The sequence below is a fragment of the Lampetra fluviatilis genome, chromosome 16 (assembly GCF_964198595.1).
Source record: "Lampetra fluviatilis chromosome 16, kcLamFluv1.1, whole genome shotgun sequence".
In the NCBI taxonomy this organism is placed as follows: domain Eukaryota; kingdom Metazoa; phylum Chordata; class Hyperoartia; order Petromyzontiformes; family Petromyzontidae; genus Lampetra; species Lampetra fluviatilis.
The window spans coordinates 3715877-3787965 of record NC_136290.1 but is presented as its reverse complement, the minus strand read 5'-3'; the positions used below and the strand labels follow the sequence as shown (position 1 = coordinate 3787965).

Genomic DNA, 72089 nt, shown 5'->3' with positions numbered 1-72089 from the left:
CGCGTGACACAGTGGCATTTGGAAAGAGGCACACAATCTAACTGCTGTGCCGTCTTCTCTCTGCACATTATCGACAGGCAGAATGAATTATCCTTCAATCGTGTGTGGCGTCCCTGCTTTGGCGATTCGATTTCAGGGGTGCCCATCAAAAAATGCATTTTTGGGACGAAATGTAACAATCACTCTTCAAGCTATGAACTGCGACTCCACACTTTCAGGCAGTCCCAGTGTTGGTTCGGTACCACGCAGTGACTATTGCAGCATTGTGTTTTTTTCAGTGGGAAGTTTCGCCCCCCCCCCCCCCGCCTTTATTTTATATTGCATTTTATTTAATGGTATAAAATCAAACAGTTGCATGAAATAACATTACAAGCTGTAAATAGGAAAATTTTAGTCTTCATTAGAAAAAATGGGGCTTTGTTTAAGAACGTGGATATGCAGGACACGGATATACCGGGGCACCTGACTTAGCCCAGTATTTTCAGGGATAAACTATTAACTAACTCACCAGTAACTATTTTTTTTATTTTACCAGGTAATGTACCACTGAGCTATGTAGCTGTTTTTCATAAGCGACCTGGCCACAAATGAGAGCTCAACGAAGTGGAGTATCACGTAGGCATTTATAGCAGCAGCCAAATACTCGAAACGCACGTTTATTAATTTCTTTACCACATATGAACAGAAACTTATTGATTCTTGCACACGCAATGCGACGGGGTGTACCGTGAGAGCAAGAATCGATTCTTTTTTTTAACAAAGTTAATCTACGCACCGGTACGTGTCTATTGGCTGCACCGCACTTGGGGGCAGTGGAGGCAATCGTTTTAATGGCAAGCTGGAGATGAAAAAAGAGGCAATGGGAATACAGTTCGTTCTCCTGTAGCGCGGTTGTGGTTGCGTTCCTGAAGAACAACCGCGTTTATGGAAAAATCGCGTTATAATAAATAATGTTCAATATAGGGGTAAAGCACAGCCCGTGATAACGCGTGAGATGCGTGCTGAACAAAGACCGAGGCGCGTGGGTAGCGTCTAGAAGCATCCAGCAGCATCCCGCCTCGTGCGATGCTACGGCGAGGCAGCCGTACAACCGCTTATCCCTACACGCGCGACGTAGTTCTGTTCGCTCACTGACGTTACATCCAATTCGCATCTGCGTTATACAAAAACATTTCCCCTAATACATTCATCGCGTCATATCCAATTCGCCTCATGGAAACCACACCCGGCGTCATGTGTTTGTATTGACCCAGAAACTCAACGACACGCCTGGGGTGGCCGATGCCAGCCCCCCGCTTGTTTTCGCGTGGTCGATGGCTCACACGCCTCGCCCCGTGGGTTGATCGTGCATCTGGGACCAAAGGTAATCACGCTCTCCATGTCAGACGACGCCGGCCCGTAGCTCTAGGCGGGCCGGGATGCATCCCAGAGCACGCCGCTTCGTGGTGGTTGGTGGCGGCACGGATGACCCACGGCGTGGAGGGAGCAGCGGCAGCAGCAGCAGCAACCACCTTGTCAGTCGGTGTCTGACGCCTCCCTCTGAACAAAGCCAGGGCTCCTTTGTAGCCGCGGGCTCCTGCGGGCGACTTTGGCGCCTGAGCACAAACCACGTGGTGCACACGGCCTCTGACTCATGCAACTGCGGAGGCAGCAGCGAGGGTTGGTGGGTCACACCAGCGTCCTGAAACTGCCTTCCCGTGGCCATTGAGGAGGTGCCATCCACGGGGCTCGTCGGGAGAAGGTGGCACACCACAAATTTGTATTCCACCTGGTCCATCAGTATTCATGTATGTATGCATGTTGGATTTCTTTCGCCCTGTACGTAGCCAACCGTGCTAATCGGATTATTGGGATTGAGAGTTTCCCCCTCGCACGCGCGTGGGTTTCTCCGGGTGCTCTGGTTTCCTCCCGCGTGCATCAACACTCATTGATTTGCCGATGACAGCTTCGTATGTGGAGGGCCGCAGAGCTTGGGCACATGTCGGCACCAGCTCGCCGCCTGGCGACTCTTGTCTTCCCGCTCGTCCGCAGTTCCTCCTCGTGCCTCTGAATCGTTCTCTCTCTCGACGACGAGAGCGAGAGACTGCTGTACGGCACGGCACAAGTTGGAATCATTATCACTACGAGGTATGAAAATATTAACTCATGTCTTGCGGCTCTGCGCTTATTTAACTTGTTTAACACGTCGGCTTTCGCGACCATTATTGTCCAAAATAGAGGTTTTTTGGGGTTAGATCGCGTCAATATAAATGTGTCGTTAAACCCGCCACCATCCCACACAGCCAATTAGGTTTGTCACGTAAACGAAACGTGCCAATTCGTTGCAAGTGAAGCACACCGGTGTGGTGGAGAGTAAACCCACAACGTTCACCAATCCAATACCGCGACGTGTCGCCGGTAATTACAACCAGCCTCATCAGGCGACAGCCACACTTGTGGAGAAGTCCTCCTCCTGTTTCGCTCTTAAGTAGCTATATATTTAACTATTTCCTATGGACATTGTTAATCTATAGTCAAAGGTGAGGGCGCAGACCTGCAATGCCTTTCTTAAGCCACTGCTGGCAGAAGGGCCTCCACTCGAGGGAGCTCCAGAGAGCCCCCCCCCTAAAAGGTTTTTTTGGCCTACTCTTCCATGCTGACCAGACGTCTTGAATTAGAGGTGGGAGTCACCCACACTTCGCCCCAGTCATGTTGGACTTGCCGGTCGACTCACCGCCGGTGTGTGCTCGTGCAGCTGTTCCGTGGACAGGCGTGCGGGGAGGGGGGCGGGGCGCGGCGGGGGGGGTACAGAATCTCGCCCCATTATTTTAACTGCCACGCCAGGAGATCGAACCGACGACCTCCATTACAAGTGCCGACACGCGCTGGACCGCTAACACCGCTTGTTGGCAGCATACCCTTGATCCGCAGTGAGTGGGCGTACACAATTAATAGACGTGGACAGCTTGACCCCCTCTTTCTTTCTTTTTTACAAAAACAACACGATACAGTACAATCGGTCGCACGAGCTTGACAATAAGTCGTGGGGTCTGGTATTGTGTGCGAAACTATAGCGCCATATCCACAAAATACCTTCCATTCTCTCGGGCACTTTACATAATGGTTCGGCGAGGACAAGCAGGCAGGTGTGTGTCTGTCAGAGAGCACGACGGTGAGCGGGGCTCCTGACAGCTCAAAACACCATTGTGTTGCCGTGTACACACACCATTGTGCGCAGAAGTCATTTCCTGCTCGGATCATTGACAGCTGACAAAACTGAGATAAATCAGGAGCGCTAACTCTGCCGGAGGGCGTTCATTTTTTCTCTCTGGGCGAGAATATTTCACGCCATAACCCACAAAGTCATCAATAATGTCACCTTCAAACCTCAACCCTCTTAATACCCGAGTACATTGCCATGGACAAAGACGAGCTTTCCCATAAAAAATGTTAAAATAACAAAATCTCACACTAAAGGTCCATTACTTCAACACTCTTTAAACCATATTTTCACCAGTTAATTTTAAATGCGAACTGTTTATGGACATGAAAAGCACGTGTGATTCACAAATACAAATTCAAATAATGACAGTACGTAATGAAGATGTTTTTGTTGGGTTAGATCACGTACATATGAATGTGTCGTTAACCCACCACCACCCGACACAGCCAATTAGTAAGGTTTGTCACGTAAACTAAACGTGCCAATTAGTGACTATTTAAGGAAAGCAATGTGTTGGAGAGTAAACCCACGACATTTACAATGTGAGTACTGTGACGTTTCGCTGGTAATTACATCCAGCATCATCGGGTGATTTTTCAAGAATTGGCACGTTTTATTGACGTGACAAACCTTACTAATTGGTTTGTGTCGGGAGGTGGCAGGTTAACGACACATTTATACTGACGCGATCTCACCCAAAAATACTTTTATTATGAACAAAATTGGTCGCGAAAGCCTACGTGTCAAACTGGCAGTGCAGATGTACGTCTCCCCCTTCTGCGTCGTTTCGCAAATACGTCGTCACTTTATTATAAACACCGCTACCCGATCTGTGTCACCTCAACCCACGCTTACGTCGCTGACAGCATCATCGTCCGTCCTTTCTCGTTATCCCTCGCCTCTCGGCCTCCGCCTCCACCACCACCCACGACCACTGCCCTGTTAATCGCTTTCATTGACGTTGTTTCGATATTCGCCGTCGCACCTTTCAGGAACGCATCCCCTGACGTAAGCCACCGGGGTATTTATTTCTCTCCATCCTCACTTGAGTGCAGGCATTCGACTGAAGCCAAGGCCATCATGGAACTCTTCTGCGTTGTCACCATACACACTGAACCGGCAACGTGGAGCGCACAGTCGCACGGTCCGTCGCAATGAGACTCTGCGATGGCATTCGTTCGAAGGGGAGTGGACCGCACGTACAAAACCTCTTCCACCGAGCCGCCGCCCCGGTGACACAGCCCAGGCGCACGCTCGCTGCGAGTGGCCAGTTGACGCGCCAACTGTCCGAGATCATAAATCGTGCGACCAGAGAGGGAAAAGGGCACGGGATGACCTACCCAGATCGCTGCTGAGGGATGGTGACGGGGCCGCACTGCCGTCTTGGGTGCGAGAACTTTTGTCTGCTCCGCTCGGACGTTTTGAGCTCAGTGTGAGAGGTCTCCCACGCGTGGCACCTTCTCGCCGACAAGAGAGGGCCGCTCGCAAACGTGCACGAAGACGTTCCTCTCTGCAGATGTTTTTTCGTCTCAAAACTGCCGAGATGTGAAGTCGAGGCATGGCTGCCACCTACTCCAGTGACACTTCAATTGCTAAAGACATGGTGAATGTGATGCATTTAGAAGCGTACGTGTGGGACTTCAAGCTGTGGAGCCATCTATGGGGCGCCACGGTAGTGAGAAGTTAACTATCTCGCCTGACCCAGACGCCTGTATATTTGGAGTTTGCGTGTTTCTCTCTCTCTCCCCTGAGTCGTGTGGACTTTTCTCCGGGTCCTCCGGTTTTCCCCTCCACATTTATAATCAACATCACGCGTTTAGAGTATTTGGCTGCTATAAATGCCCGCATCGTAAGCCCCTTGGTTAAGCTATCATTTGTGGCCAGGTCGCTCCTGAAAAGAGCTGTATATCTCAGTAGGCCATAGCTGGTCAATAGCAAATAGTCCGTCACGATAACATCCCACTCCATTGACCATATCAACGTCAGAAGCAGTGGCTCAGAGCTGATCTGGAGAGGTGGCAGCAAGGCACACACTTACCGTGTAAAATAAACAATATTTTAGCTTCGTTCAAGAAGCGAAACCTTTCCGAAGCACACAACCACCAACACAGTTACTGCCTCTGCGTGCAGCGTCAGCGCGTCCTCTGCCCTCTCTGCTCTTTTACGTGTTGATACAGTCCCCCGTGTTTGGCCAGGAGAGATTCGCCGAGTCTCACGCCTGCTTTCCAGAGGCTTCTGCCATGATTTCGCAGTCGGGGTGGGGGGGGGGCTATGATTGCTGCGTAAATTACAATTGGGCAGTTTGCGGGTCACTTTGCAAAGCTGGCAAAATTTGCACCGCGACGCACGCACGCAAACATCTCACTCCTGCGAACGGCATCGCGGGGATCTTTAACACCTACGGTGAGGTATACGTCTTTATGGTTAGTACTCCTGCTGTATCAAAACAAAAACTTTACTTTTTTTATTCCATTGAGACACACAGCTCTTTTTCAGAAGCGACCTGGCCACAAGTGATAGCCCAACGAAGTGGTTTATCACGTAGGAATGTACAGCAGCCAAATACTTTAAACGCGTGATGTTGTTTCTAAATGTGCAGAGAAAATTCGGAGGACCCGGATAAAAATCCACGCGACCACGGGGTGAGTGACAGGCAAACTCCAAATATACAGGCGTCAGGGTCGGGATCGAACCCACAACCTCCTGAATTCTAGATTTGAAGCTTTCGTGACTGCAAGGATTCATATTCTTAGGTTTTTTTCGGTAGAGTCACGTAGGTAAAAAATTGAAATAAAAATTAATAAAAGTAAAATAAAATAAAAATAAAAAATCACGACGTTTCGGAGGCAACACAAGCTTCCGTCTTCAGGTGGAACCGTCACAGCCACGACAGCTCCTGAATACCAGCCTCTGGATTAGGACTCTAAATCTCCGCAACGCGAGGCCAGGTTACCGGCACGTGTTACGGAGGAGTTGTTGACAACCATCTGATTGCACAGCTTGAAATCTTCGTCATATGTATGTTAAACTTCTTTCGCACCACACGTAGCTAACCGTGCTAATCGGAGGTGTGGACAACCAACTGAACACGAAAAGCAGTTCTCAAGAAAGTCGAGTTTTCAATCTAGACTTGAACGTGCATAGCTCCGGCGGCTTCGGAAGGAAGAGCGTTCCAGACGGCCGCAGACGCGCGTCTGAAAGGTCGCTTCTGCGGCCGTCACTTTACACGAAGCTCCGCGTCTTCAGAGCAACATGCCGTGACTTGTCTGCAGTGTGTGGGACATGTATCGCACGGCAGAAACACAAGCACCAGCGCGAACGTCTCTGTATTTGTGTTTCTAGTGCCACAACTGTGGGCCCGGTCTAACTTGACCTCTGTGTGTGTGGGAACTGAAAGACATGGACTCTAATAAGACTGCCCACGGACCACACGCGTAGACATATGCACGCGACTCGCGTGCGGCACGCGCGCCCTTTCTGTCAATATCGCTGCACGCGGCTAAAGTGGATGGGCAGAGATAGTCAAAGTTGCAGGGATGAATGCCCCGTAGGTAGAGAAAGCAACAATGGGTCATGTGACGCAGCGAGAGAAAAGACATACGATGCCTCCTGGTCCAGACCCCACTGAGGGATCGCTAGGGGCTAGGCTGAGACTTCCCCACTGTTGAATGAAGACAGTTGGCGTCGTGCAATGTGATCTTTCACTGGAAATGAGAAGCTGGTTTATTTTTAATCTAAGACGTGAAGGCGTTGGAACCACAGCTGGTCCTCTGTGGTATTCGGGAGACTGAGTGGACCAAGTCCAGTTTCTATTTGCGGTAGGAATTGGGCAGCAATGCAGCCACTTACCGCATGAAACCACGAGTAAGTAATTTATGAAAATATATCACAATGGAAGGAGACTGGTCAGGAATAATGCTGCCCACGCGCGTGTAATTGCCAATGCAAGAGTTCGGTCACTGAATCCACTCAGCGCTGTAGCTGCATGCGAGATCTCATTCCGAGCACTTCATTTTGCAGAACGAGTTTTTGTTGCGTGCTCAGGGACAGGGAAACCGCAATCAAAGTTACATTTGATAAGAGACACGCGTGTGTCTGCGTCTATACATCACAGCAGCACGTACTGTATGTACACCAATGCCCCGGCTCTCAATCTTTCCCAACAAATAACGGGGGGTTCGGCACCGTGCAAGGCAGTTCTGAACTTGTGCGGAATGGCTTTACAGTTGCAGCACCAACAACTCTACAGCAATGAACTCACTCTCTTTATTTTCCGATTTCCTATCACCTCCAATAAGCACAGTTGGCTTCGTAGGGTGCGAAAGAATATCAAGATACTGAGCGTTATATAGATGTTTGTTTTCACAAGCGATCTGGCCACAACGCATAACTAAACAAAGTGGCATATTATAATGTGTAAATCTATTGCAACCAAATACTCGAAACGCATTTTTCAGAATGTGGAGGGGAAAATCGGAGGACCCGGACAAAAAATTACACGCGACCGCGGGGAGAGAGACACCGCAAACTCCAAATATACAGCAGCAGGCGTCAGGGTCGGCATCGAACGCACGACCTCCTGCATGCCAGGCGAGGTAGTTAACATCTCCTAGCCACCGTGTCGCCCCAGGGAGTAGAGGCACCGTGCGTGTCACATGGCCGATTGGTCGGTCCCATCGACGAGCAGAGATGAAGCTACAAGGTGACGACGCTGCGCCCGATTCCCTGCAGCCTGGCTCCACAATTGTGATTGGCTGGCGCGTGCGGAGTGGATTACCCGCAGTGCGCTACTCATCTCTCCCGACAACGTTTCAAAAAGGCACTCGTGAGTGGGGCAGTCGGAGTACCACAGAGAGTCTTGCAGAGCACGAATGAGTACTGGTGCATTCTAGATTTGAAGTTTTCGTGACTGCAAGGATCCATACTTTTTGGTTCTTTAGGTAAAGTCACGTAGGTGAAAAAAATAATAATCGAAACGTCGTGATTTTATTTTATTTATGTTTTTTTTCACCTACGTGACTTTACCGGAAGAACCAAAAAGAACGAGAGCTGGTGCTCGTTTATGCTTTTGGCAGCCCAGAGCCAGTGGTGGGAATTCCCCATATCTATTGAGCTCGCGGGTTTTGTTTTAAATAATACCCCATCCCTGGTGAGCTTCACGCACAGCTGTACTGCGCGTTTTCATTATCCCAGAGGGATGATGGTGGCTGAGTCTGTTCCAGAATGCGCATTGAACTCACAACCTTTCATTTTCTGTTTAGTATTCAGTGCCCTAATAAACAGCAGCAACTAAAAACAGACTGCACACGTAGGCACTGTGTGTACAAAGGTGCGTATTTATATAATGACGACACCAAAGTTCACAAAACCCTCAAACACTCCGTTCTCGTGTCTACGCCGAAGTTAATTGTAGGGGATTAGCTACTAATTGAGAGGTGAATGTCGTGACAGTGCTGTGCGTGTGTTGTGTTTGTGAGCGATAAATACTGCGATCTGTTCGTTGTGCAATATTCCTGAAGACTTCCGCGCGAGTTCACTGCAATGTTGACGCTTTTTGTCTTCGCTTCATTGCCACTGCGCTCATGCACCACGGATCTCCCGTGTAGTATAGCCAGCCAACTGGCTAATCGGGATCATCCGCGTAACAAATCAAGTAAACTCAAACGCCGGCATAGAGAACGAAGCGTCGGGTTGGCACGGGCTCAGCTTCGTCACGATATTCCAGCGTATCGTGCACTGCCTGGAAGGCCACGTTGGCATTGCTCCACCTCGCGGCAGGCACCACTCGTCGTACATAAAAGTTCAACAATGTTTTCAAATAAATTAAAATTGTAAAAAAAAGACGATAATCAAGAAAAAAAACCGGCAAGCGAAATGTCGACAGAACTCTTCACCGGTCACGTGAAAGCACAGCAGGAGATGGTATCGGTTGATGTTTATGGCTATATGAGCTAACATCTATACTTTTGTGAATAAATATACAAATAGGCGAAGGGCACACCAGAACCTACTCCTTCCCAACAACTCCGCCCAAACGATAACATATTAACAATAAAAATAAATAAACTGTACCAAAATTCTATTTAACAAAAACAACCCAACTCATCATACGACAGTTATATGCGCAGACATGTAATTCATGCCACTCGCGCTCAAAGCTTTTCCACAAATTGGCAGAAGATCTACGCGGTATGGTGATGATGATGATGTTATTGATGTCCATTCTGTGTTTTCACAGATGCCCCGATGATTCGGCCCACAACGACCAGCAAAAGGGGCTTTACACCACTAGTTAAAGGATTCGGCCAGAGATGGCTTTGGATTCAAGTAAATTCCACTGTTCATTATCTGTAGATCCGACACCATTACAGATGCATTCATGACGAGCGAGCCCACAACCATGTGCATTGATGTTCACAAGACGTTCGCTGTCGCTATAAGAATACTGTGCAGACCTAATCCACGGGGGAAATGATTTGGCTTTGTCCACACTAATCTTGACTCAGCTGCTGTATTGAGGAGTCATTTATCTCTGCCCTGAGGAATGGCGCTCTGAAAGCACCTGTGCAGCACATCATTTGCAGGTGTTGGGTGAGGAGGGGAGTTCGGGTGCAGCCAATGTTTTTGCAACTTTATTAACCCCGAGCCGGCTCAGGTATTCCTTCTTTTTGCAATAACAAAATAAATAGCCGGCAATATTTTTTTCTTTAATTTTTGAAGTGTTTCTACCAGCTACGTATCATTGGCAAGCGTCTGTCGTGACTACGTTGTCAGAGAAGGCCGAAGTATGTGGGATTACACACAGGTGTCAAATGTAGTGTCGGTGTCTAGTTGTTGAGGCAACAGCACAATGGGCCCTTGTGTACATGTAAACAGTGCCCTGGGTCAATCTGATATAAAAACATATACACAGATTTGTTTTTTCTCTTCCCCCCCCTTTCTGTTCAAATTGGTAAAAATTACAGGGGTGGATGGAGAGCCCTTAAGGTTAAACGCCTTCACTGAAAGCACTGCACCCAACAATTCCGTATCCCAAGTTTAATCCTGGATGTGTGATAATGCGTCTAATGCATTCCTAATGCATCCCTGTCTGTTACGGTAATTCGCTCGGCAGCAGATTAATATCAGTATACAACATTAATCAATTGGAACACTGACAGACTGGGCATTGCAAACCATTCGTTTTGTTTTATACTTGCAGCTATAAAGAATGCATCGGATATTCTACGTTCTATATGATTAGCAGTTGGCGTGGTTTCACAACAGCTGCAATGTCAGGGTGGGCATGTACACGAGCTGAATGCCATCTTTGTGTTATAGGAGTGACTCTAAGACAAATGTACAGGAATATGTAGATTTGAACTTCTTTCGCACCGTACGTAGCCAACCGTGCTAATTGGAGGTGCGGGGGAACAGCAGCAAACTAAACACAAATTTAGATTTTAAAGTGCATCGCTACAGTGGCTCCCTAATACTGGAGTTCAGCGCGTTCCAGGCGGCTGCAGAAGTGCATCTGAAAGCGTGCGATGTAGTGGCCGTCTTTGTTTAATTACTACCAGAGTGGAGCGGAGGTAATGTGGTTTGCTCGCTGCTCTATGAATCAACTGACCCGAGTTCAATTCCCGGGCCACGGCTCATGTCAGTGGCAAGCACGGCGGTCCATGGATAGGGGGGGGGGCAGTGGCGAGCAGGGCTGTCCATGGGGGCGGGGGAGATGCGAGAATAATCTCACTATATGGGCGCCCGAAGCCTTTTAACTAAACCGAAAGTATAGGCAGTCATCGAGATACAAACATCCGACTTAGCAACGTCCGCACTTACGAACGAACCACCGTAAGATGTTATTATTTATCCGACCATCCGACCAGCGAACGTTCGGTCGCACGAACCTTCGGTGGTACGACCGAATATAATTACGAGCGAACGATTCGCACGGTTGGATAGGTACGGTGCGAAATAAGTTCAACATACATCGAACCGAACCGCGGAAATATACTTTTCAGCGGAGCGATCCTCTGCGAGATGTAACACGCGTGTGCGATTGTGGTGACTCATTACTCCCCTTTGCGACAAGCAAGTCAGCATCAATACTCAAGTGAAGTGTTTTACTGTTAGGAACCTCCTGGTTACACCAGCCTACAGGGGATTATTGTGTCCGTCCGTCCGTCGTGCAGGGAGGGGCTGGGTGGGGAGGGAGGGGCTGGGTGGGGAGGGGAGGGTGGGGAGCGGCTGGGTGGGGAGGGTGGGGTTGGGTGGGGAGGGGAGGGTGGGGAGGGGCTGAGTGGGGAGGGGCTGGGTGGGGAGGGTGGGGAGGGGCTGGATGGGGGGTGGGAGGGGTGGGGCTGGGTGGGGAGGGGCTGTTCACCCCGTGGTGCCCTTATAAAACTCAACGTTTAACCTACTCACGCCGGCTTGTGCCCGCCCTCACAGTCGGGCATATTTGCGGAATACACCACGCCGCCGTTGACCCTGGCCATTGACCGAGCAACCCAACGTTCCTACCAGCTCCCTCCGCAGGAATGTGTTTGTATATTGTGTTTTATTTACTATATAAGCATTTATTAAAGTATTACATGAAAATGTACTTGTTAGCTATGAGTTTAACAAAGCTTCCCTTTTCTGTTCAACCGTAACACATTTTATAACAATGACCGTGTGTACAATTAAATGTTGAGTACCGAGATAAAACAAATCGATTTACGACGGCTCTCAGGAACGTGATCCGTTCGTAAGTCGAGGACTGTCCGTGTTTCATCTCATGACACTGTGACGTCAAAGCGCGCCCCCCACCCCCAAAACGCAGGGCCCGGGGCAATCGCCCCGATTCGTCGTGTACCCCTAGGGACGGCTCTGGTGGTGAGTGAAATCTGAATTGGTTCTACATAGCCACCCCGACCCCTTCCCGCACCATCAACCTGCACTGACCAGCGTGGTGAAGTATGGTATGTAATCATAATAATAATACAAACTCCCATGACCAACATTGTGTGGGGATGCCTTCATCCATTGGTGGATTCAGAAGGGCCAGAGTTTATAGTCTTGATTATTGCCACTTTTTTATTATTATTATTATTTCTATGGATGTGTGTGGAGGAGGAAATCTGTCACGGTGCATGACAGATTTTATTACGCGCTGAAACCCCCAATCTGCTTATCTGTGGAATGTCCAGAAGATGGCAGTACAGCAAATGGGTTCACAACCATCCTGTGCAAATTGGTTTAATGTTATTCTTCTCGTGTTTGCGTGGCGTTTCTCAAGGCGCTTACATGCCTCCCTAACTTACAATGTACTTAAAAACGTGTAATTGTTCAAAATGAGTCTTCATCCTGAGGCTTTCCTCATTAAAGACCTATGATAATTTTTTAAGCATATTAACTTTGTGATACCGCATTGGCGTGGGTGCACAAGCACAAATAACACTTAAAACTCACAGACGTCAATAACACAGTGGTCTTAAAATGGAACAAATATACAATAGGTGGCGTTTTGGGCCAATGACTATGAAGAGGGCCAATTTCCCAAAACGTTGCCAATTAGTTAAAATGTATACATGTCTAAATATGTACGATTATATATTTTTCCCTTCTAATGCCACAGTGTTATTGACGAATGCGTGTGTTTCCTTTTTATGGAAAGGGAGCATACTCCACCATGGGCTTGTTGATTTTTCGTATCACAGATCTCACAACATAATTGTGTTTTTTATTGTCACAGTTCCTATAAGCACGGGCCTGAAAGGCCCCGAAATGCCAAGGGGCCAGCGACAAACAGCGCTAGCGAAGGTGTAATAGATCATGTAGATCATGTAACACAATAGATAATGTGACACAATGGCAATAATACGGGACAATAATAGAAATATATCTCAATGCTCATTTGAGCAGGGAATCACATTGACTTGACTCCGTAGCAGAGTTACAGGGGGTTTGCCCTGAAATGGGATGCAAGGGCCCTGTGACGTGAAAAAAAACTGTTAAAATATTTATATTTATTTTACCAGGTAAGGCCCACTGAGCTTGAGAGAAAGTGGCTTATCGCGTGGAAATTTTCGCGGCAAAATACTCTAAGCGCATGTGGAGGGAAAACCCGGAGAGAAATCCACGCGACCACGGAGAGAAAGACATGCAAATTACAAAATATACAACAGGCGTCAAGGTCGGAATGGAACCCACGACTTCCTGTATACCAGGCGAGGTTGTTAACATCTCGCCACCGTGGCACCGCGGCGCCCCTTTAATGTTTCCCAGCAGAATTTGTTTAAGTGGCAAACCGGAGAATGAGTGACGACTCCTTGACTGTGGTTCAGGAGGCACAGCGTCTTAATTCACGGTGTTGTTTTATGTTTTCATGGCGAGCGATGGACATTGTCATTCCCCATAATCATCCGCGGCAACGCTTTGTGAGTTTATGTTGTTTTCTGGGGTTTGTGCTGGTCGACCCACATAGTGGCTTGTGCCTGCGTCATCTGGCAACCGAGCTGCATTTGAACGTATTGGCCGTACACCATTGGAGCGAGATAAAAAAGAGACCAACATTTTCGCAATAACTATTTATTTTCCCGTGATTCGTAACCCCAGTCAAAAAATCTTGCGTAATGGTGGTGGTGCGTCAAAATCAGTTATCGTGATGTCGAAGCAGTCGGAAAATGAATGTTACGAGCAGCTAAACATGAAGCTTCACAGTCTGTTGCTGTATCGCAGCACCGAGCTTGATGACGATTAGCTGCTCCGTGTTCCAAAGGCAGATTTGACTCCTCGTGCCCTGAGACTTGGTCAGACGGTTCCTCGACTCATCTCTGGAATCATTTCTTGGCGGACGGTCGCATCAAAACAGTACGACTCAGTCATCACACGCTCGAATGGGAAAGCAGCTGCTGAATGGAAGGCAACTTCTGATGGAGAGTCTGCGGCTCACTCAAGGGCAGCAGCGACATCGTGAGAGTGGTTTATGAGGACCGGTGGGTTATGGTGCGCCGTTGTACCGCCAATACGTCCATTTGTTATACAGCTATGCCTTCTGATAGGACTCGGAAAGTCAAAGCCTGTACATGTTTTTATCATGTCAATCCTGCTCGAAAGCATTGGTCCAGAAGGCCCGCAGGGTGATGGGTTAAATTATTGTTGTGTTTTTGTGTGCAGACAATTTTAGTTTTTTTATATGTGATTCAGCACGATAGTATAGAATGAGTTTGTTTGGGATGTTAAAATCTCAGCATCAACACGTTTGGTACGGCTATTTTAATACACACAATGGACAGGAAGGACAAGATCAACGGGCTCACATAATGTGCATGCATAATGTACGTTGACTCATTAATCCCCCCCCTCCACTTTGCGCAAGAGCGCAGACGCATGGTCACCACATCTACGCCTCTATATAAGGAACGAAACAGGTGGACTTCTCCACAAATCTAGCTGTCGCCTGATTACGCTAGTTGTAATTATTGGCGAAACGTCGTACTCAGATTGTAAATGTTGTGGCTTGACTCTCCAACACACCTGTGTGCTGTACTAGTGACGGATTGGCACGTTCTGTTTACGTGACAAACCTTACTAGTTGGCTGTGTCGGGTGATGGCTGGCTATAACGACACATTCATATATTTACGCGATCTAACCCAAAAAAACTATTTTATGGATCAACACGTTTGCAGGGTATTGGAGAATAATGGTGTGGGTGTATACAGTATTTAAATGACCCAACGCTACTGAAAGATTATCTTCATAATGTCGATAAAGACGACTTCAGAAGGCCTCTGTGCCTTGAGGTGTTCATATCTTCACCCTCAGTTGAAATTTTGGTCTGAAGTGTCAGAAATAAGACTGGTAGAGTTTCTGCAATATATATATTTTACACCATACAATAGAGTGTTCATAATATGACAAGAATCGTGACACCAATTTGCCACAACTGTATAATTTCATTTAGAATTGTTACTTAAATATACTGTTTTTCAATCACTGCAACTTTATAGTCAAGAGAATAATGCTCGTAGAGTAATACCCCGATTAATGTCTTCCCCCCGTTTTACGTCGTTTCGCAAACACGTCGTGACGTGATTAACACCACCACTTGATTTGCGTCGCCTCAAGCCACACTTACGTCGCTGACAGCATCGGCGTGCGTCCTTTCTCGTTGTCGTCAGTGTGAATTGATGAATGAACTAATAAAATTACGACAGAGACAAGCAGGCACAATGTCTCCATATATCGCCACAAATGTATTTAGATATACACCATCAGATTGGAGAGGTGACCGAGTGGTTCAGAGGTCCACAGTGGCTAGGATATGTTAACTTCCTCGCCTGGTATGCAGGAAGTCGTGGGTTTTATCCCGACCCTGATGCATGGATTTTTTGGAGATTTAGTGTTTCTCTCCCCGTGGTTGCATGGACTTTTCTCCAATTCCTCTGGTTTTCTCTCTCTCCATAATTACAAACGGCTTAGTTTGTATCTTTTTTCGAGCGGGGTGAGATCATCAGCTCACTGCCCTGATTCCCACTCAGGATGGCAGCAGTACTGACTAATAAAATAATAAAAATAAAACATAATAAAATAATTGTATTATTATTTTATTATTTCCCTTCTACGTGACTTTACCGAAAGAACCAATAAGATGAATCCCTGCAGTGACGAAAGCTTTAAATCGAAATTTAAACTAAGCCTCATTGTGTTACATTCATGTTTTACACTTGGTACGGTTAAATCCCATCGCTGAGCATTATAAATATAATTTTGACTGTTACATGACAAACGTTTTTTTTCCTCCAGCAGGGTGCGTGTGAAAGTGCTGCCCCCTCGTGTGCTGATGAGACAATGCCAAAACCGGTCCAGAGTTTACTTGTATTGAACCAATGTTGCTGCAATGGTTGCATTCCCAAATGGCCATGATACTTTAGCGATGTGTTCAACTAAACGTTTACGTGCTATGTAGAGGGACAGATATATGAAACGAAGCTTCTTAATCTTTTTTACTTGTAATCTCCACAATAAAAAAGAAGTATTGTGCTACATGTATTACTGTATACAATTATGTGTTCAATTAGTACCCATATCGAACAGGGAGGCTCCTTGCCTCGACACGTTTGGCAGTTCACCACCATTGCTCCAAGCGATATTGGCTCTGCTGATGAGACACTACATGTCGGAGACTGCTTGTATTGAACTTACAATGCTGTGGGTTGTGCAATCGCAGAAGGCCACGCATCTGATGGGATGCGTACAAAAACGCTTCGACAAATGAAGCGACTGTTGTGTCAACTTATTTATGGTGTGGATAAAATGGGCACTTGAGATTTCAGATACAGTTGTGATATCTCCTTCCGAGGGGTGTTTTGTAATACGAGGCGATGATGATGATGACGTTATTCTGCTCTGAGCGTTCTGAATGGATTATTCATCTCGTGATAGTTAAATGTTCATTTGAAGCTTTCGTGACCGCAGGAATTACTCTTTGGTTCTTTCGGTAAAGTCACGTATGAAGAAATAAATAAAATTAATAATAGAACACGACGTTTCGATTGCAACACAAGCAACCGTCATCAGGTGAGCACTGTGTGTTTGTGTGTCTCTCTCATTGTCTCTCTCTCTCTCTCTCTGTTTGTCTCTCTCTCTGTGTATGTCTCTCTCCGTGTCTGTGTTTGTCTCTCTCTCTCTCTATGACCACCACAACCACGTGGCTTTTCTTTCGTGTTGTGCGCGGTGCTTTTAGCGCCACAGCGCGTGCATTTGTAGTGTTTAATTTAATTTGTTTGCTGGTGACTTTGTGTATTTCATATCGAAATCGCCTCCAGTGCTGTTGCTGCTGGCGGCAATAAAAGTTGTTTAAAAGTCTGTAGATGTGTTTCTCTCCGAGCTTGCATTTACATACAGTGCTCACCTGATGACGATTGCTTGTGTTGCAATCGAAACGTCGTGTTCTATTATTCTTTTTTTTTACGTGACTTTACCGAAAGAACCAAAGAATAGTTAAATATGTTTGGGGGAAGAAATAACATAACGATCAATCAGATTTGTCTGAGTAATGTTATATTAAAGTGTGTCCCATCCTTAAAGTAAGTGTAGTGTTATTTATATTCATAATGACAATTATTTTTTTATTAAGTGTCCTTTTCGCCCAGGCTTTTCGGAGTGCTTTAGACAAGAGAAGTGACGTACATCAACAACAGCCGCCGTTCGCCACTTAGTGGCGGTGGCAGAACTCCAATGGCTGGGTGTGGATTAGGGGTTATGATGTTTTATGCGAATGGATTGGATGACCTATAACTAAACCACCCGGTATGTGCTCGATTTCACGAGGCCTTGAAGCTCGGCAGAGTTGAGCGTGGATATGGCCTGGATGCATGACTGATGGGTTGTCAGCACGCACAAACGACGGTGCCGTAAACATTGTGAGCAGGAAAGGACTGCAGACAAAATCCATTGTTCTGTAGTCCCCCCCCCCCTCCATCTGCACCAACGCACTACTGACCAGCGTGGTGAAGTATGGTCATATGTACCTCATGATCCGCAGTAATTTGGGAGGCCCTCGTCCAGCAGTGGCTCGATAAATACTGGGCTGTTTATGTACATCTAGATTAGGGGCTGCAGTGTGGGGTAAGTATCAGCATTTGGGCTTAATGGTGGGAGTTATGACTGGGGTTTATGTTTTATGGATAAGGAGTAAGTGAGATCGTGTGCCAGTAATTGGGACAATGAGCAAGTGAGTGGCAGGTGGTTGTGAGTGGGCAAAAATCAATTGAATGATTTGAGTGAGCAGGTGAATGAGTGGCCGAATTAGCACGTGCAAGTGGACAATTGAGTGAGTGGTGAGTGGGTGGGTGATCGAGAGGGTTGCTAAGTGTGTTCCGCGGTGCAAACCCTCCAGATCAGCTCCGAGTCACTGCTGCTACCATCATTATGGACATGACACTGGAGTGGGATGTGATCGTGATGGATTATAAACTATATATGTTTTTATTTTACCAGGTAAGGCCCAGCTATAGAGCTCTTTTTCAGCGCAGTGGCTTATCATGTGTAAATGTATAGCAGCAACATATTTTAAACGCATGTTAATTCTAAATGTGGAAGGAAAAACCGGATGGCATGGAGAAAAATCCACGCACACTCCAAATACAGCAGGCGTCAGGGTCAGAATCGAACCCACGACCTCCTGTATACCGGGCGAGGTATTTAACATCTCGCAACTGTGGCGCCCTGATCCGGGTGCCAGTTGACCAGATGGGGAACCATCGTGGATGAGGTGGCCTCTGTCAAGCCCGACGAGCGTCACCCCACATTGATGTGTAGGGGGTCTGTGGGGGCCAATCGCATCACACCACCATACCATCTCTCCAAACATATCACACGGAACCATCACACCACACCACCGCACGCTCTCTCCACACAATCACACCGTCTCTCCACAAAATCACGCCATGCACAGGTCCCACTCAGGAAGAGACTTGAAACCGAGATTTAAACGTATTGGCGAAACACCAGTGGTTCGCGGTATAAAAAGGGAAAAAAAAATCGCAATAATTATTTATTTATCCGCAAATTCGTAACCCCCAGTCAGAAAATTTTACGGGGTGGTGCGTCAAAATCAGTTCTCGTGATGTCGAAGCAGTCGGTAGACGAATGTTAATGGCAGATAAACACGAAGCTTCACAGTCTGTTGCCGTAATGCAGCACCGAGCCTGATGACGATTGGCTGCTCCGTGTTCCAAAGGCAGATTTGACTCTCGTGAGACTTGGCCGGACGGTTCCTCGATTCATCTCCGCAATCATTTCGTGTTATCAAAAGATTATGTCTCGTGGTGTCACCACACGTTCAAATGGGAAAGTAGTAGCTGAATCGAAGGCAAATTATGATGGGGAGTCGGCGGCTCACTCAAAGGAAGTAGCGACATCGTCACTCTGTTTTACGAGGACTGGTGTGTTATGCTGCACCTGTGTACCGCCAATACGTATTTTTTTTCAAATGAAGAGGGTCTGACGTCGGGCAGCCAAATGATCTACATCTGTGAGCTGATTCAAGTTGATATCCCAGTTGCCCACAAGGGGACGCTGCGAATAGGTGTGTCTAGATTTTCGTGTAACACCATTTTAAACAATCGGAAATTCTGCGGCAACCAATGCCAGTGATGATTGTTGCCAACAATTGCTCTACAAGTGCCGAAGTGGATCACGGTCTTATAGAGCGAGTATGGGGTCAGTATGGTCTTCTTCTTGCGTATGGCTGATGGAGATGCAAAGCAACAACTAAAATTTCACATTCAGGTGGTCAAGCCAAATAACCACAACAGTACTCTTAGGTCTTTTCGGTAAAGTCACGTAGGTAAAAATAAAAAATAATAAAGATAATAGAAATAAAATTCTGAATTTATTTCTATTATCAGTATTTTTTTTATTTAATAATTTCTTTCATAGATCAAATATATTTATTAAATAAATAATACTTTTTATGATAGATTTTTACCGAAAAAAACCTAAGAGTATGAATCATTGCAGTCACGAAAGCTTCAAATATAGAACCGCAACAGTAGCCAGCGTAGTAGTGTCGCTGTGATGCCTCAGCACTTGTGGATCGGGCATTTCATCGTTATGCGTGTTATGGTTTGTTCTGGATTACCACGGTCGCACACTGGAGAATTTTTACTTTAACATTTGTGCATCAGGTATCCGCGTCTGCCATGATTTGTGCGGATGCGGTTGAGGGTGGACCACGAGCTTCGTTGAAGATCAAAACCAAGGATCTTCTGCATTGGGTCTTTCACAAGGTGTTAGTTTGTGAGTTCTTTTGAACGCCATTCAGTGATTGAAAAGGATAAACAGCGTTGACTACCCCAGAAAGTCGTAGTTATATTTATCAATCCCAGAGGGATGATTGCCCAACTCACAACCTTCCATTTGCGAGCAGCTCACTACCGCTGAACAACTTTGGTGGTTCATGTCGTCAGATAATAATAAACTGATAGTTCTATGCTGCAGCAATTGAGCCAATTACAATGCGATTGCTCATTAAACTGTAAGTAAATCTATTATAATTCCATACTGAAATTGTTATACTGCTGTATGTCATCTTAAAACATAATCCAATACTATATTGTTAATTTTAGCAACAGAATATGAAGATGCCTACCACAATACTTTTTTATTTCCAATGTACATAACTACAACATATACAATGTTTCTTCGCACTTAAAGTTGAGCGTATTTAGTGTTCATTTCATTTCTAAATGTACACTTTTTTTTGTTTACGAAGAAACAGTGTTAGCAAGATACAATCGTTAGAGTAGCACCAGGCATTGGGTTTGTTCACCGTTAAGAGATTATCAAATGTATCATTGAATCGAATACGATTTTATGAAGCATTTTGACAAGGGCTCTCCACAGTGGTTTTTTTATTGTAATTTTTTTACAACAATAATGACGCTGGCTCTTCAGCCTCTTCGGTTCCTGAAAAAGCTTCTAAGGACGCGGAGCCAAACGTCGGACGTCGTACCGAACGACGTGCTGTGCCAACAGCGGAAACATCCCGAGGGGGGCTGCAGTGCACAACCACAGCACGACTCGCCTCTTGCCGTACTGCATGACATTAAAACGCAGCGGATGTCTGTAAAACCAAAAAAAGTCGTCTACTTGTCCAAAGCACAAATTGAACGCCAACCTAAGCACTTCCAGCATCACACCCCCCCCCCCCCCATTTAGCAGAAACGTACAACGCATTCTTACGTTCATCAACACCCACATTGCGGAACCAGACGATAGCGAAGGATTTAAAGCACTTTGCGTACAATCCCACTTTTGTGTCCGATGCACTTTGTTCTTCATTTGTCCATCACTGACACTGGCAGTGGTGCAACGCCCAGCTCTTTCGCCACATTGTTCTGCAAGAATAAAAACAACATTTCACACGATTATGGCGGTACCAGCTACCACCAGCAGCTCCTCTGTGTGTGCAACCTTGGCCATGAACACCAAACTGCGGACCACAGAACTTCCCACTGCCACGAATATATACATTTGAAGATGGTGCATCTGCAATGCAACGACTCTCAGACAGAGCGATCGAATGGCTTTGAGGCTGAGTGGCAAAGCATGTGGCTCACAGTAGCTTGTGAGTTCAAATTCTGTTTGGGAGTTGACTCAATATTCATCTGGGGTCTATATAATGAGTCGCACTTTGTGTGGAAGTCAAAAAGTGTTCGCTCTATGGAGAAACTTGCCCCTGTCATTATGATGGGGAATTTCCCCCCATTGGTTCAAAGGCTATCAACAGGAGATGAGCACTGATACTTCGAAGCTCACATGAGCAGGAAATGCCTGGGATTTTTACTGCAGTATTTACTTTGTCACTACCAGGGTCCTGTTTCATCAAACACCGACATTTTTCGACCTTTCTTAAACTAAAGCAAAAAAAACATGGAAAAGGAAATATCACCTGAGGGGTTTCCCCCACTCTAAAGGTAAATCTTCTTATTTCGTACGGCTGATGTAGATGCAGAGCAACAACTACAATTTCACTTTCAGGTGGTTCAAGTCACATAAGCGCATCAGGAGCAGCGGAGTGTATCGCTGTGATGTCTCCTTCGTATTTGTGGATCGGGGATTGAGTCGTATTACGTTGTACGGTCTGTTCTGTATCATCGTAGTCACACACTGAAGCGTTTTCAATTTTCCATTTGTGCATCAGGTATCTGCATCTACTGCCATGGTTTGTGCAGTGGATGCGTTTTAGGGTGGACCATGAGCTTCGTGGAAGATCAAAGCCAGAGAACTACGTTGGGTCTTTCACAAGGTAAACAAGAAACCTCTATCTTAAGTTTGGAGCTTTCGTGACTGCAGGAATTACTCTTTGGTTCTTTCGGTAAAGTCACGTATAAAGATAAAATAATACATTTATTATTTTATCTTTTTTACAAAGAGTAAGAAACCTCTACTGGACTTACATTGAGTCACGCTCGGCTAGATTCCCTCCACCATTGTATCACTACCAACGATACCCACCTGACGTGGTGGACACCACGTGACACGGATACTCAGTAAGTATAAACAAGCCCACATCGCCAGCGGGGTCGACTACAACGTCACCTGCCTGTGCCAACGCTCCTCTACTGTCGCATCCACTGCCTCCCAAAAACCAACCCCTCGCCCACGTCGTGGGAGGTGGTAACAGGTAAAGTCCAGGATTGCCAGACAGGGCGAATTATGGTGGGTGGTTCGACCACCTGGGCCGCTTCGGTAAACAAGAAGGCCTGTCTGGACTCCTCTGGATACGTGCTGGCTATTCAGGCAGAAGAATAGCCTCAAGACCTCCTGGTGCCACCCTCGATCACACCATTAGCATTTACTGGACGACGTGATTGTCAGGAAGCTTAACAGCACAGACGTCCGCATCACTCGTGCCATGATCAATGCAGACGATTGCTGGACTGACCACAGACTAATTCGATCAGTGATGACTCTGAATCTAAACCACAAACACATCAACTAACCAAAGCTACAGAGGAAAAGAGTCACGGTAACCAGATTAAAAGATCCAGCAGTATAGGCCCGACTGAAAGCACTAGCTCAAAGACTCAGCACCAACCAGGCTTCAGGAAATGTTCATGAGTACTGGACACAACTGAAGACGGCATTTATAACCAGCTGTGAAAACACCAATGGCTACACAAGAAGAAAAAACTGACTGGTTAAATGACAACGACCAGGAAATCGCAGGCCTCATTGACAAAAAGCGGAAAGTATTCATCGCGTGGCAACAACACAAACAGTCTAGCCAGAAAAAATAATCATAAGGAGGCCAAATCGGAAGTATAAACTAAAATCCTTGAACTGAAGAACAACTGGTTCAGACATAAAGCAGAAGAAATAAACATCTCGCAGATTCCAATAACCCACGTGAATGTTTTAAAGCAACCAAAGTCTTATATGGACCATCAAAACAGGGGCCTTGCACCACTTCAGTCTAAGGATGGGACAGAAATCTTCAAAGACAAAAATGCAATCATCTCCCGCTGGCAGGAACACTTCAGCACTCTTTTCAACTGCAACGCTGTTGTAGACGCTTCTATATTCAGTGAGTTTCCGCAACACTGAGGATTTAGCTGGAGAACCAACGATGCCGCTGGATGCTTCTAGATGCTACTCACGCACCTCAGTCTTTGTTCAGCTTGCGTATGCATCTCAGGTGTTATTGCGGGCTGTGCTTTACCCCTGTATTGTATATTATTTGTAATAACCCGATTTTTCCCATAACGTGGTGTTCTTCAGGAACGCAACTACCACCGCGTTGTAGGAGAACAGACTGTAGGAATGACAGGGCACTATGCGTGTGGTGCTGCTGTCTGTCTGTGGCCTTGGTACCATGTGGCTCACGACGTGTACAGAGTAGGGGATGCCGCCCTTGCCCTCGCACTCGGCGATGTGCTGGCGCTCCGGGTCGCCAGGCACCAGCACGCTGGTGGCCCCAGGCGCCTGCCAGCAGGCACAGCACACACATGGAATATCAACGGAGGGAAGAGGTTGGGTCCAGTAATGACAAGAAATATATGCGACTGCACAGATGGGCAGTGGTGGTGCCAGTGGTGGCTATGCACGCCTGTAATCCGGTGCCGTGGAGGCGATGAGGGGTTGGAGGATCACACGAGGTGTTGTGAAATCCCCTTCCCATGGGCGTCGTACGGTTTGAAGTGTATTACGTTGAGCTTCTTTCACACCGTACGTAGCCGACCGTGCTAAACAGAAGTGTGGTCACGTGGACTTTTCTCCAGGTCCCCTAGTTTTTCCCTCCACATTTAGAATCAACGAGTATTTGACTGCTATAAATGTCCACATGATAAGCCACTTAGGTGAGCTATCATTTGTGGCCAGGTCACTTCTGAAAAAGATCTACATAGCTCAGTGGGCCTTACCTGGTAAAATAAAATTAGTTTGTTTGTCGTGTTGTTTCCTAAATGGCAAGTGACCGCGTACCGGCGGCAAGTGGCGGTGGATGCTCAAGAGGTCAGCCATGCGAGACTCGAAGCCTGGGGCAAAGCAGCTGAGATTGACGGCGACGAAACACTGCCCCTGCACAGGTGAGCGCACACAAGTAAGCATACACAGGTGAGCACAAACAGGTGAGCACAACAACAACCGACATTCGCCACTAAGTGGTGGTGACGTCACCACGACGCTTTTGCCAGGCAATGTACACCTTGAGGCCACGTGAAGTGTCGAATGCCCGCTGGCAGGAGGTCACGGGGCAGACCCAGGTGCCACGGGTCGACTGACTGAGATGACTGGCTGATGCAACACCTGTGCCCCCTACTGTGCCAACTTGCTCTGCTTTAGCCACACGGCGCTCCGCTCGTTGTTGTGAGCATCGATCCTCCGCCCTCCATTGTTGTTGGTGGGCGACTGCCTCCAACTGCCCAGTAGCGTCCTTCACGAGCCTCCTCCACAGAGGCTGATCTTGACACCGCTGGTACCAATCATCGGCAAGTCCACTCAGCTCCACATCTTCCTGTACCACATCACTCCATCTCTTCTCTAGCCCGTGCCACACCCGTTTAGCCCCCTTTATCCGACCGAACAAAAGCTATTTAGGCATGCAGTGACTAGGCATGCGGGCTACATGACCCAGCCAACGCAGCCTTGCCTGCCGGAGGAGCTTACCGATGGGACTTTGCCCAGATCTTTCAAGCATTTGTGAGCTCCTCGTACAATCCAGCCTGGTTAAACCCAGGATGGATCGTAGGCAGGCCAGCCTAAATGTTTCCAATCGGCGAAGATGCTCCATTATGGGGGTCCATGTTTCGCAAGCGTAGAGAAGGGAGGGAATGACTGTGGCCGAGAAGACTTGAAGCTTCGTGCAGAGCGACAGACCAGGTAGCTTCCACACAGCATTACGCAACCGATGAAAATATAATGCTGCTTGACTGATTCCGATTTGAGACCTCTGCTGTCAAACCAGAGCCGGTCATGAGCACACTGCCAAGGTATGGGAATTCTCCACTCTTTCCACAACTGCCCCATCACCGATTGGGAGTTGTGGGGGTGGAGTGCCCGATGGTACAAAATACCCAGGCAGGTGCTTAGTTTTGGTGGGGGTGATGGTAAGGCCCCACCTCTTAGTGGCACGCTCCAGTTTCAGCAACAGCGCCTCCAACTCCTCCTCTGAGTGAGCGGAAAAAACCAGATCATCGGCATACATAACGTGGTTGACCAATAGGGAGCCATCCCTTGTACCAGACGGAAATTCCTCTGGTACAGCCATAAAAGGCTTCACGAGCTACGTGGTCGAAAAATATGCTAAATAATGTGTGAGCCAGAGGACATCCCTGTCGCACCTCAAGCTGAACAGGGAATGGCTCCGAATCCCGGCCACGTAGTTTTACCCGGGCCCACTCACCATTATGAAGGTCCTTACTGATCGTGAGCAGAGGGTCAGAGACTCCTAAAGTACGAAGAAACAACCCAGAGCCCAGGCCTACTGATGGTATCATAGGGCTTGACCAGGTCAATAAAGCAGAGATGTCGGTCTTGTTGGAATTCCCTACACCATTGCTGTAGCAAACGGACAGAGAATATGGCATCTGTGCAGGACCGCCCTTTCCTGAAACCACATTGAGCCTCCACAAGCCTCTCTTCAGCGTGCCTGGCAAGGCGATGTTGAATAATCCTTGTCAGGGCCTTTCCCGGCACACTGAGGAGTGAAATACCCCTGTAGTTGTTACAGTCTGTGCAGTACCCTTTCTTAAAGAGGGGGACCACAAGGGCATCCTTCCAATCCTGCGGAACCCGTCCAGTGGTCCAGACTGTTGTTATGATGTCATGTAGGGCAGTCTCTGCGCAAACGCCACCCTCCCTCAGCATTGCGCTTGGGAGATCATCTCTGCCCGGTGCATTTCCTGGTCTCAGATTCTGGATCGCCTTCAGTACTTCCTCAACAGATGGCACCTCAGCCAGCCACTCACAGGGGGTGACTTCCTCCTCCAATATTTGAGGCACCGCAGTCTCAGCAGGGTCATCCCCACTTTGTCCCACGATGTTTTCCATGTCGAGGGATTTCCCCTCCCTCAGGACTTCACAGAAATGCTCAGCAAATCTGCAAACCTGTTCCTGGGGGTCGGAGATTGGATCACCGTTTTTTGCCCTAATGATGGTAATAGGTGTGGCGCTGCAGGTTACTTTTTTGATGGGGTTAAATAGGGATTTGTGATCACGGGCCATTGAGGCAGACTCCATCTCCTCAGCAACCCGTGACCACCACCCATCCTTACAGCACCTCACGGCTCTCCGAACCTCTGAGCGAATGCTGCGGTAAGCCTCCTCATTCTCTGACATGGGATGCTGTAGACGATTAGAGTGGGCCATTCGCTTTTTCTCAGCCATCCTGAACACCTTCTCTGTCAGCCAGGGTCTCTGGGGAGGTTTGGACCGTGTACCCAAAGCAGCCACTGCAGCTGCATGAGTCACAGTCCTAAACCTCGCCCATTAACCCTCGACATCTGCAGGAGTGGGGGACGATGCCAACGCCAGCCGCAAGCGATCATGAAATTCTCGCTTGCAACATTCATCAGTAAACAGTTTTGAGACACCTACGAGGTCGGCCACGCGGTTGGTCTCCCTCCAGGTGCGGACATTCTTGCTGTATGTAGCACCAGCCATGATGCCGCAGAACACCTCCACCATCATGCCCAGGCCGTAGCCCTTGTAGCCTCCTGGCGTCATCAACAGGATGGGAGAGAGACTCTCATTGGATTACAGTAGAATCCCTCTTAACGACGGTAATTGGTTCCACAAAATCCGTTATAAAGTGATTTGTTCGTTAAGCGCTTATAGGAAATACACGTTAAAGGCTTAATTCGTTCCGAAAGCATTGAAAGTTATACCCTTTTTCACCCCCAAAAAAGCACTTTATAACATTTAAACAATGTATATCAATACCTAAAGATACTAACAACATTATGAACACATATTATTTAGATAAACATGGTTAAACAATGCATGAATTCATATTTACTGTACCTACAACAGCTCGTCATTAACTGGGGAATGGTCGGTAAGCGAACACATTGGGCTCTATGGAGGCACTATACTATTATACACTACACTATACACTACACCACTATAAACTACACATTGGGCTCTATAGAGACACTACACTACTCTACACTACACTATACACTACACCACTATAAACTACACATTGGGCTCTATGGAGGCACATCGTTAAGATATTAGTCGTTAAGAAGGGTGGTTGTTAAGAGGGGTTCTACTCTACACTACCATACACTACACTACCATACACTACACTACCATACACTACACTACTATACACTACACTATACACTACACTACTATACACTACACATTTGGCTCTATGGAGGCCCGCCCGTAATTAATTAGTCATTAACAGGGGTGGTCGTTAATAGGGGTTCTACTGTAGTGGGGGAAAAAAGCTCAACGCATTCATCAATACCACCGTGTATGGCTTTAAAAAATGACATAATAGGCAACGTCTGAGGCAATCGCCCCTCTTCATGTGCTATGAAGAGACATTGCTCGAAACGTCACCTCTTATATATAATAATTCAAATGTATAATGTGCATTCCATTCTAGGATCCCAATGCGCAATGCATGGAAAGCAGTGAAACAAAAACAGAACCAGGGCCACCGAGCAAACTAGAGAGGGAAATACATTTTAAAGAGATGGGTTTTCAAAGCAGATTTAAACATATCTACCGACTCTGATTTCCTGATTTAAAGTGTCAAGGCGTTCCATAGCATGGGTGCCACACTAACAAAAGCCCGATCACCAAAAGAGCACAACCTAGAGACCTGGGAGTGCTGAGCAGTTGGAGATCAGAAGACCTTATGGACCTTGATGGAATATATAAATGTATTAATAATGTGGGATGGGCCCTTTTAAAACCCTATAGGTTGATAGCAGTATCTTATATATGGGGGAAGTGACCAGCATGGCAAGGTATGGTTGTCAACCCCCGTGACTCGCGGTGCAATGTGGCTCGCTCGCGTTATAATAAATAGTAAATAATATAAGCTAAACCACAGTCCGCGGTAACACGTGAGATGTGTACGCAGGCTGAACAAAGACTGAGGCGAGTGGGTAGCATCCAGAAGCATCCAGCAGCATCCCGCCTTGTATGATGCTACGCCAAGGCATCCCTACCACCGCTTATTCCTACTCGCGCGACATAGTTTGGTTCACTCAATCGCGTCATAGCTAATTCGCATCCGCGTGATAAAAAAAAAAACACGTTCCCTGGTACATTCATTGCGTTATATACAATTCGCGTTGCGAAAACAACATGCGGCGTTATGGGAGAACAGACTGCACCTGTGGCTTCGGCTCCTCCCAGGGCCAGAAGGCCTCCTCCGTCCAGCACCTTCTGCGGGTCCTGCGTGACGGCGCCCTTCGCGTCGCAGCCCCAGCCCTCGGGAATCGTCTGCTGGTTGCGCGCGTGCAGCTCGACCTGCGCGCACGCGTGTGTGGGTCCCGCAACAGCCCGGGGGTGGAACCGGCAGATATTTACGTGAACATCGCCACGTCTCCTCCCTCTTGTGATAATTTCATCTTGGTAACCTGTAGCGAGCCGCTGTGACAGGTTCATGGAGTTGGCCAGATATGTACAAAAAGGTCCACAGAGCTTGGGCAATTTGTTGGCACCTGCTCTGACCGCCTTGGCACTTGTCGGTGGTCTGCCGTGCCTCTTTAGCAAAAACTCGCGCGTGCTACAAATATCGTACATCAGCGTTTTGAAATGCAAGTGGCTCAATTTCCACCGCCGTGTAAAATGACGACAGAAGAGATTGGTGCCACGAAAATGTGGCCGCTACTGGAGTATATTGGCACAAGGCAGGGGAAATTTTGGAAACAAACAAATAACGAAATGGGCAGTGGGACACCTTACAGGCTATCTGCCTGTGGATCATGACAATGATGATATAATATTATTATTGCGAGTGCGTGGTTACCTTGCCCAGTGCAACGGCTGACGTGGCCATGTCCAGCACGAAGCTGTCGTCCTTCCCAGCTGGCGCCGCCACGCTGATGGGGTTTGTTCCCAGAGTGCACTGCAATGGGGTGGCACCCGAACAAGGGAGAATGTCAAGGCCAGAGACACACACGCACACGAGAGCCCCTTCCGACGTTAACGCTACATGGCCAATTGCGGAGACAATGATTATATATATTTTTAAAAACAGCATTTCTTTTCTCTGTAAGTTGTGCTGCTCGCAATGTTGAAAATGTCGATTTTTATGACGCTCTTTTATTTAACTCACTCTGTCTGTTGTTGTATCCTCAAATCTTGTAACTCAATTTTAACCCACTTTCCAATGTGGTATCGACCGCAAACTTACAGTGAGGGAAAAAAGTATTTAATCCCATGCTAATTTTGCACGTTTGCCCACTGACAAAGAAATGATCAGTCTATAATGTTAATGGTAGCTTTATTTGAACAATGAGAGACAGAATAACAACAACAAAATCCATAAAAACGCATGACAAAAATGTTATAAATTGATTTGCATTTTAATGAGGGAAATAAGTATTTGAACCCTCTGCAAAACATGACTTAGTACTTGGTGGCAAAACTCTTTTTGGCATTCACAGAGGTCAGACGTTTCTTATAGTTGGCCACCAGGTTTCCACACATCTCAGGAGGGATTTTGTCCCACTCCTCTTTGCAGATCTTCTCCAAGTCATTAAGGTTTCGAGGCTGACGTTTGGCAACTCGAACCTTCAGCTCCCTCCACAGATTTTTTATGGGAATAAGGTCTGCAGACTGGCTAGGCCACTTCAGGACCTTAATGTGCTTCTTCTTGAGCCACTCCTTTGTTGCCTTGGCCGTGTGTTTTGGGTCATTGTCATGCTGGAATACCCATCCACGACCCATTTTCAATGCCCTGTCTGAGGGAAGGAGGTTCTCACCCAAGATTTGACGGTACATGGCCCCGTCCATCGTCCCTTAGATGCGGTGAAGTTGTCCTGTCCCCTTAGCAGAAAAACACCCCCAAAGCATAATGTTTCCACCTTCATGTTTGACGGTGGGGATGGTGTTCTTGGGGTCATAGGTAGCATTCCTCCTCCTCCAAACACGGCGAGTTGAGTTGATGCCAAAGAGCTCCATTTTGGTCTCATCTGACCACAACACTTTCACCCAGTTGTCCTCTGAATCATTCAGATGTTCATTGGCAAACTTCAGACGGGCATGTATATGTGCTTTCTTGACCAGGGGGACCTTGCGGGCGCTGCAGGATTTCAGTCCTTCACGGCGTAGTGTGTTACCAACTGTTTTCTTGGTGACTATGGTCCCAGCTGCCTTGAGATCATTGACAAGATCCTCCCGTGTAGTTCTGGGCTGATTCCTCACCGTTCTCATGATCATTGCAACTCCACGAGGTGAGATCTTGCATGGAGCCCCAGGCCGAGGGAGATTGACAGTTATTTTGTGTTTCTTCCATTTGCGAATAATCGCACCAACTGTTGTCACCTTCTCACCAAGCTGCTTGGCGATGGTCGTGTAGCCCATTCCAGCCTTGTCTAGGTCTACAATCTTGTCCCTGCCATCCTTGGAGAGTTCTTTAGTCTTGGCCATGGTGGAGAGTTTGGAATCTGATTGATTGATTGTTTCTGTGAACAGGTGTCTTTTATACAGGTAACAAGCTGAGATTAGGAGCACTCCCTTTAAGAGTGTATTCCTAATCTCAGCTCGTTACCTATATAAAAGACACCTGGGAGCCAGAAATCTTTCTGATTGAGAGGGGGTCAAATACTTATTTCCCTCATTAAAATGCAAATCAATTTATAACATTTTTGACATGCGTTTTTCTGGATTTTGTTGTTGTTATTCTGTCTCTCACTGTTCAAATAAACCTACCATTAAAATTATAGACTGATCATTTCTTTGTCAGTGGGCAAACGTACAACATCAGCAGGGAATCAAATACTTTTTTTCCCTCACGGTATGTCATACTGATGAAAATACTATATTCTATCATAAAAAAATATATTTTTTAACAATATTTTTTATATGTTATGTTTTGGCTTGGGTCTAATTGTCCACACTCAACTGACGTTGCCTGTAAATCACCACGGTTCCTTACGTTATGGCAAGCTTCGGGGCCGCTTCCTGGAGTCGTGGAGTTCTGCCATTACTTGTATGGTACATTTCATTAAAGCGTGTTTAAAAAAAGTTTTTTTTTAAATATTGAAATATTGATGGTATTGGCTACGTGACGTTTGAATAGAATTGTTGAAGACAAAAACGCGCTGATAAATGGAATCGTAAATAATCTAGCACGATTTGACTTAAAGTGTTGACATTCATTGAAACACATTATGTGGTGTTATTCATTGTTGAAGCTGTTTTAATTGTCATCATAATTTTTGCATGACTATACATTTTCAAGCAAACCAAATGCACAGTTGCCCTGATTATTGTATTAAATATCACTTGAAAATTTTACATGCAAATGTTAAAACAAGACAGGTACACCTTCCAATTTCTCAAAAATGGGGGAAACGCCAAACACTAAAGATCAATGATGGATTCAAAGCACTGAAATGTTGCATTAGACAGCTGCATATAGCATAAGACGTATGAACACCATTGACACCTATACATTTACACATGAGATGTATACTTCATGCAGATATGGCAGGAGAGTAGTGTTTATAACTGAGGTGTAACATTCTAAAACAATTAGGGGAGGGGGTAATTTAGATCAAAGACAAATGTCAAACTCATTAAGGTCGCGGCACAGATACACCCATTTTACACTTGCACATCCGAGCTGAGCCAGCAAGGGCCCCCCCACATTGGCATAGGTGGTTGTCTTCTGGCTATCTGCCATGCCGAGCCAGAACGAAATCGTGATACAAGAACCTCACTAGACGAATCTAGCATTCCATTCTAGGATCCCAATGCGCAATGCATGGAAAGCAATGAAACAAAAACAGAACCAGGGCCACCGAGCAAACTAGAGAGGGAAATACATTTTAAAGAGATGGGTTTTCAAAGCAGATTTAAACATATCTACCGACTCTGATTTCCTGATTTAAAGTGTCAAGGCGTTCCATAGCATGGGTGCCACACTAACAAAAGCCCGATCACCAAAAGAGCACAACCTAGAGACCTGGGAGTGCTGAGCAGTTGGAGATCAGAAGACCTTATGGACCTTGATGGAATATATAAATGTATTAGTAATGTGGGATGGGCCCTTTTAAAACCCTATAGGTTGATAGCAGTATCTTATATATGGGGGAAGTGACCAGCATGGCAAGGTATGGTTGTCAACCCCCGTGACTCGCGGCAAGGCCCACTGAGCTATATAGTTAATTTTCAGAAGCGACCTGGCTACCACAAGTGATAGCTCAACGAAGTGGCTTATTACGTGGAAATTTACAGCAGCCAAATACTCTAAATGCATGTTTCTAAATGTGGAGGGAAAAACCGAGGACCTGAAAGAAAATCCACGCGACCACAGGGAAAGCATGTAAACTCTAAATATACTGGTGTCAGGGTTGGGATCGAACCGCCAATCTCCTGCATACCAGGCGAGGTAGTTAACATCTCGCCAACGTGTGACCTCAGTACACTGTAAGGGCACAGCATCACAGTGTCATCTACACGCATCTCAACTTCTTCTCTATCGCAAGTGATGTTAGCTTCTGCAGTGGAAAAAAAATAACTTTTCTCCTCCAGAGCCATGCCGGGCCGGTTCGTCACTGCCCCGGCACGGCTAAAGTGCACAGTGGGAAAGAGGTAATAGAGGGAACGAAGGGACACAAACTGGGGCAAGAAGCCTGGCAAAACAAGGGCATGGAGCAGAGCAGCCCACGGTGAGAGACAGCCCCAGGAAACGACAACAAATCACCGAAAGTAGCCAGGAAGGCCCCCGGGCAAGCTGGGGCAGGAGCGGCAACCGAGCGACATCACAGTCCCGAGAGACGGCAAGCGGAGGCAGAGAAGCGGCAGGAGGAGGCGGCAGGCGGCAGGAGGCCCTCTGCTGGCCTCGGCTCAGGAGCGGGCTGTGGCAGCGAGGCAGCGGTCACACACAGGTAAACAAGTACTTGTTGCTCTCATGGGCTGATTTCTATACGAACCACTAATCCAGCAATATACGGTGTTTCTCTAACGGTTTTATCCATTGTGAGATACTATGAGACGGCATTTTCACGAAACCCAAACGTGCCCACCGTAGCGTTGGCCGTACGCATAACACTGAAACTATAATTTTTTTTTTCCAGGTAAGACCCACTGAGCTATGTAGCTCTTTTTCAGAAGCGACCTGGCCACAAATGATACTTCAACGAAGTGGCTTATCATGTGGATATGTGTAGCAGCCAAATACTCTAAACACACGTTTCTAAATGTGGAGGGAAAAACCAGAGGACCTGGAGAAAAATCCATGCGACTACAGAGAGAAAGACACGCAAACTCCAAATATATAGGCGTCACGGTTGAGATCGAACCCACGACCTCCTGTATAGCTGGCGAGATAGTTAACATCTAGCACTGGAACGCGAGAGAAAATCCCCCAGGAGGCTCGCCAGCTTATCTGCTGCGATTGCTTCAAATGATTCTGTCACGTCGCTGCTGCTGAAGATCGCCCAAGAATGTTGCATAACCTATTTTTCGCTCCTATCGTGTGTTTGTCATGTTTGTTGCTGTAACGTTCTGCCTCGCCCCGACTGGACACCCGTGAAAAAGAGCTTAATAGCTCATTGGATTCCTCCAGCATAAATACATATTCTGATTCTGATAAACTTTCTCTTTCAATTAATTTAACTTTTATTTTAAGGTGCCTTTCTGAAACCAAGTATCCTGTATATTAATTATCATTCTCCAATAAAATGTAAAAACCACGGCAGAATAATATATATGCCAATCTGAAACCATACATTTGGCGAAGCTTTGTGAATATTCGTCTGTGAATGCCAAGCTGAACAAGTGACGTTAAAAGTTTTTTTAAGCTCGTCAGCTTCTCAGCTGTTCCCTCTTTCGGACGAGGTAGGGAGTCCCACGATGGTCAGGGCCATATAAGAAGCAGTGCCGGATTATCCTCGTAGCAAAGTAGCTACAAATGCTCCGGGCCCCGCACTTTCAAGAGCCCCGCGCTAAACGCTTTCAAGCTATCAATTCCGGTTCAGTGATTCTGCACTTGCTCTATTACTATAGTACTATACTGCCTTCAACTTCTATGGACGACTGGGTGTTTAAGGTTAGCGATTTGTCGTATTATCTGGCTGTATAGAAAATGAAAAGAATACAATTACTGTACTACTGAAGTTAAAAATCTGTGTTTTAATATTTAAGTGTTTGTTTTTATTTAAGGCCCCTTAATAACATATGATACAGGCCCCGCACTAGCTTCATCCGGCATTGATAAGAAGTACAGGAATGGGCCACATGTGTTTGTGATTCATTCAACCACACCGTTCAAAACTACCGTCCGATTAATAACTTTTACGAACACTGTTTTCCAAAACACATTGGCCTATGCAAATATTAGTGCCATTTTAATGTTCAAATCCTTCAAAATCTACGTTAAATTTCCAGCGGGCTTGTTCGCACACTTCACATGTGTGAACACATGAATGACTCGATGTGTTGTGTACGCAAACAGCGTGAATGTTTGTTTGTGTGTGCCGCTGCTTGTGCAAAGGGGAGTGATCTGGCTTTAGGAGTTGGTGCGTTAACGAGGCACGTCGCTTGGCACGAGACTTACTTCCATTCCTCTCGTTGGCACAACCAGCGGAGAGGTGTTCGTGAAGCTCATTCCCTACAACAAACAAGCAAAACATGTCGCGTTTAAATATCTTAATGAATTTAATTCATGTCAACGCTACTGGACATCTGCGAAGAAGAGCTTTATAGCTCATCGGATTCCTCCAGTGTTCATATTCTGATTCTGTATATCTGCACAAAATAATGACCGTGCCACTTACTATTTGCGCGTGAACCATATTTTGGAATTAACAAATTAAGTGTTTTTAAAACTGACCACGTAAAGCACAGTTATGAGAATTAACCGAGAAACCTAATTTTAATGACAACTCATTACACGGTAAGCTCTGATTCCGATCTCGCAATGGGGCATCAGTTATCGCTTATTTGATGGCTATGAGCTATTTTGTGGAAATTCCACTTTATTGTGGTGGAGACCAGTCCGTAGTATCATTACTGTTAACTTCCTGCAGAGCGTTACTCATCATCATCGGCTCGGTCGGGTGACAGGCTGAGTGCCACTGACCATATGTAATGCCCCAGTTCCAACAGAATCGGTCACACAAGTGACATAGGAGCTCACGAGGCAGCTGGGGTGAGCTGATGGAGGATGTTTAAGATGGTGAGGGCGATGCTTGGAGTTGATTACCCTGGGAGCCAGTGGAGGGATTTGGGGACTGATTTGATTGGCACTATTGTGTGTGCCTGGATGTGGGGAGGCTGGATGCGGCATTATACCCATTACAGAATGAAAAGTACTCATATTGACTTCCTGCACGTTATAAACCTTAGATGATTTGTTTTGTAATGTTACTGTTTTAACAAACTTATATTTCTAACACGACGTGTTAATAATGAACAATAAGCTCCCCACTTTCTGTCCCCCCCCCCGGCCCCTCCCCTTTCGTTCCCACCCCCTCCTCCCGTGTTATGTCAGTTATCTTCTCCCCTTATCCCCCATATAAATAAACTTTCACTTCTCTGCTAGAGCTCCCCCCCCCCCCCACCTGGGTAGGGCACTGAGCCCAATCCCCCCCCGCTTCACTACGCCGCGCCGATCTCGGCCTTTTGTTCGTGGAATTTCTGCACCCCCCCCCCCCCCTTCTTCTGTGATCGGTGCTCTGCTGAGTTGAAATAAAATCTATTTAAATGCAAATGAAGAATAACAGGGTGGGCCTTCAGGTTGGAGCGGCATGACGTCCGGGGCTCTCGGCACGTGGGGCGACACGTCGGACGACGTCACGAGCGACACTCGGGATAAGTGGGGGGGGGGGTGGAACAAAACAATGTGGGAGCTAGGAGAATTAAGATTGTAATATTTCGGACGACCGGCCCTCTTGAGGGGAAATCTTTGTTTTACCAGAAGTTAATTATCAAAGTCTCTACTATCCACACACATGCACAGTGAACGTTGTGAGATGTTGATTAATCGTATTTTAAAAGCTGAAGACCGTGGAAATAACAGCAATATTTACCATCATGCCTTGCTCCAGCGCTTGCATGGAGTAGAAGCCAGCGATTCCATAATGATTTGAACCTGGGGAAATAGAAGCACAATAACTGTATTCACATTCTGCATTTGAACATATAAAAAGTTTAAAATTGAATAATGTCGGTTGGATGATCAAACATCTGCAAAATAATTATAAACACTCTTCAGCGAGGGTATTAATGTTAACATTTCCACGTGCAGGAAAATGAATAAATGTTTAATAGGGGGGGAAGGAAACACTTTGTAAACATTGTAAACCATTTCTCTTTCAGGATAATACAACCGGCGTGAGTTGTAAACTGCAGCCGGCTCTCACGTAACGCACCACTCCCCCCCCCCCCATAGCACGAATTCGCAGTGACGCAATTCATCTTTAAGGAGCGTACTTCACACTTACGCTGTGCGTTACATCATCACGTGCTCGAGAAACAAAACAAAAACCCAAAAACTTGTCAAATTAAACATTTTCTAAATAAAAACAATGATTTTCAACAATAACATTTCAAAGTAAATAAAACATTTCTGATGGGCGTCACCACGTGATGGCAGTGTCACCGGCTGGGTGTTGCCATCAGCAGTCAACACTTCAGCCTCCAGCCATCACCGTCGTCTCCCCCTACTCCTCCTTCCATCACCAATCAGTGCTACGTTTGTTGTCCTTACCACGTACCTCCGATTAGCACGGTTGGCGACGTATGGTGCGAAAGAAGTTCAATGCGTTCATCGTAGATCTGTGCCGCCTTTGAATCACGTGTGATGCTGCAAGCAGCCCACGGAAGCATTCGAGAAGCCCTAAAGATACTCCTTATTAAGTATTGCTTAATAAGTAGTAATATATTTAATCTTAATTATGATTCTTTTATTCTCTTAGGTTTTTTCGGTAAAGTCACGTAGGTAAAACTAAAAATAGAAATAATAGAAATAAAAAAAGTTTTTTTTTCTTTTCTTTTTCAATTTTTTTTTTACCTACGTGACTTTACCGAAAAAACCTAAGAGTATGAATCCTTGCAGTCACGAAAGCTTCAAATCTAGGATTATTTTATTATTTAACTCATCAAGTATTTTTGGGAATTTTCATAATATTATTAAGTATTAAATGAACACGTATTTTGTAAATCCAGGGCTAAAATAATTAAGTGAAATGAGACTTCATTTTTCTTTGGAAACCCCCCCCCCACCGTCTAACGTGTACAATGTCAGGGACGCATGTCACGCATTAATGCGAGGGACGCCTGCATATGGAAATCAGTACAGTGTTTATATTTTTGTCAATAGTCAACAGATGTATTCCATCCACAGTCAACCGCGCCGATGCTGCCTTACCCCGGGCCACCACCCATCCAACGCCACTCTCCTTGGCCTTCTTGATGGCCAGGTCCATGCAGAAGTTGCCCACAACCGGCCCAAGCAAATTGTTTCCATTCACGAGGGCGGTGGCTGCGGTTTCCTTCTCAATCGTTGGTTCCCCATCCTTCTCGCAGATGCCCGACTTGATGTCCTTCACGTACATGTCTACACAGAGAGAAGTGCAATGGCAAAGCAGCCTGGAGGTGACGATATGGCCATGTCAGTGACCTGTGTGAATGTCGCCAAATCTTGGTTTAGCGCTTCTTCGTCAAGTCACGTACAACTTTTCATGCATGGGAATATTTTTTACTGCTTTTTTTGGTGGCAATTTGCGAAGAAGCTCCCAGCACATGGCCAGAAACGTCGGACATCGTGCTGAACAGCATGCGGTACGACCCGACAACACATAGAACTATGCAGCAGCACAACTGCGAAAACGTGCTCAGTCGTACTGACACACCGCATTGGTAGTACAATGAGACGGTTAAGACGATAAACATTTTTTTGGTATTTTACCAGGTAAGGCCCACTGAGCTATATAGATATTTTTTTAAAGTGACCTGGCTATCACAAATGATAGCGCAATGAAGTGGCTTATCATGTGGAAATGTAAAGCAGCTAAACACTCCAAATGTATGTTGTACGTTGATTCTAAACGTGGAGAGAAAAACCGGAGGACTCGGGAGAAAAATCCACACGACCACGGGGAGAGAGACACGCAAACTCTAAATATAAAGGTGTCGTGGTCGAACCCATGACCTCCTGCATATCAGGCGAGGTAGTTAATGTCTCGCCACCGTGACACTGCGTTGCTAAGGGACTTCACGCTATGGATGATCTGTAGCCTGTGGCCCCCGGCGTGCACTCGTGGGAGACTCTACCCATGCGGTTGAGGCCGTGGCTGTAGTGGCCGCGATAGTCGCCCTCCACCAGCACGTCGGCCAGGGCCTTGGCATGCGCCGGCTTTGTCTTGACGGCCACCATGCATTGCTGAATGAATGTCTTCACGTCTGCTTTGGGAATCAGACACCTGCACCGCGCACAGATCATGCAGAGCCCAGTCGCACACACAACAACAACAACCACTGTTCGCAAACTAAGTGTGGTGGTGACATATGCACCACGTCGCTTGTGTCAAGCCAGGTGCACTTTAAGGCCAAACGAATTACTGACTGAGATGACTGGCAGTCGCATGCACACACACACACAGGCACGGTTACAAGCGACGTGGAGCAACAACCGAGTAAATTTAATGCAAACGTTCCCCTCTTCAAACTGACGTTTCGGCATTGGTTCTTATCGAACTGTCATTGACTCCTTTGTCATTGCACGATTCCATCAGCATCCATTCAAGACAAACAAACTCTGGACCCGTTTCGACATGCAGTGTTTAATGAGCAGATTCAAGCAGCGTCCTATCAGCAAAGTCAAGCAAACCTGACTCTGCTGACACTGTAGGGCCTAAACTTCCTAAAGGGTCCAGAAGCGGCCCAGAGTTTACTTGTACGGAATCCACCCCTATTCACCCCTAGAAGGGCCAACTGATTGCGTAATAATTACTTTTATTTTTTTTTATGATATATGAAAGAGAAATATTGTCTACTCATATATTTTGCTACATACATTCAGCACAACGATGCTCATAGTTATTTTGTATTACCTTTGTTAATGTTGAGTGTTCGGTTAAATAGATTTTATTTTTACAGGTACATAAACCTTGCCTCTCATATTCCTGCAAAGTCCACTGTTTGTATTTATCTTTGGCACGGCGTGTTGCACTGCTATCCGCTAAGTTCTGAATGGAACTTATTTTTACAACTGGAAATATAATTCAGAGAATAAAAAAACATGTTTACCATGCGTTCTGGTTGAGCCCCGCAGAATATGCGGTCGCCTTATCACAGGGTCAATTACATCAACACGTGCATAATGCTGTGAACATATTACAAGGCCTGGAAAGGTTCACGATGCATGATATATCATTCACATTCATATTATGTGTGGAAAATCATACCCAAAATAACGATATCTTTGGTGATGTTGCATTTGCAGTTCTGAGTTCATTAATTTGTCTCACGGATGGTCTAGTTATGCCAGTTTCCTGGCTATTTTACAAGAGACATCTGTGGTGTGTGAGTCCCAAATAAAAAAGAAATTACAACACCCAAAATAACAAAATAAATAGTCAATGTCTCCGTTAAATATCCATCTCTGGGGAAGGAAGGAGGGAGGGGGATAGAAGATGGACATGAAGGAGCACGGAGGGAGGAGTAACTTCCACGCGCTTGGTGAACTTAACAACCAGTCAAAGTCACGCAAAACTGAGCAATGGAAATGAATAGAGATAGATTAAAGCAACTTTCAATCATCGAGTGCTTGCAAGGTGAAAGCATATACACGTTTCCATTGTTTGTGTCCACCAAATATAGAATTACGTTTCAACTTGTGACACGCCACACGGTATCCACTCGCCCCCGAAGAGAGATAACGACTCGCAGACAAGCGGGAAGGTAGCCAGGCAGTAGCGCCACATTCCTCCTCCAAGCTCTGCAGTCCTCAATTTATTACGGTGTTATTGGCCAGTTACATGGATGTTGACATGTGAGAGAAAACCAGAGCACCCAGAGAACACCCATGCGTGTGGGGGGAAACATTCTACCCCCATAGAGACGGAACTAGTCGAGTCTACGTTTGTGTACTACCTTCTCCTGGCAAACCAGGGTATGGCAACGCCTTGATGCCCACGGAAGGGAGTTGGGCAGCATTTGTGTGACCCACCAACCCTCGCTGCCTCCACAGTGCTGGATTACAGGTCACGAGCATATCCCCCACTAAACATGATAGTAGTATAGTATGTCATTGATGTCATTGATTTTCACGATCATTTACTTTCCTATCCCGAGGCAGGCCTTTGTTGCCTGCCACATATGAACGTAAGGGGAAGTCCTTTGGGCAATTTTAACAGTTAAGTTAGACGTGGCCAATACAGGACAAATATACAGTGTGTACGCGCCAATGCGATGTGGGATCTGTTGAGAAAGATTTAAAACACAGCATTGGCACCAACAACTGTATTTGCCAGTGACTTGCTTTGCTTTCAATTATTTAATGAGAGTGCCCGGGGCATAGCTACCATCACATAACCAAGTTGTTTTGTCGTTTTCTACGTGCGGTTTATATTTCAGTAACGCTTGCCAGCAACAGTACAGGACCACAGTTTGCTGTGTAGGTTATACTGGAGTAGCATTGTGCATGAGGTGGAGAGAGGGCCCAGTGGTTGGCACGGCGCAATAAAACAATCTACCACCTGAGTTCGATTCCTAGCCATGGCTAACAATGAGTTCATAATAAAAGTTTTACAGGTTAGATCGCGGAAATATGAATATGTCGTTAAGCCAGCACCACCCGATACAGCTAATTAGTGATGCCATCACCTGTATGTATACTTCGTTTAAGACTGAAACAGGAAGACTTCTTCACAATTCTGCCAAATCGCCTGATGAAGCTGGTTGCAATCACCAACAAAACGTCGTGCTCGAGTTGTTAATGTTGTGGGTTTAATCTCTAATGCACAGATGTGCTCAAGTACAGTCGTAACTAATTGGCACGTTTTGTTGACGTGACAAACCTCACTGATTGGCTGCGTCAGGCGGTGGTGGTGGTACATTTATACTTACGCGATCTGACACATGAAACCTTTATTGTGAATAGCATTGGTGGCGAAAGCCTACGCGTTCAACTATCCATCAGTGTTGAGTGATATCTCAACTGTCGATGGGGCCTCACCTTCACCACAACCCGCATTGACCAACGTGGTACAAAAAAAATGGGCAAAGCACAGCACCCATCAATGACATCATTGCGTGGGACGACTTCATCCACAGCAGTGGACTGAAAATAAGGGACTGTAAAACATTTCGATGTAATAACATCCCATAAGAAACAAATCAAAATGAGTTGTTTCAGGCAAAATGCACTCATACTCATTCCTTTCATAGCGTGCCAAATACATGCTATGAAGGTTTTATAGATTTCATTTTATCGTCAGCGGTGGTGGCACCAGGGCTGCACATTTTATGAGCAGCTCTCAGCCGCCAGATCAAAAGTTTGACTTCACAAAATTGTAGAATCGTTACATGAAACGCCCACATTTTAAAATGCATGCGCTATAGTTAAGGGCCCCAGGCTACGAAAGGAACAGTGGGTACTGCCAGCCAGTCTGCCAGAATGCCTCAATGGAAATCTTGGTTTGTGGCTTATTTGGTTAACAATTATTTCAAGTACAGACATATTTGAAGCATTTCCACCCAAACCAATCCAATGGCACTGTGACATTGAAACAGCCCAAATGTAGCCGTGATTAAGTATGCGCTTGTGCAGCGCTCAGCTCCCACTGACAGCCATGAGGCAACGATGGAAATTCCACATTCATATGGACGGAACTACAGGCGTGTTTTACTTTCTACAAGTCTCAGAGGAATGCTGATGAAGATGTTTTGAGTTGTTATTTTTGCGGAGCTTGTTTACCCAGGAAGGTATCCGTGAGTCTTCGTACTCTTTTACTTGAGGGTGATGCCGAATGTTCGCTGATGCTGCTGTGTGTAATATCCCAAATGAATAATTTACAGGTAATTTTGAAGGTGTTTTTTAAAATGTGTACATGATGCAAGCACAAATTGGCCCACCCTTGCGAATGGTGTCACGGGATATTTAATGTCCACTGTGAAGCAAGATGACGTGCATGTTTACGGTGTATACACCCGCAGTAATAACCAGGGTGGCCGATAGACTCCAACTGTGAACCTTTGCAACAAGCAGTGAACGTGCAGGCCATGAGCCTCAGTAGGGATATTAACTCGTTGTGTTTTGATTGAGAGTTGGGTCTCTGTGACACAACATATACAGTACGTGTACTGTCATTCGCACACCTTATTGTGCATAGGTACAACATATCCGATTGTTCATTTATTTCCTCAAAGCCAAATTACATTCACAATATTGTCGTGCAGAGGCATCATTGCATCATATGACATTTGCGAAGACATTTGTTTTTACTGTACAACTTACGCAATCAATGTACCCTCCGCGTTGTGGTATTTTAAGTGTTGTTGTTGTGGCACTTTATAAGAATGATGGGAAAACGTGCCGCACGACGATGAGCGCGCTGGCCACCAATCTACAAGGGTTCCATTCATACGGAGATTGGTTTTCATTTCTGCGAATCCCAGCATCACCCCCGCATCGGCGAGCAGCCGTCCCATGAATGCCAGGACCGACAATGATCGCGGGGCCCTCTGTGACGAGAGCGGCCTCGCTCGTGGCGCGGCCAACGATGGTGGGCTCCGTTTAAGTCTTGCGCAATACTGCCCGTGCTCAAAGAGAGACGTGGAAAGCGACGAAAGCAGCCGGGGGGGGGGTGGATTGTTTTTTTATGAACGTTTTGAGCACCATGCCTTTTTCAGAGCGGAGAGAGCTGCCACAATGATATTGTAGTCCGAGGCCATACTTCAAACTGCTTCTTAATATACATTGCCTCGACACCCTAAATGCTAAAACATATCAATTGGTTTAATCAGAATATTGATTTATACAGGAGGAATCCGATGAGCTATGAAGCTCTTTTTCACGGATGTCCAGTAGGGGCGGGTATAAGAACGCCACAACAACAAAAACAATACAAAAACACGATAGGAGTGCAAAGTAGAAGAAAGGTAAACAAATCATCCAAACACAAACAAATACAACTAAACCATCCCATCATAACAGGCAAAATCTACTGATGGTATTAACTCATTTTTCAGAAACGATGTGGCCACAAATGATAGCTCAACAAAGTGGCTTGTCATTTGGACATTTATAGCAGCAAAATAATCTAAATAATCTCAATGCATGCTTCTAAATGTAGAGGAAAACCCAGAGGACCCGGAGAAGAAATCCACGTGGCCATGGGGAGAGACATGCAAACTCCAAATATATAGCAGGCGTCAGGGTTTGGATCGATCCCCCGACCTCCTGCATACCAGGCGAGGAAGGTAACATCACACACCACTGCGGCACGCCATTAAATAAGTAAATAGTTCAAATTGCATCAATTTGTTCGAGCCCTGCAGGGTGAACAATGCCCAACGTATATATGTATATACTGAATGCATATAAAACATAAAACATGAAAATGTTACGTCTACAAATTACAAAAACGATGAGATTTATTTGATTTGTGCTTTTACATTGCTGCTAAATTAGTCTCTGGTGACACGGTAGTTCGGTTTCCGATCACGGCCAACAGCAGTGACGATTATCTGAACCGGTCCTGGGCCTCCGCTAGGTCGACTCAGCCTCAAGAAAGTACCTGGTGCAGTGTGTAAAAACGTCGCCATCTGGGGAGACAAAGGCAGACGGGCGTGGTGCTGACCACCCACTCACTCGTCCACCGTGTCGGCCTTAATAGGTGCTCACTAACAGCTTTCCCCAAAAGTATGTGAAGGGGATCTTTGTCTTGGTATTCGTGATAAACAGAGGGCAAGGTTTTGGAGATGGAAGACACCCTGGAGACGCAAAATAGTTGATGGGATTGATTCCCGTTTACTCGTGCCAACAGTGATTGACCTCTATCTTAACACCTCCTGTTGTATTGCCGGAAAGGGTTAAACCTATCCTGATTTTTCATACTTAGATACTGACAAAAAAAGCCCCATCATTTAGCTGCTCACCCCGAGCTATGAATGCTCTGATGCATGTGGCATTGTCTTTGTATTGTTCACCTTTTGGCATTCACTGGTCTGACACTGGTGAGACTAGGCCATAAAGAAAGCTGTCTCTTGTGTTGGCTAATCAGCTTCAAAGACAATGCATATATTATATCAGAGCATGTTTGTTTGCATGTTCACCACAAGTATGTGTGGCTCGTGCAGACTTGATTCCTTGCAAAAGGTTTCTATTTGGTGTTTGAACATCTTAACACCTGTTGTATTGCCAGAAAGGGTAACACCTATTCTTTTTTTCATACTCCAGGCTTGTATTACGGATGGACATCACACGATGGTGTCTTGACGAGGAAAGCGGGGCACAAGCGCGATAATAACGCGACACACGTCACACGGATATGCGGTGGGTCCGAGGGCCAACGGGCTAAGGCAACTGAAACCTATTCATCACCAGCTCTGGCATTCAAAAACACCTCTCAATGCCAGACTTGGAAAGAGAGTGAACGTCACCCACTGTCAGGGTGCGTGGCAGACTGAAGCGATTGGTGAACCTGTGACCCCAGGTCTGTTAGTCTTACAACTTGCTCTGCTCGTGGCAACCTGGCACTCACTCGTTTTCGAATGTTACCTTTACATGAAATTATTAATACATCAAAATCACATTACATTCATTTTCGTATATTTCATGGTAAAACACTTCAACAGCCATACATATTTTAGCCACCCAAAGAATACATTTACCTGTTTGCCTATGGTTAACGCACGTCGGCATATCACTATGTGGGCTTGTCTGATGAAAACCGAATGATTGCACGCGGACGTGAGCGGTCATTGGTAAGAGATTATACAACTTCGCATGGTGCTGAGCGATAGTTGCTCAGCTGGCAAACTGCTGGGCGGACGGCACCACGTGGGCAGGTAGAGTGAGAACGTGACGTCATCCTTGACCGCCAACCCGCTCGCACCTCCTTCTGTTCGCCCCTTGATTGGTTGCTCACAATACTCCTCTACAGAGGTCGAACTCGATGCACTCTTTGTGTGATGAGTTTTACAATAAGATGGCACTTCCTTTATAGCTTTAATAGCAACAACTTTGTACCCGAGGCACCATCACCCCACGGTCGCGAGATATTAACTACCTGGCCTGGTATACAGGTGGTCGTGTTTTCGATCTCGACCCTGACGGCTGCTGTATATTTAGAGTTTGCATGTCTGTCTCCATGTGGTCGCGTGGATTTTTCTCCGGGTCCTCCGATTTTGCCCTCCACATTTATAATCATGCGTAGTATTTGGCTGCTATACATTTCCACGTGATAAGCCACTTCGTTGAGATATTATTTCGCTTCTGAAAAAGAGCTGCATAGCTCAGTGGGCCTTACCTGGTAAAATTAAACAAAAAGTACTCGTAAACAGGAGAGTCAAGAATGCAACGTGTGGGAAAATAAACAAGTAACGGAAAATAAAAAGATGGAAAAGGAACGAAAAATAGGACCACAGGGTCAGGTGAGGTGGCGATGGGGAGGAAGAGGCCACATGAGGGCCTCCGACGCTGTTGAACAAAGTCGCGTTTCCACAGCGGGCGGCGGGGAGGGGCGAGGGATTCATGGTGGGGCTGGCCACACACACAAGTCACGTGGTTTACAGGAGGCTTGAGCTGATTTAGAGAACGATGTGTAGATGAGAGGGGAGGGATTCAGAGTGGGGCTGGCTGGTGATTTCCAGGAGGCTTGAGCTGATTTGCATCGAGAGATATTGCGCAAGTTATCTTTTAGTGTCCTTGAGAAGTAGCCGTTCGCCACATCGAGCTTTCGCCTGCCCTAGGCCGACTCGGCGGCGGCGCTCTCGAAGGGTGCGGCTCAGGCAGCGGTCGGGAACCTGCGGCTCCGGGGCCGCGTGCGGCTCTTTAAGGACTGGGGCATCGTGACGTCGTTCATTAAGGACCATCACCGTCTCGTATTCACCACAGTGCATTGCGGCTCTTGAAACATCGAGTTTTTTTTAATCAAATATAAGAAAAAAATTGCTCTTCTTGTTGTTTTGGTTAAAGCGACTGCGTTACGGACAAGTGAAGGACACGCTTGTTTGATATACCAGGGGCCTGAACTGCCCCATCCCATCATAACTCCCGGTGAAGCGAAAATAAAACTCAATCTCGCCTCTCGCGTGTTTTTAAGTGCCTCCCACAGACCAAGGGCGCCGCTTCACGCACGCAGAGGCACCACCAGCTGCCTGCCCCCCCCCCTCCTGTAACGCAATTAGCGAGGACAGCGTAAGGGGCGCGTCGCCTCATTCTCCATCTCTCTCGTGCTAATAATAGCATCGCAGTCAAACGGCCGCTCAACTGAGCCACACACAGCCCCTGGCCTGGCCCGTGCTGTTCTTGTTTTTTGTTGTTGTTGCGTGAAACCACGGAGTCCGGCAATCAAAATAAGAAGATAAATGTGTTTTTGAATTTGGAGAAAAAAAAGGCCCCTCAATGTTTCCAGAGCCGCAATGCACCGTGTGGTGAATACGAGACGGTGTTCCTTGTACGTACTGTGTGTTCAACTTTTTTCGCACCGTACGTAGCCAACCGCGCTAATCCGGAGGTGCGAAAAACCACGCGAATCTGAAGTACCTTAATAAATAACGTCAAGAAAGCAGTCCGTGACGAGACGCGTCTGGTTCCGGAGCCCGCGGGTTGCCGACCCCGGCGCCATGCAGCACATTGTGCGGTGGTTAGCGCCCTGCGCTCCTGCGCTATATGGTGAACCCAGACACCTGAGCTGTGGCGAACATTCGTGGCAAGTGCCATGTTGAGCCAGCAGCCCTGATCTCCCATCATCCACACCGCACTTTAGCCATCCCCGCACTGACCAGCGTGGTGAAGTTTGGTCATACACTCTCCACGGCCGACGTGGCTTGTGGAATCTTATCCAGCGGTGGTTTAATGAAGAGGTGAATCTGATTAATTTAATGAGGATTGTGAGATTCGATACCCACACAGACACATATTCACGCGTGTTAATTGTTGCACAAGTCTGCAAAATATCTCGCGTCCATGCTCGACTCTTGATGACGCTTTGCACACTGATGATTATGGCTGGCCATCAGACAAAGACGGTCACCACATCGCACGCTTTCCAATGCGCTTCTGCGGTCACCTGGAACGCTCTTCCTTCCGATATTAGGAAGCCACTGGAGCAGCTATGCACTTTTAAGTGTATATTGAAAACTAATTTCTTTAGAACTGCGATTTTGTGTTTAATTTGGTGTCCTTCCCTCCGCACTTAAGACGATTGGCTACTTACGGTGCGAAAGAACAAAAAACTAAATATGTACCTACGTACAGTCACTCTCGACACCTGCAACTGTGAGGGTAAAATCATCATTAGACCCTTGTCTCACTCTCCTTATGTACACAAACTCAGCAACGTCTCCGTCCATGGGCGCCACCGTGGCGAGATGCTAACTACCTCGCCTGGTATACAGGAGATTGTTGGTTCGTTCCCAACCCTGACGCCTGTTGTATATTTGGAGTTTCCATGTCTCTTTCTCCCCGTGGTCGCGTACATTTTTTTCGGGGTTCTCCCTTCACATTTAGAATGAACATCTCGCGTTTTAAGTATTTGCCTGCTATCAATTTCCACATTATTAGCGACTTCGTTGGGCTAATATTTGTGGCCAGGTCGCTTTTGAAAAAGAGCAATATAGATCAATCAGCCTTAGCTTGTAAAATAAAAGAATGTTTAGTCTAATTTTATTTTCGTTCGTGCTATCCATGAAACATGTATGGTCCCCATCTTGTTTGCACATTTAACTTTTTACATCCTTCTTTAAAAAAAATACAGATTTGTGTTGCTGTAGTTTGCTCTAGAGGGTGTTTGTAATATCCGAGATTTACACCCATACAGAACAGACCAGGGCATCTAACAATGCATTATTTTAAGTCTCATTGTCTTTAATTATATCCTATTTTTCAATTATTACATCCCATGTTGTGAATCATATCATTTGGCAGTGTTGTGCTTGTGTTTATCACTATGACACATCTTCCATCTACTCTTAACACCGCTGCCGAAAGAGTTAACATGCTCCCTCCACCTGCTTACAGTCACGATTACCCTCCCTGTGCTATGAACACGTTAGGGCAATCAGAAGTTAGTTTTGTATATTAATGAATTGTTCATTTGAGTTACATTTTAACGGCTACTATGTTTGTCCATTCTCAGTAGGCACAACAATACGCTTTGCTTACGTCTTATCCTATCTTAGACCAAACATATTCCGTTTTTCCTGTAATACAGAATTCAATTGTACGTTGAAATCACACCAAAGCCGTGGATGAACAACGCCAACTTTCAAACACGGCATGATAACAGCACAGCGTTAAAACACGGCCAAGCGGTGCATAACCAGACTTACCTGGACATGGCTGTTATTTAATCTGTCAATCAGGCGCGTGGGCTGAGAGGGAGAGAAGCTCACGCAGCTGCTCATATCCACCTCGTCGCGTCACCTCCCACACACGGAGCCTCCTCCTCCACCACCTCCCCCGCGCACAGGACGCGTGCTGCTTGGGCCGGATCCGGGCTCATCGATAAGCACCGGTACGACCTCGCCACGCTGTGCCACACGCAGGCACCGGCGTTAGGGAGTGTTTGACCACTGCTCTACATTTCCACGAGATAAGCCATCTTCGTTGCCCTATCACGGGGGTTGGCAACCCTCGGCTCAGGAGCCGCGTGCGACTCTTTAAAGGACTGCCTCGTGACGTCATTTATTGAGGGCCGCCATCTCGTATTCATCATCACGCGCATCTTCCCTGACCCTTTGCTCCCGTCTTTATATTCCTTTTCAATAATTTTCCTCTCATTTCCAATTATATACCTTCTCTCTTCCCTTTCCGTTTCCATGTTCTTATTACATTCATTCCAGTAAATCCTTGACTCTACTCCTTTTCCTGTGGTGTGTCGTGGTTCAAGACTTGCGAGTTCGTAAAATGTTGCTGTACTAAGCTGAATGGGCCTCACATCGTTAGGTCCTGCAATTATAGTCAGGGCTCTACAACACGTCCGGCCACTTTTGAGTCGTGACATAACCAACACGGTGGCAGACGGTGGCAGATGGCATTGTATCAACAAGGCTCGATTATTGGAACTCACTACTCTACGGGACGTCTGGCAAAAACATCAGCAAGCTGCAGTGTGTACAACATTCTTTGTCAGGTGTCGTAACGGGCACTGCATGATCCGACCATGTCCGTCCAGTGCTCACCGAGCTGCAACGGCTTCCGGTTGCTGAACGAACACATTTTAAGGTCGCGCTCATTATACGCAAAATGCTCGCCACAAATGAACCACAATACCTTGCTAATCTCGTCAAGGAGCATAAACCATCACGTGAACTCTAGTCACCCTCGCAGCAGCTTTTGGCTAGCCATCGAACAAAGACAGTCACTGCATCGCGCGCGTTCAGATGCACTTTTGCGGCCGTCTGGAACACTCTTCCTTCTGATATTAGGAAGCCACTGGAGCTATGCACTTTTAAATCGAGTTTGAGAACTCATTTTTTTTATAAATGTGTTTATGTTTAGTTCGTTGTCCTTCCGATTGACACGGTTGGCTACGTAAGGCGTGAAAGAAGTTCAACATACATATTGGTAGAGATAGATACATATACATTAAAATATGATAATTAGAAAGTGGAAGCCCATACTAGAGTTTATCCTGCTTTATCATATGCTGTTGGAAAGCATTGCTTCACAAAGGACTATCTGCGCTGATGGGATTAAAACGTCCTTTTATTTTGATGGTAGAACACACCCCTCATTATCACTATTACTCACAACCCAAACAGCAAACAGAATATTGCTATGGTTCTGACAGATTACTTGCGTATATAATTATGCGCGTTATGTGCCAGTGCCAACGCAATATCTGCCCAGACAGGTAATAGTATTACACAGAGGTGGGACAAAGTCATTGTTATGCAAGTCCAAGTCGAGTCGCAAGTCATCAAATTCATGACTCGAGTCTGACTCGAGTCCAAGTCACATGACTCGAGTCCACATCTCATAGGTGGGACAAAGTCATTGTTATGCAAGTCCAAGTCGAGTCGCAAGTCATCAAATTCATGACTCGAGTCTGACTCGAGTCCAAGTCACATGACTCGAGTCCACACCTCTGGTATTACACAAGGCAGAGATGATGCATGCATTGCATTCGTAATGTTGTGTCTGTATCTGGTTTATATAAGCCTTCCAAAGATCCCTTGTATAGACCTTGACAGACTGTTGGGACAAGTGCTGTTATCGAGCACCTATGAAGGCCGGCACGGCACACGGGGAGGTCAGTGGCCAACACCACGCCCGGACGCCTTTGTCTCCCCAGTGCTCACGTTTACATACTGCACTAGGTACTAATTTAAGGCTGAGTCGATATAGGGGGGCCCACGCTATTAAACTAAACTATATTTGTTTACCAGGTATGGTCCATTGAGCTATATGGCTCTTTTTCAGAAATGACAGCTCAGCGAAGTCTCTTATCACGTGCAAATTTAAAGCAGCCATATACTCTTAGACACATGTTTATAAATGTGGAGGGTAAAACGGGAGGAGCTGGAGAAAAATCCCCACGACCAGAGGGTGAGAGAAACGCAAACTCCAAATGTACAGCAGGCGTCAGGTTCGAGATCAAACACGCGACCTCCTGCACACCAGGCGAAGGAGTTAACATCTCACCACCGTGGCACCCCATCACTCCAGGTCAATCTTGCAAATAAGCATTATCCTGGTCTCTTGATTTCTCCCCTGGTTAAAACAAAATCAACTTGAAGTAATCTAATCCCACTGCAGACATTAGGCATTAGCAAAATAAGTGAAAGCCCAGGGCCACAAGCAGCTGAAGGAGCCACGGATTGATGTATACGTCTTGGTACATCTAACATTAGCTCAACTGCAAGATTTCGGGTCCTACAAGCCCTCATCTCATAGGTCATGCAGAGGGTTCAGGGTACTGATATGCAAAAGTCAATTCTAAGCTACTCTCATGAAAACACTAATAGACAATAATATTCGGGAATATTTATCATGTTATTTAAATAACGTGATAATTTTACAAAATCTCGTTGTGGATCTCAGTATCCGCGTAATTTTCCATCTTTGTCCAGACACGAAGCCCTCTGTGCCGAACCCATGATGGCTTTGCGAGATCCAACACGCGAGTTTGCCACAATATTGGCCGTGACCAAACACGCCAGAAGCGAAGAAGCTTCCAATTGTCTGCAGTTCTTGTCCTTGGCTCGTGTTGGCGGTGACTCCAAAAGCGAGACGGTTACGTTCCTGCAGTCAAATCAATATACAATGTATTAACCATTCTGAACGCTATGACACGTTAGAAAACAGTCCCCGAGTGACTTTAATTCATAGGACAAGAATGTTTGGTGTACAGTACTGATCACAGCATTTTTTTAATATCATCCAGCAGTGGATTTAAGCACCAAAAAAACTCGAGTACTAATGTAATGGACAGAGCACGTCTCTCCCTCAGGGCAGCAGTGGACAGAGCACGGCTCTGCCTCAGGGCAGCAGTGGAGAGAGTGCGTCTGGCTCCCTCAGGGCAGCAGTGGAGATAGCACGACTCTCCCTCGGGCAGCAGTGGACGGAGCACGGCTCTCCCTCAGGGCAGCAGTGGAGAGAGTGCGTCTGGCTCCCTCAGGGCAGCAGTGGAGATAGCACGGCTCTCCCTCGGGCAGCAGTGGACGGAGCACGGCTCTGCCTCACTCTGACTCATCCGTGTGTGAGTGGATCGACCGTCAGCTTTCCGTGGCTGCGTCTCTGGCACAGTGGCCGTGATGTTGCTGCTTCTCGGCCCTCCGAGATGCACCACAACAACACAACGTGGGCAGCTCGCGGTCACGTGACGCACTGCAACCAATCCGGGGGGCGTACATGTTTTGGAGGGGCGCACCTCTGGTTGGCTGCTTGCTCGCGGTCACGTGACGCACTTCAACCAATCCAAGGGCGTCAATCACAGGCACAGAAGGACAGATCTGGGCGATTATATGTTTATATACCAAAATGACCACAAAGCAATGTTTATTTTTTTTAATGGTTCTTTCTTACCTTGTCTTCTTCCTTTCTCTGCTAAAGTGATTTGATCTTTGAAGAAGAAGAAGAGCTGACTTTCTATTAAGTTTCACAGGAGAAACACCACCATTCAAATGTGTTCGCAGTCTTGTGGGAAGATGCGTCGTAAATTGTTTGACGTCGTAAATCGAGCCACGGTGCCTTTGTATAACGTCGTAAAATGTGAGTTTAAATCGGACTGTCGTAAACGGGTCCTGGTTGTAATGTTTCCCGAATTTTAAAATCAACGTTTGTACCGACATTTTGAAATACATAAAATAGAAATGTAATTGAATATGAATGTTTCACGAATTTTATGCGCTAAAAGAATGGGCTTTAAAACCCAAAATCCGGACAGAGTAGCATACAAACTCGCACTTGCTCCATGCTAGTACGGAGCAAGCAGTGGTCATTGTAATCGTCAAAAATAATTCCAATAACATCAATGAACCATTCATGGTGATTGTATTTATTTTACAAACCCGCGGCTACGTGGAGGGGCGATCAACCAGCAGTGCATTGCCAAAAGGGCTCTCTCTCTCTCTGCACGTGGTGTGTTTGCTGCAATTTGCATTGCACGCGCCCCATCCGCATTGCACGCGCCCCATCCGCATTGGACGCAACCCCGATAACCGTAGCTGAGTATGAAAAATAATAGATTTTACCCTTTCCGGCAATAAAACAGGTGTTAAGATGTTCCGTCACCAAATAGATACCTTTGCAAGCCATCAAGTCTGCATTAACCACATGTACTTGTGGTGAACATGCAAACAAACATGCTCTGATAATATTCGAATTGTCTTTGATACTGGGATTGTTTGCATATTCATCACAAGTACATGTGGTTAATCCAGACTTGATTCCTTGCAAAAAATTTGGTTCTAGATTTGAAGTTTTCGTGATTGCAAGGATCCATACTCTTTGTTTTTTTCGGTAAAGTCACGTAGGTAAAAACAAACTAAAATAGATTAAAGTGAAAACAACTAAATTAAAAAAAATCACGACGTTTCGAAGGCAACACAAGCCTCCGTCATCAGGTGGCTGCTCCAGCAAAATGATTGTAGCGTATGAAGAGAGCTACTTCTGAGACGCACGTGTATATGGCATACCAGAGAGGGGGAGGAGCCAAGTGGCTGAGGAGGGAATTTGGTGTTTGAACATCTTAACAGCTCCTGTTTTATTGCCGGAAAGGGTTAAACCTAATTCTCAATTTTCATACTTTGATACTGTCAAAAAGGTCTCCCATTATATAACTGTAGCCAAGGCTTCATTTCAGCCGAAGCTCTTCGGTGGGGTGAGCTCCGGAAAACAGCACCGACCCCCTTCCCATCCCCCAACCACCCGAACCCTCGGGGCCGGAGCGAAGGGAGTTGGGGGGGCAGAGGGGGGGGGGATCTCATGGGTCCGTGGTGGGGTGGTGCGGGGCAGGGGGGGTATGCATGCATGCATGTATGTTGAACCTCTTTCGCACCGTACGTATGCAACTGTGCTAATCGGAAGCTGCTGCAAATGTTCCACGAGGAATGAAGTCCACAAAATCAGAGTGAAGAACGGCAGCCGAATGCCGCTCGCAGGTGCCACTTGGTAAGATAAAAAAACACATTGTTTAGTTGTATTTGTGTATATATTATGAAAAATGAGATAATAGCTCAGTGGGCTTTAGCTGATTAAAAAAAGGTTAGCTTTTTATATATATTTCGATTTAAAGCTTTCGTGACTTTACCGAAAGATCCAAGAATATAGATATATGTGTTTACCTTTGCTGTACTTTGCACTCTCGTGTGTTTTCAATTTGTATTGTTGTGACATTCTGTCCCGCCTCGACTGGACAAAGAGCTTCACGGCTCGTCGGATACCTCCAGGACAACGAAATCGTCCGATTCTGATCTGAGACGCCGCATGACGTGGCGCCCGGCCAACCTCAGGCGCCGAGGAGGGGAGCTGTGGCCCAGGGGTGAGCGCTCCGTGTGTGGCTCGCGACTCAGCCGATGGTTGGCTACGTTACGGTGCGAAAGAAGTTCAACATACTCTCCGTACGTGGCTACGCGAGCAACGCGCGGCAACTCTACTCCGGCAGAGCACACCGGAGAGAGAGAGAGAGGGAGAGCTTATGGGCGAGAGGGGGGCCATTGCGTCCGTCAAGTTCGCGAGAGCAGGAAAACGCAGGCGAGCTGTCTGCAAAACGGCTGAAAATCCAGTTTCCGGCAATGTCCCCATGCTCTGTGGTCTGCCAATAGGGGGCGATGCTGCTTTGGGTGATCCCAATTGAGTAGAACAAACGTGGCTCATTTGGATCATCAGCAACAGCAGAAGCCGTCGTAGTTAATACAATGTTATACACCGTTTACATGGTGCCATTCACCTTGCGTAAGTTCTCTAATCATCTTTCTGCCTCGTCAGTGGAATCCCGAGGGTGTATTTGTCCATCCTTCTTTGCGCCCTTTTCCGTAAAATGTTCGGTGTTGTTGATGACAATGTCGCTGAATTAAATTAAATACTTTCTTGTTGAGGTAATTTCATTACGTGCTTTGTGTTTTACACATAATAATTACATTTCTCGAGACGAGTGCATTCCCACGTGAGACTCTTGCAGCGAGCAAGTGCGCCACGGTGCCCTCAAACGACTCTGCAAAACCAGATCACAGAGCCACTCTCAAAAAATCCCACCACTTGGCGCCTCTTCATCCACATTACGGACATGGGCACGCACATAGCGCTGCCCTCCTCACACCACTGGGGTGGCTATCGAGCGCGTAGGCGGTGCAACTGCACGGGGGCCAAAAGGTGGGAAGGGTGCTCAAGGCGCCAGGCTGCAAAGAGAAAGGAATGCACGAAGGAGGTCCCCTCGTTCCATCAGGGCCCATACCTCGCATAGCTCAACCGATATAAATCTATCAGAGCTGGAATATTCCGAGCTTGCGCTGACACCGTAAACGCGCTACACTTGAATACCTTGTTTGAACCTGGGCGGCCGAAACCTGGATTAGAACCCAGGGGTGGAGCAGTTCGGGTACGAAGCGTCTCCAATATTCTACAGCACACAGATTCATCCGGCCAGGCCCGGTTGCCAGCTGTTTGACAGCGGCGCTTTATGTCCGCACACCCGGCTTGTGCCTGCAGACTGGGCGCAGAGTGCGAGACGAGGGTGAGACGAGGGTGACACGAGGCAGTAACATCCCATCCCCACTAATACAGCCAGCCTGCTGCCACTGCTGCCCATTGTAGGCACACAGCGCTGTTGCCCATTGTTACAACACACCTCTGATAATGACTATTGTACAGTGCTGCTGCCCATTGCGCCTACACAGTGCTGCTGCTGCCCAGTGTTTCTACAAAGACAAAGATCCAGCACTTATAAAGAACGGAACGGGGAACGGCACACGAGGGGGTGGGTGGCCAGCACCACGCCCGACCGCCTTTTGTCTCACCAGTGGCAAAGTTTCTTTACACACCGCACCAGGTACTCATTCGGGGCTGAGTCGACCTAGGGGAGGCCCAGGATCGTTTTCGATAATCGTCACCGTGGTGTTGGTGGCCGTGAGCGAGAAAAACGAAGTCGGAACGCCGGGTTCGGAGCACATGGGGCGTGACACAGCATCTGTGCCAAGAACAGCCTTAAGCGGTCTTAATGTATAATTTGCACATTAAGCACGACCATGGGCACAAAGTGTGCACGAGCACATTCATACATGAACTTGCGGAATGCATTTGTTTAATCGCCAACATTGGCAACCTTATCCACGTGAATGAAATCAAATGTCAATTTCATCGTGTTCAAGACACGACAATAGTCAGGCATCTCTATTAAGCCATTGGGATGTAATGATACAACAAACTTACACATCTTCCACTGCTGGATGTTTGAGCATACTTAACCACGCTGGTCATTGCGCGTGAATGAAGGGGGGAGGTTCTTCAGATATAATTTGTCACTGATGAATAGATCGCAGCTGATCAGGTTGCCCGATAGTGCAGTGCTAATCTGCGATCATCGCACAATATCAGGTGTAATTGTCAATGCTTGTTTACGTGTGCTATCGCGCGGATGTGTTCAACGTGTCATGTAATTATTATAGTAATCCTTGAATTAGTAAAAGGGAGTGTCTGTTACTCAGTAGCTGTTGTTGGGTAACTTCACACGCCAATTTGAAAACCGGTAATCAGAAAACTGTTTTCATTTTATTATGACCAGGCCTCACTTTATCTCTCTGCCCTCTATGAAAACATTTTTTTTTATTTTACCAGGTAAGACCCACTTAGCTATACATTTGTTTTTCAGAAGCGACCTGGCCATCAGAAATATGAAGAAGGGACATTCCCCGAAACGTCGCCTGTTGTTGAGGATCCTGCTGTGCAGTGGCATTAGTCACTGCGGTGCTTGGGCGTGTATTGTTGGGGATTATTTTGTGTGAAATGCCACACCACTGTGATTGTGAGGGAGCCCTGAGGCTCCTGCCCTTGACAAACACGCAGACCCGGCAGTGGCACAACGCCATCGCAGAGTGCGGGGCAGGGCGCTGGACAGCAGAGGGCAGTGCACGCTACACTTCCACGTGCTTACACCTACGTGAAGTATGGTCAAGTAACCCCCTACCACGCCAACCAACCCCCATGATAGCCACGCGACCTGCACGAGGTGCATTGACAAAGGGCCCCTGCATATAAGTAGATATGAGGCTGACTGGAATATGATTGGTTGAAAGAAAAAACGAGTGAAGTTATACATGAAAAACTTCGTGTTTGCGAGCTGTTTTGTTGATAGCTCATCACTTGTCTTAAAAATGCACGCGGTACACAGCTCTTCAAGCCATCACGCATCCTCTCGCAGCGGCTTTTGGGCTAACCATCGAACACAGACGGTCAATGCATCGTGCACTTTGAGATGCTCTTCTGCGTCCGTCTGGAACGCTCTTCCTTCCGATAAAAAGGAAGCAACTGGAGCTATGCACTTTTAACTAATTTCTTAGAACTGCTTTCTGTGTTTAGTTTTGCTGGCCTTCCCCCACACCTCCAAGTAGCATGGTTGGCTACGTAGAGTGAGAAATAATTCAACATACATACACGTTGCTCAACACGGTAATCAGGGTAACGGTTGGTGGCAGATTGTACGTTTTACCTGCAAAATATATAGGTGATATCCATTTTACAACTAGAAACGTTTTGCCAGTGGCAGTACCACAGGAAGGGGAATAGAGTCAAGGGTGTGCCATAAGAAAATGGAATGGGATGACGAGAACGAATGGGAAATAAGAGGACATTAAATGGAAAAATGGAACCAATGGTATTAGGAAACACGAAGGTATGACGAGACAATTAGCCAACCATGGACGACAAACTAAACACAAAAAGCAGTTCTAAACAACGGAGTTTTCAATTGAGATTAAAAGTGCATTGCTCGATGCTGCATTGAGCAGCGTCTGTTTTCACAAGGGGTAGGGACAGGGGAGGGATTCAGAGTGGGAGTGGCCACACAGAAGCCACGTGATTTATGGGAGGCTTGAGCTGATGAATATGTAGTGTCAACGGAGTGGGAGACAGGATTCTTGAGGAGGCACCTTCTTTATTTGACACGTTCAGGTTTACAGGTTCGCCCTCGCTTCTCTCAAGTCGTATAGCCTAGCCTAGACACAACCCTGACCGTAAATACGGCAGTAACGAAGGCGGCGAAGACGACAGCAACGACGAGACGAGTCCACTTCCCAGAACCGGCAGTCACGAGCTTTCGCTCTCCGCTGTTTTTATCCTACTCAGCGCGGCCTGGCTCTGCTCTGGCCACGCCTCCCTTCTCGAACCCACTAGCGGGTTGCAGGGGCTTCCAGACAGGACCTCTGTGACCCTTGCTCCAGTTCCTCTGCCCTGCCGACACACCCGCATAAGTGCTCACCGGCGCGTGTACTGCTCGTCCACCGCAGTTGCCACTGTTGGACAACAGACGGCGCTATGACACTACAAATATGTAGAGGTGCATTCAAAGCACTGACCATCAGAAGGACAAGAAGACGAAGCAAAGGTTTGCCAGAGAATGCCAACAGAGGCAGACGGTGCTAAATCATCAATGTGGGTGGACAGCTTTTGGCTTGATGCTTTGGTGTTGAGTTTGAAGACAGTGGAGGTGCATGCAGAGGATGGCAGGGTAAGGTAAGCGACTCGTAAGTACGGTAGAACTGGGATTAATTGAGAATTTGGATAGATTCCTTGACCAATCGGATAACACGAATCATAGTTGTGAGAGAGACAAAAAGTATTTCCTCTGGTCCTACGTGTACCGCTGGACGGGAGGTAACGTGTGAAGTGAATGCACTACGTATGGCTTGGTAAGGGGTTTCCTGACTATTTTGTTTTCTTTTACGGCCACAGTCTTATTGACGAACGTGTCGAGTGCTTCTTTTGACTTGTACTTGTGCACCAGCAGCAGCAGCATCTACAGATCGTTTGTTTAGCTGTGACGTAACTTGTTCACTTAAAAAAAATTCGGGGTCACATTCCAAAAAATATGTACACGCGTGTGAGCTGAATATTGTATCTTAGAAACAAAACAGGGTATGCTTATATTCTTGGTTCTTTCGGATAAAGTCACGTATAAGGGAAATAATAAAATAATACAAATATTAAGTAAATTATATTTCCTTTCTACGTGACTTTACCGAAAGAACCAAGGATATGAATCCCTACAGTCACGAAATCTTAAAATCAAAATTTAGGGTCCGTTTATCTTACATTAAACTTTGTTTTCACACGTGCTATGTAGAATGGCCACCGATAGTTTTTGCGTAAAGGCCGCACAACGTTTACTGACAAATGTGTTGAGTTTTTACTGGCAAAAGGTCCCATGATGTAGTTGCTCACCCCGATCTATAAATGCTCTGATACGTGTGGCCTTGTCCTGTTCGCCTATTGGCGTTTTCTGGTCTGACACTGGTGGCGAGACTAGGCCATACAGAAGACTGTCTCTTGGTGTCGGCCAATCAGTTTCTAAGACAATGCATCTTTTATCAGAGCATGTTTGTTTGCCTGTTCACCACAAGTAGTGTATGTGGTTAATGCAGACTTGATTCCTTGCAAAACGGTATCGATTTGGTGTTTGAACCCCTTAACACCTCCCGTTTAATTATTACACGCTTTTATTTAACTCACTGTTGTTGTCGTATCCTCAAATCTTGTAACTCAATTTTAACCCACTTCCCAATGTGGTATCGACTGCAAACTTGGTATACGTATGTCATACTGATGACAATACTATACTCTATAAAATAAAAAATAAAATAAATATGTTTTTACATTCTTTTTTATATGTTATGTTTCGGCTTGGGTCTAATTGTCCACGCTCAACTCACGTTGGCAGTAAATCACCACAGCCTCGGGGCCACTTCCTGGAGTCGTGGAGTTCTGCCATTACGAGTACGGTACATTTAATTAAAGCGTGTTTAAAAAAATAGATTTTTTTAATAATACTTATTCCCAGAAAGGATTAAACTTGTTCTTGTTTTAATACTCCAAAGGCATTGTATTTGCACATCGCTTGCCATTCATTTCCCCCAACGCCCTGACCGACATTCCTGCGCAGCACAGGCAGCGCCTGTGCCGGGTCTCCAACTCGTCTGGAGCGGTAGCGCAGTCGACGGTGCCCAGGTCACTCTTGCAAATGAGACTACTATCGATCATCGATTATCCAGCGGCTGGGGGGGGGGGCGCTGGGTAATCAACATCTAATTCTTATCTAAAACAGCTTATGTTTGCACATTCTTGAATGGAGTCATGCATTTAGGGGTTGTTGTATGTGTGTGTTTTTTGTGTTTTTAAATTGTTTACGATATGAAATTGGCATAAATAAACATGCAAATTAATAAAAAAAATATATAGCCTACTTGAAAAAGTTACTGCATTTACTCTACCGTACTTACCACTCCAATCTCGCCGACTCTGCATGGGGTGATGTATGTAAATGCAGTATTTCCATCAAGTTGCTGTATGTAGTGTATAATGTACTGTACACAATAAGACACTGAAATGATCGGCCCGGGACCGCCGGGTAATGTTGGAAGCAGCCGGATAATCCATCGATGATCGACTGTATATCCGGGCAGGTTGAGTCCTCGCCTGGTGCAAAAGGAACTAAACAGGTGTATCCACTTTTTTTGTCATTGGAACCACAAACCCTGACCGCTCAGTTTACCCACTGAACGTGTTTAGGCCATTAAACCACATGGGCCGGTAGTAGGGTTGGGAGAGGTGAGAAGGAAGCAGGGAGAGAGATTGAGGGATGTTCAAAGGGAGGCAGTGAGCTGGAGGGCCATTGCCTGATACGTTAGAGAAGTGACGGGGTGAAGCGGTGGTGACGTGGTTAGCGCAGTGCACTACGAACCTGGTCACCCAAGTTGTATTCCCAGTCGTGGTGCTAAAGTCGTTGGTGAATGACATTTGCACCAGACAGACCTATTCACCAATCCACACTCACAATCATGGGGAAGTACGGTCAAACATCTCCCATGATCGACACAGTGTAGGGAGGCCTTCGTTAGTGGTGTGCACGTGTGTACGTTGAACTTCTTTCGCACCGTACGTAGCCAACCGTGCTAATCGGAGGCGCTTGTTCACCACTGGCAACAACGTTGCTATTTGTGGGGAGGAAATAGTCAAATGCGGTTTAGGAAAGTCAACACCAACCTGACTGGTCTGGTAGGGGGCTCATCCCAGCTGTGGCTTGTTCAAAACTGGTCACTCAAACAGGTAAAACTAAGGCCCACTGAGATATAAAGCTCTTGTTCAGAAGAGACCTGGCCGCAAATAATAGCTCAACGAAGTGGCTTACCGTGTGGAAATGTACAGCAGCCGTCTTCTTTTGTACAGCTGATGTAGATGCAGCGCAACAGCTACAATGTTACGTGCAGGTGATCAAGCCCAGATAACCGGCTCGGAGCAGCGGAGTGAATCGTTGTGATGTCTCCTTCTTATTTGTGCATCGGGCGTCATGTTGTCATATGTTGTACGGTCTGTTCGGAATGACCACGGCGGCACACTCGAGAGATTACATTTTTTTTCCATTTGTGCATTAGGTATCTGAATCTGCCATGGTTTATAGCAGCCAAATACTCTAAACGCATGTTTCTAAATGTGGAGGGAAAAACCGGAGGACCCGGAGGCAAATCCAAGCGACCACGGGGAGAGAGACACGCAAACTCCAACTATACAGGCGTCAGTGTCGAGATCGAGCCCACGACCTCCTGTATATCAGGCGAGGTAGTAAACATTTCGCTACCGTGGCACCCAGAGCTCAGAGAGACACACTAAAACACAAATGTGATACTCTTTGGTTCTCTCGGTAAAGTCGCGTAGGTATAAAATAAAATAAATTAAATCACGACGTTTCGGGCGCAACACAAGCGTCCGTCATCAGGTGGGACAACCACAGCAAGAAACAATTTCTGAAGCACTTCAAAAATTGTTGCGCCCGAAACGTCGTGATTTAATTTTTTTTTATTTTATACCTACGTGACTTTACCGAAATAAGCAAAGAGTATGGATCCCTGCAGTCACGAAAATTTCAAATCTACACAAATGTGATCTTCATGAATTCAAGCAAATAGCTCCGAGACAATAAAATGCAGTACAAGGTCGTGCAATCCAGTTTCACGCGGTATTAGAATACAGTACGAAGTGGGCCCTCAATGGACTGGGCAGCCTGCATTGTTTTGTTTACTGGGTTCGGGGGGGGGACACTGACGTTGGTCGATGTGAGTGAAAGACGAAGTAATCCGGTCTGGGCTTGCAACATTGTGTGCAACACATGAACTGGTGACGAGAAGCTCGTGCCACTTTCGGGTGCATTGGGTCCATTTTCTGGGTACTAATTTACACTGCGCGAATATGAATTAGGGACTCGAGCAAGGTATTCCGGCATCAGATATTACACAGCTGGTTGCGGGGAATATTTTCCGTATGAAAAACCAAAAAAACTAGCATTGCACTGGAACATATACCTGTAATAGCAACGTAGAAATGTGCGTCATACGTTAAGTAGTTAGTCCTTTGTAAATCCACTGCTAGATGAAGGACTCTACATATCATGTTGGTCGTGTGGGTTGGTTGGCTATACTTTAATTCACTCAACTGATCCGTGTAGTTTAACTGAGTAGTGATTTTGGACTGGCTGAGATATCACCTGCCACTGATGTTAATCGTCACTTGATAACGACGTTATCTCCCTCGTCTGGTATGCAGGAGGTCCTGGGTTTGATCCCAACCCTGACGCCTGCTGTATATTTGTAGTTTACGTGTTCTCCCTGTGGTCACGTAGATTTTTCTCTGGGTCCTCCGGTGTTTCCCCCCACATTTCGAGGCATGCGTTTAGAGTATTTGGCTGTGATACATGTCCGTATGGTAAGCCACTTTGTTGAGCCATCACTTGTGGCCAGGTCGCTTCTGGAAAAAAGCCATGTAGCTCAGTGGGCCTTACCTAGTACAATAAAAATAGTAAAATAATAACTGAGGCCACCAGGTTCATAGCCCACTCTTCTACTTCCCTAATTGTATTCTGATTGTGTTATTGGCATCACTGCATGTGATGACTCAACTCACAGCTCACAGCAGAACTGTGTCTCAAATCTCTTGAAGTGGCCTCCAATCCAGATTATGAGGGCAACACTTTCCCACCTTCCCGGATGCGGAGAAAATGTTTCATGATCTGACAGTTAAAGTATTATTTATTTTATTGCTCAGAGCAAAAAAATACCAAATTAAGCGTAAAACCAATTATAATTGGTGGAGGGTTTTTGGTGCAATAAGTTGTCATCGACCTTAGATCATAAACTTGCTACGCGTGAAAATTCGGTTCATCCACAGGCAGTTACCCGATTTGAATCGAGGATCTTAGTAGTGCCAGCTCAAGGCCCTCACCTCGACATCACGCAGCGACCTCTTGATTACCTTCAAGACTACGTAGGCACCACAGGAAGACTTTATCTCGCAGTTCAGTCTATGTTGCCATACACGGCTTGACCTTCTTCTCAGGCCACTTGGCTAACAACGGAGCCTCTATGAGGCCTCATAGAGGCCCCGTCGTTGGCTCGGTCTCATTTTCACTCTACGAGGGGTTATTCAAAAGCGATGCCCCTGAATTTGTTTCCTTTTCCCTCTCTTCTCACAGAAACTTCCAGAGCTACATTCGTGTGAACACCGCCGAGAGCGGTGCACCACTGCCCCGGGCGCAGTTCGTGTTACGTGTCTCAAAACCGCCACAGATGCTTTTTTTTGCTACAGCAAGATAACACGCGCCACATGTTTGCCGCTCCAACAACGGCGAGAATGGCAACAGTTTGGGATGGACAACAACTCCGACCCCGTGCCCCGCGCCCTCTCTGTCCAATCGGACTGGGTTTAAGGCCTATCTGATCGCTGGGACGCACGCTCCTTGCGATGGAGCAGCAGCAGTAGCAGTGTCCCTCCTCTGGCTGCTGGCAGTGGCACAGCAGTCTCGCAGAGTGCACAGACGTTTCTCATCCTTTATTTTACTCTCGCGCTCCACTCCCCGAATGTCCTTTTGAAGTAAAATTTGCACGCCGTATAAATTTAGTAATGAATGAAAAAACGAGGGAGTATTTTCGTCTTCTTCTGTTTCGTTCACTGCCTTTCCTTTCCCTCTGGGTGATTGCATTAAAAAAAACAAATGAACGTTCACGTGGTGAAACAAGCAGACTCTCACTGGTGTCTCCAGTTACGGTTGTGGCTTACTCTCTTAAATCTTCCCCTTTGCAAATAATGTGTATTTTCTTCTCGTTAGTTACGTATACATTTTTTAGTTTTTTACTTGCTATGTAGTGGGGATTTTTTTTGTATTCTCTGTGTAAGGAACTGGCTAATTGATGTGCAGCGTGGGATGTAATTGCATGAATGACGCTCTATAAAATGACATTATTATTGTTTCTACATTCAATGTTCACTTGTCATGCGTATACCGACGACACACAGGTGATGTATGCAGTGATGTACAGGGCCGTATTATCAAATAGGCACAGTGATTACATCACTACATACATCACCTGTGTGTCGTAATCACTGTGCCTAGGGCCTACGGAAAAATAAAGTGCCTACGGAATTTTTTTTACCATTTTTCTTGTACGCTAAAACAATTGTAACCAAAATATCTTCTCGAATAAATATAGTTATATAGCAAGGATATGCACAGTGTAGATACAAAGAGGCAGAGCCATGTCAATCGTTTTTTTTTGTTTTTATATACAGTGACAGAAATTAACACCAGAGATTAACCTTTCGAGAATTTTTTCATTGCAAAATTATCAAGAACATCTTCAAACGGTGTTTTTTCGCGCAATCTCATTCTCAACAGAGAGTAGTGCAAGGGAGAGAAGGCGTTGTCGTTGTCCTATGTGTCATCGGAGAGTTACTTATCAGCTTTAGCTGGGCAGTATCAACTGAAGAAAGTTATCACTGAAGGCCTACGAAACAAGTGCCTAGGGCCTACAAGAACCTTAATCCGGCCCTGGTGATGTATCTCTACATCCGCATTGACTGCAGACCGCACCTCACGGCGTATAACCTAATATTCCTCGGACGAGTCGAATTACATTTGACGATGCTTTCATTTGCTGTATTTCAACAAGTGAATGCCATTAAAATCAAATAAATAACGTCTCATTATTTTGGAAACTCAGCCCTCAGCGAAGATGCAAGTTCTAGCGCCGTGTGCCCCTTGTCCCTGCAGACCTTGAGCTTGGCTTCGAGGGGCTGACAACCTCGGAGTCATCCTCAGCCTGGAGGTTTCCATTCCTCACATCTACGGACGTTCCATGACCTCCCACCTCCAACTGGGCAGCATCTGAGAGACCCACCCAGGCCCTGCTGCCGCTGCCACGTGCACCTCTAGCCCTGGACGTTTTGCTCACCGCGTCCTCCACAAATCCCCCACTTGATCTCGAAATGGCCCAACATTCGTACCACCACCGGACGTCTTGACTGCGCACTCATTCGTTGGATAAGAAAATCTTCTGTGCGACACAGAAAGGCAATGTCATTGGAGTTGGAATGTCACGTGCGATATTTTGTGGGAACATTTATGCTGGAACTGAGTCCGCTTTCATGTTTGTTTATTTATTGCAGTGCCTACCGTTAATAACGTTTTCAATCACCTTTAATGCAAAATACGTGATCTCTTTACAGTGGTCAAATGCGGTACCTTGGAATAATTACAATAGAAATAACTTAAAGCGATTTTTGTTAATCCACTACTGGATGAAGACCATGTCAGTCAGGGAGGTTATTCGACCGTATTTCACCACGCTTGTCAATGCAGGTTGGTGAAATGTGGTGGAGGGGGGGGGGCGAATGATCACTTGTGTATGTGTTAAACTTTTTTCGCACCGTACGTAGCCAACCGTGTTAATCATCGGAAGTGGGGGGGGGGGGTAACAATAAGAAAGTGTAACACATTGCCGCACAATATTCGTTTCTCGCTCTCGAAGAGAGAGGGAGCGACTCAGAGGAGCGAGGGGGAACCACAGACGGGCGGGAAGACAGCAGCAGCCAGGCGGAGATTCGGTGCCAATAATTCCACCCAGAGCTCTGCGGTCCTCTATATACGAAGGTGTCATCGTCCTGTGAGCGAGTGTTTACACGTAGGAGGAATCCCAAGCACCCGAAGAAAGCCCACACACGTGCGGAGGAGCAACGCTCTATCCCATACAGATGGAACGGGTGGAGTACTCTACGACATTCCGCTGGCGAGCTAGGGTATGGCACCTCAAGTGAATTTCCCAACATTTGTGTGATCCACCGAGCCTCGTGCATAGCCACGACCGGTCCAGATGTCACTCACCGCTGGTGTTAGCCGTGACTAGGATCAAACTTAGGCCGGTGGGCTCATAGCACAGCATGCCAGGCACTGCACCACCACTAATCCAATTACTGTACCGTATATTTATGCATGGATTCTGAAGTTTTTTCGCTCTGTAGGTAGTCAACTGTGCTGGGAAAGGGCAAAAAAAATTAACACAAAAGTAACGCATAGGACCACAAAGTTTCTCAAATTCTCGACAAAAAAAACCTCCAAGCTTGCACTGATTCGACATCTTGCAGTGCTCGTGGACTTGATCCTTGACATGATATTAAGTCAACAGCATATTATTTTCCAAAGACATCTGCTTTGTTGGATTGAGAAAATAATATTAATATAATGTTTCCAATTGGGTTTCTGCAGCGCCATCGTGGCTGAAAAATAGAAAATATTTATATTTTTCCACGGCGCGTGACGTGTCGATGATTTCCACGGCGGTTACAGCGGGTCAGCGCATTTATTATTTTGACCCAAGAATTTATCCAATTTGATGTGCTGAACAAAAGTGTGTGATTTCCTTTCGATATGTTTAATTTTCATTATGCAAGCTGCCCACTGTTATTCAGCTAAAAAAAATGAATAATTTTGAGGTCAACATTGTTTATTTTATACTTTTGAGTGCAAATAAAAGTGTGTGCATTGAAAAACTGATTTTTTAAAACTAATTTATTTAATTTAAAATGAATTAGTAAAAATGTGTATATATACATATTCATTCCAAGATCTAAATCCAGACAATAACAATAGTTAATTATGGTATATATAATTCTAATACATTTGGAATAGTGCAAATAAAAATTAAGTAAAAACCACGAAGAGGCCGCGGATCGGCGGGACCTAGAGCGGTTCTTTAAATTAAATCTTGAATTGGCACGCGAGACGATGAGTCTGTGTGCACAGAATTTCAGCTCGCTAGGCTTCGTAGATCCGAAGATATTAAGCGTCACAGAGATTTTACAGAATATAAACAGACAAAAGGGCACGTTAAATAAAAGTGCGTAGTAATAAAATAAAATCTATGCCCCGCGGCTGCATGACAAGCACAGATAATGGATGGCAGGGCGAAGACCAATCGCAGTGACACGCACTGTCAGAAAGTGTCTCTTGTACAGCGGGACAACTTGGGACTCGAAAACACGTATCACAATCCCCTGCCATCAGCGTTGTCTTCCGAAGTGATTTTTTGGGGGGGAAATGCGCGCCACTCAAGCGGCCACGTTGTTGATGGGGTGAGTCTCCCTCAGTCCTGGAGCCGCCTTGTTCGTTAAGTCGAGCGGCTCTTGGGGGTGTTCGCTTTCGCCAGCACTGCCTGGCATGTGAAGGGAAAACATGTTTACCAATTATCGTTGCTGCATGAGTTTGTCATTGATTAAATTTTTTTTAAATAAAATACCCACATCCAAATTGAAAGAGGAGTCAGACATACAATTTCAAGGACAGTGCATACCTTATCAGAGTTATGCTTTTGGTTTGCATTCTGACTGCAGGTATTGTGGTCAATGGAAACATGACTCCTTGTAAAAAAAGGTGTCAGTTTTGTTGCCAGATAAAAGGGTAAAACACCAATTATCAATTATCAAGGTGGGGTGTTTTTGAAAATTAAAAAAACTCAACAATTCCGCCAATAACTCTCTGTGCGTGGCCTTAAATATATAGCAAGCGACGTTTCGGGCAATAGCCCCACTTCATAGCACATGAATACTCTCATCAGTCTGGCCTCTCTGTCAAACTACGATGAAGGGCCATTGCTCGAAACGTTGCCTCTGATACATTTTTTCTTTTCACAGCCACACACAGCGTTGTTGACGACGAACGTGTTGAGTTTTCAGACACCAAGGCGGATTTATCTCCGAGCCACCGTTTCAATCTGTAAGGAACAACACCTGAAGGAACACGTTGCGTTCAGCAGGGGTCGTTAATGTAACACGTATTTGGCTCTCGCGACCAACATCATGACTTCACGATTAATTACGATTCGTAATTGATATTTTTTAAAATGTCGTTACATCGCTCTCCGACACACCGATGAGTCTGCTGGAGCAGTTCCAAATTGGCCACGTTTGATCACGTGTCGCGTGAATGAGGGTGCACACACTTCACTGGCCCGATATTCTCCTGCTCCTTCGATTAGCACGGTTGGCTGCGTACGGTGCAAAAGAAGTTCAACATACATACAAACATCAATGATGTTATGTTACCTGCGAACAGAATAACCTGCAATGTGCCCGATCTCAGAAGCCAAACTGTGTAGAGGCGGGGTGGTGCTTGGATGGGTGACCGCGTGCATATGAATAAGGTGTTATGGGCTACGGAATAAGGTGTTATGGGCTACGGAATAAGGGGTTATGGGCTACGGAATAAGGTGTTATGGGCTACGGAGCGATGTTACCAGCAACAAGGTCGGGAAGTCATCGTGCTTTACTCCTGAGGGCAATGCGCCCCACTGTCACCAGCCTGCAATGACCAGCGTGGTGAAGTATGGACAAATAACCCCGATGGCTGGTGAAGCATGAAGAGCCCCTCATGCAGCATTCGTCACTGATGTTGGTCGTGAGCAGGGACGCAACCTCCTCCTCTTCCTCCTCCTCTTCTTCCTCCTCCTCTTCCTCCTCTTCTTCTTCTTCTGTCGGACGGCTGCTGACGTCGATGCACTGCAACGGCTACAATTTCACTTTCAGGCGGCCAGGTGAGGAGCAGTGGCGGAGTTGTGTAATCATCGCTGTGCTGTCTCCTTCGTATTCGTGGATCGGGGCATTGAGTCCTGATGTGTTGTACTGCGGTCTCTGTTCTGGATGACCACAGTCGCACACTGCTGGAGATGTTTTACATTTTCCATGTGTGCATCGTCAGGTATCCGCATCTGCTGCCATGGTTTGCTCCGTGGATGCGGCTTAGGATGGGAATGTAACTTAGGTCGGGCGAGTCGCTGGGTTCCTAATACAGTGTGCTAACCACGACACCACCGCTCCTCATGCAACGCACACACACACTGACACACACACATCATCATCATCAATCAGGATCGCGCGCAGTGCGTGACGTTTTGTAAAAATGTGAAATTAGTTCGCTCTTCAACCAGAAGAGGGCGCTCATGCGACAGAGAGGGCCACGGGCATGCGTCGGATAGAAACGCCAAGGGAATTCTGTGCTGCAAGCTGAACACTTTCTTCACACGGTAGGTCGAGTTGACTTGTATGATATGTTCTGTTCCTTGTCTAGCCTCCCTTGACCCGATTGGCAGGGGTGCCTCGATGGCGAGGTGTTCATTACCTCGCCTTGTATGCAGGAGGTCGTAGGTTCGATCTCGACCCTGACGCCTGCTGCTGCTGTATATTTGGAGTTTGCGTGTCTCTGTCTCCCCGTGGTCGCGTGGATTTTTCTCCGAGTCCTCCGGTTTCTTGTCTCCACCTTTAGAATCAACATGCGTTTAGAATATTTGGCTGCTATACATTTCCACGTGATAAGCCACTTCGTTGAGCTATGATGTGTGGCCTGGTCACTTATAAAAATAACTACATGTCGCGGTGGGCCTTACCTCGTAAAATAAAAGTTTCATTTAGAGATGGACTCTCCTACGCTACACGGGGGCTTCGACAGTTCTTGCGAGAAGTAGTCCCATAATAAGCCTTGCCCAAGCAGCAGCAAGGTCATCAGTCCAAGCTCTCTTGGTCGGCCTCGCTTGCCTGGAACTGGGCCTTGCATCAGCATCTTCTCTAGGCATTCTCCGGGTTTCCGCAAGACGTGTCCCAGGAATGATCATCTTTGATACTGTGCAGGAAGATGCTGTTGTTGTCTCGCAAAAGGTTATTTGTAGGTGGTCATAATATGTTTCTTGGTCGGTCTTTTTTTTTTGCAAGATTATTCCTGGTATTGTAGCCTGAGACCGAGAAGTCATACGGGAATCTTGCAGAGCTTGTGTTTCCTCGTGTGCCAACGTCTTGGAATCAAGTACAAATTCAAGTGTCCGTTTTTATTGTTTACACGGTCGGGGTCACACTCTCCACACACTCTGTTCTGAGATTGTTGCATAACGGCAACACCAAGGCATTTTAATGATCAGAGCTGGAATAATTTTGCTGTCAATTCATTTAGGCAAAAGCTATGCACAAGTGACGCACAGAGTTTCCGTATCTTCGGATACCGTGGGAAACCACAGGCAGCCAGAACCGGCGCCAACACTTGTCCAAGCTCTGCCGTCCTTTATTGGCACATTTGACCAACTTCATTAACGTACGAGGAAACCGGAGCACTCGGACATTAAATCCACGTGTGTGAGAGGGCAACACTCGATCCCGCCACATATATAACAGGTAGAATCCCAATTGTGCTGTTACCCGCCTTCTGTAAGAGCCAGGGTACGTGGCACCTAGATGCCCATGGGAAGGGAGTTTTGCGTGATCCACCAGCGCTCACTGCTCCCACAGTGCTGGGTTACAGGCGTGCCACCACTGCCCCAGCATTGATAACTGGGCTGAGTCCATCACATCGCTGCACTTAGGAAGCCAGCATGATCACGAGCGGCTGAAACCCGAATTCAAATCCAGGTTGTCGGCGGTGCCAGCTCAGCAGTCTGGAGCAACCTGGCCACCTCACGAGCAGCTTTGAGTGGAAGCTGTTTTGGCACAAGTTCACATTTTTCACGAAAGACAAATCCTTGCCAATTTGTCTCGTTTTTTGGTTACGGAGACATCCTCGCTGTCTTTTTTTGGCCAAACAGCGGGACGGAAATGAACATTCGCCAACATGTAAATGCATAATCTGTAATGACTGCACATTTCCTCTTTGAGTGCATGTCAGCCCTGTGTGTGTGGCTACCTGTCAAGCTCATATTTCCCAGTTGAATGAGAAAAAGCTTACAGTACATGTTTATATTGTATAATCCACTATGGTTGGTCAAGTTAAGTTTGAACACAACCACATCTGATGCAAAAGTGAGCAAAACACATGCGAAGATACGAGCATAATAACGAGTCACATTTCATTTACAGGCCCTTATAATCCAGTCTCTCTTGCAATGATACGTAGAAAACCTACATTTTGTTAAGTTCACACTGTGCCATGTATGTTGTGCTAATTTACATCGTCATTATTAGCGATCGTGATCACTCCACTGCTCATTGCCAGCCCCCGTCTCTTGCGATGCCACGATCCTTCGCGTTGTTGCGCATACGCTCACGTCAGAATCGAAATATTTTTTCATCCCGGAGGAATCCGGTGAGCTATGAAGCTATTTTTTCCGTAGATGTCAAGGTGATATCATCGCTACATCTCCACAGGTGGTCGCACTCTTGGCTGAGCTGCCGCTTTGGGCTGACATCCAACCCTCAGTCAAGTCCATCCTGCCCTCATTCCTTGTTCGCGATGGGTCCTGCCTAATTGCACTTGCACTTGCCCTCTGACCCGTGTGACCCGTGTGCTCTTGTTGTCGTCTCAGTGTCATTTTTTGAGTACCTTAAAAAAACTATCAGTTTTCATTGTCAAGTTTTTTCCCACGGTTCCGATCCATATGTTAGAGCAGGAAACACGGCACTGGCATTTAGCTCAGCAACGTATTCGCTGCCGTGTACGCAATCATAGAATATATCACTGGGGTCGAGGGGTTTGTGAATCACACAGATGTTGTGAAACTCCCTTCCCGTTGGTGTCGAGGTGCCGTAAACCCAG

General features: G+C 46.4%; 1 protein-coding gene across 1 annotated transcript; it reads right to left on the bottom strand.

Moving 5' to 3' along the window:
- Positions 1-21011: 21011 nt before the first annotated feature.
- Positions 21012-59000, bottom strand: LOC144936434 (putative oxidoreductase YjmC). The gene is made up of 12 exons (XM_078863485.1): positions 58929-59000; positions 48971-49077; positions 38650-38798; positions 37745-37933; positions 36405-36466; positions 34931-34984; positions 29171-29269; positions 28533-28668; positions 26773-26891; positions 24160-24255; positions 23551-23661; positions 21012-21071 (listed from the first exon to the last, which is right to left on the bottom strand). The coding sequence occupies exons 1-12, from the start codon at positions 58998-59000 to the stop codon at positions 21012-21014; spliced, it is 1254 nt and encodes a 417-aa protein (XP_078719611.1).
- Between the last annotated feature and the right edge of the window lie 13089 nt (positions 59001-72089).

What these genes read in the sequence shown, in the direction of transcription:
- LOC144936434 (XM_078863485.1), bottom strand. Translation starts at nt 59,000, where the DNA reads ATGCTGCTGCTGCTGGTGCACAAGTACAAGTCAAAAGAAGCACTCGAC. An exon ending in CCACGGCCTCAACCGCATGG is followed by an intron (nt 37,934 to 38,649) that starts GTAGAGTCTCCC and finishes CTCTCTGTGTAG; the next exon opens with ACATGTACGTGAAGGACATC. An exon ending in TGGATGGGTGGTGGCCCGGG is followed by an intron (nt 36,467 to 37,744) that starts GTAAGGCAGCAT and finishes CTATTTCCCCAG; the next exon opens with GTTCAAATCATTATGGAATC.